A 72,089-nucleotide genomic window follows, 5' to 3' on the forward strand; every position below is an offset into this window, starting at 1 on the left:
CCCCCTGCATCTGGCACCAGGACCGGTAGAAGGCACCTCCTGTATATGGCACCAGGACCAGCAGAAGGCACCTCCTGCATCTGGCACCAGGACCAACAGAAGGCACCCCCTGCATCTGGCACCAGGACCAGCAGAAGGCACCCCCTGCATCTGGCACCAGGACCAGCAGAAGGCACCACCTTCATCTGTCGCCAGGACCAGCAGAAGGCACCGCTTGCATCTGGCACCATGACCAGCAGAAGGCACCTTCTATACCTGGCAACAGGACCAGCAGAAGGCACCTCCTGCATCTTGCACGAGGACCAGCAGAAGGCACCCCTGCATCTGGCACCAGTACCAGTAGAAGGCACCTCCTGTATCTGTCACCAGGACCAGCAGAAGGCAGCGCCTGCCTGCATATGATGCCAGGATCAGCAGAAGGCACCACCTGCATCTGGCTCCAGGACCAGCAGAAGGCACCTCCTGCATTTGACACCAGGACCAGCAGAAGGCCCCGCCTGCCTGCATCTGACACCAGGACCAGCAGAAGGCACCGCCTGCATCTGACACCAGAACCAGCAGAAGGCGCCTACTGCCTGCATGTGACGCCAGGACAAGCAGAAGGTACCACCTGTCTCTGGCACCAGGACCAGCAGAAGGCACCTCCTGCATCTGGCACCAAGAACAGCAGAAGGCACTGCCTGCATCTGTTACCAGGACCAACAGAAGGCACCCCCTGCATCTGCCACCAGGACCAGTAGAAGGCACCTCCTGTATCTGGCACCAGGACCAGCAGAAGGCACTGCCTGCATCTGGCAGCAGGACCAGCAGAAGGCACCTCCTATATCTGGCACCAGGATCAGCAGAAGGCACCTCCTGCATCTTGCACGAGGACCAGCAGAAGGCACCCCTGCATCTGGCACCAGTACCAGTAGAAGGCACCTCCTGTATCTGTCACCAGGGCCAGCAGAAGGCACCGCCTGCCTGAATATGATGCCAGGACCAGCAGAAGGCACCACCTGCATCTGGCACCAGGACCAGCAGAAGGCACCTCCTGCATTTGGCACCAGGACCAGCAGAAGGCCCCACCTGCCTGAATCTGACACCAGGACCAGCAGAAGGCACCGCCTGCATCTGACACCAGGACCAGCAGAAGGCACCTCCTGCCTGCATGTGACGCCAGGACCAGCAGAAGGCACCACGTGCATCTGGCACCTGGACCAACAGGAGGCACCTCCTGCATCTGGCACCAGGACCAGCAGACGGCACTGCCTGCATCTGTTACCAGGACCAGCAGAAGGCACGCCCTGCATCTGGCACCAGGACCAGCAGAAGGCACCTCCTGCATCTGGCAGAAGGCACCCCCTGCCTGCATCTGACACCAGGACCAGCAAATGGCACTCCCTGCATCTGGCACCAGTACCAGTAGAAGGCACCTCCTGTATCTGTCACCAGGGCCAGCAGAAGGCACTGCCTGCCTGCATATAATGCCAGGACCAGCAGAAGTCCCCACCTGCCTGCATCTGACACCAGGACCAGCAGAAGGCACCGCCTGCATCTGACACCAGGACCAGCAGAAGGCACCTCCTGCCTGCATGTGACACCAGGACCAGCTGAAGGCACCACGTGCATCTGGCACCAGGACCAGCAGAAGGCACCTCCTGCATCTGGCACCAGGACCAGCAGAAGGCACTGCCTGCATCTGTTACCAGGACCAGCAGAAGGCACCCCCTGCAACTGGCACCAGGACCAGCAGAAGGCACCTACTGCATCTGGCAGAAGTCACCCCCTGCCTGCATCTGACACCAGGACCAGCAAATGGCACTGCCTGCATTTGACGCCAGGGCCAGCAGAAGGCACCGCCTGCCCCATCTGATGCCAGGACCAGCAGAAGGCACCGCCTATATCTGGCATCACGACCAGCAGAAGGCACCGCCTGCATCTGGCACCAGGATCAGCAAAAGGCACCTCCTATATCTGGCACCAGGACCAGCAGAAGGCACCTCCTGCATCTTGCACGAGGACCAGCAGAAGGCATCCCTGCATCTGGCACCAGTACCAGTAGAAGGCACCTCCTGTATCTGTCACCAGGGCCAGCAGAAGGCACTGCCTGCCTGCATATGGTGCCAGGACCAGCAAAAGGCACCACCTGCATCTGGCACCAGGACCAGCAGAAGGCACCTCCTGCATTTGGCACCAGGACCAGCAGAAGGCCCCGCCTGCCTGCATCTGACACCAGGACCAGCAGAAGGCACCACCTGCATCTGACACCAGGACCAGCAGAAGGCACCACCTGCATCTGGCACCAGGACCAGCAGAAGGCACCTCCTGCATCTGGCACCAGGACCAGCAGAAGGCAATGCCTGCATCTGGTACCAGGACCAGCAGAAGGCACCCCCTGCATCTGGCACCAGGACCAGTAGAAGGCACCTCCTGAATCTGGCATCAGGACCAGCAGAAGGCACCTCCTGCAACTGGCACCAGGAACAGCAGAAGGCACCCCCTGCATCTGGCGCCAGGATCAGTAGAAGGTACCTCCTGTATCTGGAACCAGGACCAGCAGAAGGCACCTCCTGCATCTGGCACTAGGACCAGCAGAAGGCATCACCTGCATCTGTCGCCAGGAGCAGCAGAAGGCACCCCCTGCATCTGGCACCAGGACCGGTAGAAGGCACCTCCTGTATCTGGCACCAGGACCAGCAGAAGGCACCTCCTGCATCTGGCACCAGGACCAACAGAAGGCACCCCCTGCATCTGGCACCAGGACCAGCAGAAGGCACCCCCTGCATCTGGCACCAGGACCAGCAGAAGGCACCACCTTCATCTGTCGCCAGGACCAGCAGAAGGCACCGCCTGCATCTGGCACCAGGACCGGTAGAAGGCACCTCCTGTATCTGGCACCAGGACCAGCAGAAGGCACCCCCTTCATCTGGCACCAGGACCAGCAGAAGGCACCACCTTCATCTGTTGCCAGGACCAGCAGAAGGCACCGCCTGCATCTGGCACCAGGACCGGTAGAAGGCACCTCCTGTATCTGTCGCCAGGAGCAGCAGAAGGCACCCCCTGTATCTGGCACCAGGACAAGCAGAAGGCACCTCCTGCATCTGGCACCAGGACCAACAGAAGGCACCTCCTGTATCTGGCACCAGGACCAGTAGAAGGCACCCCTGCATCTGGCACCAGTACCAGTAGAAGGCACCTCCTGTATCTGTCACCAGGACCAGCAGAAGGCCCTGCCTGCCTGCATCTGACACCAGGACCAGCAGAAGGCACCGCCTGCATCTGACACCAGAACCAGCAGAAGGCGCCTCCTGCCTGCATGTGATGCCAGGACCGGCAGAAGGCACCACCTGCATCTGGCACCACGACCAGCAGAAGGCACCTCCTGCATCTGGCACCAGGACCAGCAGAAGGCACTGCCTGCATCTGTTACCAGGAACAGCAGAAGGCACCCCCTGCATCTGGCACCAGGACCAGTAGAAGGCACCTCCTGTATCTGGCACCAGGACCAGCAGAAGGCACCTCCTGCATCTGGCACTAGGACCAGCAGAAGGCATCACCTGCATCTGTCGCCAGGAGCAGCAGAAGGCACCCCCTGCATCTGGCACCAGGACCGGTAGAAGGCACCTCCTGTATCTGGCACCAGGACCAGCAGAAGGCACCTCCTGCATCTGATCCTGGTGCCAGATATAGGAGGTGCCTTCTGCTGGTCCTGCTGCCAGATGCAGGCAGTGCCTTCTGCTGGTCCTGGTGCCAGATACAGGAGGTGCCTTCTACTGGTCCTGGTGGCAGATGCAGGGGGTGCCTTCTGCTGGTCCTGGTAACAGATGCAGGCAGTGCCTTCTGCTGTTCTTGGTGCCAGATGCAGGAGGTGCCTTCTGCTGGTCCTGGTGCCAGAGACAGGTGGTACCTTCTGCTGGTCCTGGCGTCACATGCAGGCAGTAGGCGCCTTCTGCTGGTTCTGGTGTCAGATGCAGGCGGTGCCTTCTGCTGGTCCTGGTGTCAGATGCAGGCAGGCGGGGCCTTCTGCTGGTCCTGGTACCAAATGCAGGAGGTGCCTTCTGCTGGTCCTGGAGCTAGATGCAGGTGGTGCCTTCTGCTGATCCTGGCATCAAATGCAGGCAGGCGCTGCCTTCTGCTGGTCCTGGTGACAGATACAGGAGGTGCCTTCTACTGGTACTGGTGCCAGATGCAGGGGTGCCTTCTGCTGGTCCTCGTGCAAGATGCAGGAGGTGCCTTCTGCTGGTCCTGTTGCCAGGTATAGAAGGTGCCTTCTGCTGGTCATGGTGCCAGATGCAAGCGGTGCCTTCTGCTGGTCCTGGCGACAGATGAAGGTGGTGCCTTCTGCTGGTCCTGGTGCCAGATGCAGGGGGTGCCTTCTGCTGGTCCTGGTGCCAGATGCAGGGGGTGCCTTCTGTTGGTCGCCAGGACCAGCAGAAGGCACCGCCTGCATCTGGCACCAGGACCGGTAGAAGGCACCTCCTGTATCTGTCGCCAGGAGCAGCAGAAGGCACCCCCTGTATCTGGCACCGGGACAAGCAGAAGGCACCTCCTGCATCTGGCACCAGGACCAACAGAAGGCACCTCCTGTATCTGGCACCAGGACCAGTAGAAGGCACCCTTGCATCTGGCACCAGTACCAGTAGAAGGCACCTCCTGTATCTGTAACCAGGACCAGTAGAAGCCACCTCCTGTATCTGGCACCAGGACCAGCAGAAGGCACCTCCTGCATCTGGCACTAGGACCAGCAGAAGGCATCACCTGCATCTGTCGCCAGGAGCAGCAGAAGGCACCCCCTGCATCTGGCACCAGGACCGGTAGAAGGCACCTCCTGCATCTGGCACCAGGACCAACAGAAGGCACCCCCTGCATCTGGCGCCAGGACCAGCAGAAGGCACCCCCTGCATCTGGCACCAGGACCAGCAGAAGGCACCACCTTCATCTGTCGCCAGGACCAGCAGAAGGCACCGCCTGCATCTGGCACCAGGACCGGTAGAAGGCACCTCCTGTATCTGGCACCAGGACAAGCAGAAGGCACCTCCTGCATATGGCACCAGGACAAGCAGAAGGCACCTCCTGTATCTGGCACCAGGACCAGCAGAAGGCACCCCCTGCTTCTGGCACCAGGACTAGTAGAAGGCACCACCTTCATCTGTCGCCAGGACCAGCAGAAGGCACCGCCTGCATCTGGCGCTAGGACCAGCTTACCGTTTCTCCTCACACTTTCGTTCTTCTTGCCTACTACCTGTCAGCCCCACCCTCAACCCGAAAGATCACTGTCATGAATATCCATGCCCACTTCACCACTGTGCCCATAGAGCAGTGGTCTTCAAACCTTTTATGCTGAGCTGCCTGCACCTGTTACCAGGACCAGCAGAAGGAACCCCCTGCATCTGGCAGAAGGCACCCCCTGCCTGCATCTGACGCCAGGACCAGCAAAAGGCACTGCCTGCATTTGACGCCAGGACCAGCAGAAGGCACTGCCTACTTGAATCTGACGCCAGGACCAGCAGAAGACACCACCTACATCTGGCACCAGGACCAGCAGAAGGGACCGCCTGCATCTGGCACCAGCACCAGCAGAAGGCACCTCCTATATCTGGCACCAGGATCAGCAGAAGGCACCTCCTGCATCTTGCACGAGGACCAGCAGAAGGCACCCCTGCATCTGGCACCAGTACCAGTAGAAGGCACCTCCTGTATCTGTCACCAGGGCCAGCAGAAGGCACCGCCTGCTCAAAATGATGCCAGGACCAGCAGAAGGAACCACCTGCATCTGTCACCAGGACCAGCAGAAGGCACCTCCTGCATTTGGCACCAGGACCAGCAGAAGGCCCTGCCTGCCTGCATCTGACACCAGGACCAGCAGAAGTCACCACCTGCATCTGACACCAGGACCAGCAGAAGGCACCTCCTGCCTGCATGTGAAGCCAGGACTAGCAGAAGGCACCACCTGCATCAGGCACCAGGGCCAGCAGAAGGCACCTCCTGCATCTGGCACCAGGACCAGCAGAAGGCACTGCCTGCATCTGGTACCAGGAACAGCAGAAGGCACCGCCTGCATCTGGCACCAGGACCGGTAGAAGGCACCTCCTGTATCTGTCGCCAGGAGCAGCAGAAGGCACCCCCTGTATCTGGCACCAGGACAAGCAGAAGGCACCTCCTGCATCTGGCACCAGGACCAACAGAAGGCACCTCCTGTATCTGGCACCAGGACCAGTAGAAGGCACCCCTGCATCTGGCACCAGTACCAGTAGAAGGTACCTCCTGTATCTGTCACCAGGACCAGCAGAAGGCCCCGCCTGCCTGCATCTGACACCAGGACCAGCAGAAGGCACCGCCTGCATCTGACACCAGAACCAGAAGAAGGCGCCTCCTGCCTGCATGTGACGCCAGGACCGGCAGAAGGCACCACCTGCATCTGGCACCACGACCAGCAGAAGGCACCTCCTGCATCTGGCACCAGGACCAGCAGAAGGCAGTGCCTGCATCTGTTACCAGGAACAGCAGAAGGCACCCCCTGCATCTGACACCAGGACCAGTAGAAGGCACCTCCTGTATCTGGCACCAGGACCAGCAGAAGGCACCTCCTGCATCTGGCACTAGGACCAGCAGAAGGCATCACCTGCATCTGTCGCCAGGAGCAGCAGAAGGCACCCCCTGCATCTGGCACCAGGACCGGTAGAAGGCACCTCCTGTATCTGGCACCAGGACCAGCAGAAGGCACCTCCTGCATCTGATCCTGGTGCCAGATATAGGAGGTGCCTTCTGCTGGTCCTGCTGCCAGATGCAGGCAGTGCCTTCTGCTGGTCCTGGTGCCAGATACAGGAGGTGCCTTCTACTGGTCCTGTTGGCAGATGCAGGGGGTGCCTTCTGCTGGTCCTGGTAACAGATGCAGGCAGTGCCTTCTGCTGTTCTTGGTGCCAGATGCAGGAGGTGCCTTCTTCTGGTCCTGGTGCCAGAGACAGGTGGTACCTTCTGCTTGTCCTGGCGTCACATGCAGGCAGTAGGCGCCTTCTGCTGGTTCTGGTGTCAGATGCAGGCGGTGCCTTCTGCTGGTCCTCGTGCAAGATGCAGGAGGTGCCTTCTGCTGGTCCTGTTGCCAGGTATAGAAGGTGCCTTCTGCTGGTCATGGTGCCAGATGCAAGTGGTGCCTTCTGCTGGTCCTGGCGACAGATGACGGTGGTGCCTTCTGCTGGTCCTGGTGCCAGATGCAGGGGGTGCCTTCTGCTGGTCCTGGTGCCAGATGCAGGGGGTGCCTTCTGTTGGTCGCCAGGACCAGCAGAAGGCACCGCCTGCATCTGGCACCAGGGCCGGTAGAAGGCACCTCCTGTATCTGTCGCCAGGACAAGCAGAAGGCACCTCCTGCATCTGGCACCAGGACCAACAGAAGGCACCTCCTGTATCTGGCACCAGGACCAGTAGAAGGCACCTCTGCATCTGGCACCAGTACCAGTAGAAGGCACCTCCTGTATCTGTCACCAGGACCAGTAGAAGGCACCTCCTGTATCTGGCACCAGGACCAGCAGAAGGCACCTCCTGCATCTGGCACTAGGACCAGCAGAAGGCATCACCTGCATCTGTCGCCAGGAGCAGCAGAAGGCACCCCCTGCATCTGGCACCAGGACCGGTAGAAGGCACCTCCTGTATCTGGCACCAGGACCAGCAGAAGGCACCTCCTGCATCTGGCACCAGGACCAACAGAAGGCACCCCCTGCATCTGGCGCCAGGACCAGCAGAAGGCACCCCCTGCATCTGGCACCAGGACCAGCAGAAGGCACCACCTTCATCTGTCGCCAGGACCAGCAGAAGGCACCGCCTGCATCTGGCACCAGGACCGGTAGAAGGCACCTCCTGTATCTGGCACCAGGACAAGCAGAATGCACCTCCTGCATATGGCACCAGGACAAGCAGAAGGCACCTCCTGTATCTGGCACCAGGACCAGCAGAAGGCACCCCCTGCTTCTGGCACCAGGACTAGTAGAAGGCACCACCTTCATCTGTCGCCAGGACCAGCAGAAGGCACCGCCTGCATCTGGCGCTAGGACCAGCTTACCGTTTCTCCTCACACTTTCGTTCTTCTTGCCTACTACCTGTCAGCCCCACCCTCAACCCGAAAGATCACTGTCATGAATATCCATGCCCACTTCACCACTGTGCCCATAGAGCAGTGGTCTTCAAACCTTTTATGCTGAGCTGCCTGCACCTGTTACCAGGACCAGCAGAAGGCACCCCCTGCATCTGGCAGAAGGCACCCCCTGCCTGCATCTGACGCCAGGACCAGCAAAAGGCACTGCCTGCATTTGATGCCAGGACCAGCAGAAGGCACTGCCTACTTGCATCTGACGCCAGGACCAGCAGAAGACACCACCTACATCTGGCACCAGGACCAGCAGAAGGGACCGCCTGCATCTGGCACCAGCACCAGCAGAAGGCACCTCCTATATCTGGCACCAGGATCAGCAGAAGGCACCTCCTGCATCTTGCACGAGGACCAGCAGAAGGCACCCCTGCATCTGGCACCAGTACCAGTAGAAGGCACCTCCTGTATCTGTCACCAGGGCCAGCAGAAGGCACCGCCTGCTCAAAATGATGCCAGGACCAGCAGAAGGAACCACCTGCATCTGTCACCAGGACCAGCAGAAGACACCTCCTGCATTTGGCACCAGGACCAGCAGAAGGCCCTGCCTGCCTGCATCTGACACCAGGACCAGCAGAAGTCACCACCTGCATCTGACACCAGGACCAGCAGAAGGCACCTCCTGCCTGCATGTGAAGCCAGGACTAGCAGAAGGCACCACCTGCATCAGGCACCAGGGCCAGCAGAAGGCACCTCCTGCATCTGGCACCAGGACCAGCAGAAGGCACCTCCTGCAACTGGCACCAGGACCAGCAGAAGGCACCCCTGCATCTGATGCCAGGATCAGTAGAAGGTACCTCCTGTATCTGGAACCAGGACCAGCAGAAAGCACCTCCTGCATATGGCACTAGGACCAGCAGAAGGCACTGCCTGCATCTGGTAGCAGGACCAGCAGAAGGCACCGCCTGCATCTGGCACCAGGACCGGTAGAAGGCACCTCCTGTATCTGGCACCAGGACAAGCAGAAGGCACCTCCTGCATCTGGCACCAGGACAAGCAGAAGGCACCTCCTGTATCTGGCACCAGGACCAGCAGAAGGCACCCCCTGCTTCTGGCACCAGGACCAGCAGAAGGCACCACCTTCATCTGCCGCCAGGACCAGCAGAAGGCACCGCCTGCATCTGGCGCTAGGACCAGCTTACCGTTTCTCCTCACACTTTCGTTCTTCTTGCCTACTACCTGTCAGCCCCACCCTCAACCCGAAAGATCACTTTCATGAATATCCATGCCCACTTCACCACTGTGCCCATAGAGCAGTGGTCTTCAAACCTTTTATGCTGAGCTGCCTGCACCTGTTACCAGGACCAGCAGAAGGCACCCCCTGCATCTGGCAGAAGGCACCCCCTGCCTGCATCTGACGCCAGGACCAGCAGGAGGCACTGCCTGTCTGCATCTGACGCCAGGACCAGCAGAAGACACCACCTACATCTGGCACCGGGACCAGCATAAGGGACCGCCTGCATCTGGCACCAGCACCAGCAGAAGGCACCTCCTATATCTGGCACCAGGATCAGCAGAAGGCACCTCCTGCATCTTGCACGAGGACCAGCAGAAGGCACCCCTGCATCTGGCACCAGTACCAGTAGAAGGCACCTCCTGTATCTGTCACCAGGGCCAGCAGAAGGCACCACCTGCTGAAAATGATGCCAGGACCAGCAGAAGGCACCACCTGCATCTGTCACCAGGACCAACAGAAGGCACCTCCTGCATTTGGCACCAGGACCAGCAGAAGGCCCTGCCTGCCTGCATCTGACACCAGGACCAGCAGAAGTCACCACCTGCATCTGACACCAGGACCAGCAGAAGGCACCTCCTGCCTGCATGTGAAGCCAGGACTAGCAGAAGGCACCACCTGCATCAGGAACCAGGACCAGCAGAAGGCCCTGCCTGCCTGCATCTGACACCAGGACCAGCAGAAGTCACCACCTGCATCTGACACCAGGACCAGCAGAAGGCACCTCCTGCCTGCATGTGAAGCCAGGACTAGCAGAAGGCACCACCTGCATCAGGCACCAGGACCAGCAGAAGGCACCTCCTGCATCTGGCACCAGGACCAGCAGAAGGCACTGCCTGCATCTGGTACCAGGAACAGCAGAAGGCACCCCCTGCATCTGGCACCAGGACCAGTAGAAGGCACCTCCTGTATCTGGCACCAGGACCAGCAGAAGGCACCTCCTGCAACTGGCACCAGGACCAGCAGAAGGCACCCCTGCATCTGACGCCAGGATCAGTAGAAGGTACCTCCTGTATCTGGAACCAGGACCGGTAGAAGGCACCTCCTGTATCTGGCACCAGGACAAGCAGAAGGCACCTCCTGCATCTGGCACCAGGACAAGCAGAAGGCACCTCCTGTATCTGGCACCAGGACCAGCAGAAGGCACCCCCTGCTTCTGGCACCAGGACCAGCAGAAGGCACCACCTTCATCTGCCGCCAGGACCAGCAGAAGGCACCGCCTGCATATGACACCAGGACCAGCAGAAGGAACCTCCTGCCTGCATGTGACGCCAGGACCAGTAGAAGGCACCACCTGCATCTGGCACCAGGACCAGCAGAAGGCACCTCCTGCATCTGGCACCAGGACCAGCAGAAGGCACTGCCTGCATCTGGTACCAGGACCAGCAGAATCCACCCCCTGCATCTGGCACCAGGACCAGTAGAAGGCACCTCCTGTATCTGTCACCAGGACCAGCAGAAGGCACCTCCTGCAACTGGCACCAGCAGAAGGCACCCCCTGCATCTGGCGCCAGGATCAGTAGAAGGTACCTCCTGTATCTGGAACCAAGACCAGCAGAAGGCACCTCCTGCATCTGGCACTAGGACCAGCAGAAGGCATCACCTGCATCTGTCGCCAGGAGCAGCAGAAGGCACCCCCTGCATCTGGCACCAGGACCGGTAGAAGGCACCTCCTGTATCTGGCACAAGGACCAGCAGAAGGCACCTCCTGCATCTGCCACCAGGACCAACAGAAGGCACCCCCTGCATCTGGCGCCAGGACCAGCAGAAGGCACCCCCTGCATCTGGCACCAGGACCAGCAGAAGGCACCACCTTCATCTGTCGCCAGGACCAGCAGAAGGCACCGCCTGCATCTGGCACCAGGACCGGTAGAAGGCACCTCCTGTATCTGGCACCAGGACAAGCAGAAGGCACCTCCTGTATCTGGCACCAGGACCAGCAGAAGGCACCCCCTGCTTCTGGCACCAGGACCAGCAGAAGGCACCACCTTCATCTGTCGCCAGGACCAGCAGAAGGCACCGCCTGCATCTGGCGCTAGGACCAGCTTACCGTTTCTCCTCACACTTTCGTTCTTCTTGCCTACTACCTGTCAGCCCCACCCTCAACCCGAAAGATCACTGTCATGAATATCCATGCCCACTTCACCACTGTGCCCATAGAGCAGTGGTCTTCAAACCTTTTATGCTGAGCTGCCTGCACCTGTTACCAGGACCAGCAGAAGGCACCCCCTGCATCTGGCAGAAGGCACCCCCTGCCTGCATCTGACGCCAGGACCAGCAAAAGGCACTGCCTGCATTTGACGCCAGGACCAGCAGAGGGCACTGCCTACCTGCATCTGACGCCAAGACCAGCAGAAGACACCACCTACATCTGGCACCAGGACCAGCAGAAGGGACCGCCTGCATCTGGCACCAGCACCAGCAGAAGGCACCAGGATCAGCAGAAGGCACCTCCTGCATCTTGCACGAGGACCAGCAGAAGGCACCCCTGCATCTGGCAGCAGTACCAGTAGAAGGCACCTCCTGTATCTGTCATCAGGGCCAGCAGAAGGCACCACCTGCTGAAAATGATGCCAGGACCAGCAGAAGGAACCACCTGCATCTGTCACCAGGACCAGCAGAAGGCACCTCCTGCATTTGGCACCAGGACCAGCAGAAGGCCCTGCCTGCCTGCATCTGACACCAGGACCAGCAGAAGGCACCTCCTGCATCAGGCACCAGGACCAGCAGAAGGCACCTCCTGCATCTGGCACCAGGACCAGCAGAAGGCACTGCCTGCATCTGGTACCAGGAACAGCAGAAGGCACCCCCTGCATCTGGCACCAGGACCAGAAGAAGGCACCTCCTGTATCTGGCACCAGGACCAGCAGAAGGCACCTCCTGCAACTGGCACCAGGACCAGCAGAAGGCACCCCTGCATCTGACGCCAGGATCAGTAGAAGGTACCTCCTGTATCTGGAACCAGGACCAGCAGAAAGCACCTCCTGCATATGGCACTAGGACCAGCAGAAGGCACTGCCTGCATCTGGTAGCAGGACCAGCAGAAGGCACCGCCTGCATTTGGCACCAGGACCGGTAGAAGGCACCTCCTGTATCTGGCACCAGGACAAGCAGAAGGCACCTCCTGCATCTGGCACCAGGACAAGCAGAAGGCACCTCCTGTATCTGGCACCAGGACCAGCAGAAGGCACCCCCTGCTTCTGGCACCGGACCAGCAGAAGGCACCACCTTCATCTGCCGCCAGGACCAGCAGAAGGCACCGCCTGCATCTGGCGCTAGGACCAGCTTACCGTTTCTCCTCACACTTTCGTTCTTCTTGCCTACTACCTGTCAGCCCCACCCTCAACCCGAAAGATCACTTTCATGAATATCCATGCCCACTTCACCACTGTGCCCATAGAGCAGTGGTCTTCAAACCTTTTATGCTGAGCTGCCTGCACCTGTTACCAGGACCAGCAGAAGGCACCCCCGGCATCTGGCAGAAGGCACCCCCAGCCTGCATCTGACGCCAGGACCAGCAGAAGGCACTGCCTGCCTGCATCTGACGCCAGGACCAGCAGAAGACACCACCTACATCTGGCACCAGGACCAGCAGAAGGGACCGCCTGCATCTGGCACCAGCACCAGCAGAAGGCACCTCCTATATCTGGCACCAGGATCAGCAGAAGGCACCTCCTGCATCTTGCACGAGGACCAGCAGAAGGCACCCCTGCATCTGGCACCAGTACCAGTAGAAGGCACCTCCTGTATCTGTCACCAGGGCCAGCAGAAGGCACCACCTGCTGAAAATGATGCCAGGACCAGCAGAAGGCACCACCTGCATCTGTCACCAGGACCAACAGAAGGCACCTCCTGCATTTGGCACCAGGACCAGCAGAAGGCCCTGCCTGCCTGCATCTGACACCAGGACCAGCAGAAGTCACCACCTGCATCTGACACCAGGACCAGCAGAAGGCACCTCCTGCCTGCATGTGAAGCCAGGACTAGCAGAAGGCACCACCTGCATCAGGAACCAGGACCAGCAGAAGGCCCTGCCTGCCTGCATCTGACACCAGGACCAGCAGAAGGCACCTCCTGCCTGCATGTGAAGCCAGGACTAGCAGAAGGCACCACCTGCATCAGGCACCAGCACCAGCAGAAGGCACCTCCTGCATCTGGCACCAGGACCAGCAGAAGGCACTGCCTGCATCTGGTAGCAGGAACAGCAGAAGGCACCCCCTGCATCTGGCACCAGGACCAGTAGAAGGCACCTCCTGTATCTGGCACCAGGACCAGCAGAAGGCACCTCCTGCAACTGGCACCAGGACCAGCAGAAGGCACCCCTGCATCTGACGCCAGGATCAGTAGAAGGTAACTCCTGTATCTGGAACCAGGACCAGCAGAAAGCACCTCCTGCATATGGCACTAGGACCAGCAGAAGGCACTGCCTGCATCTGGTAGCAGGACCAGCAGAAGGCACCTCCTGTATCTGGCACCAGGACCAGCAGAAGGCACCCCCTGCTTCTGGCACCAGGACCAGCAGAAGGCACCACCTTCATTGGCCGCCAGGACCAGCAGAAGGCACCGCCTGCATCTGACGCTAGGACCAGCTTACCGTTTCTCCTCACACTTTCGTTCTTCTTGCCTACTACCTGTCAGCCCCACCCTCAACCCGAAAGATCACTTTCATGAATATCCATGCCCACTTCACCACTGTGCCCATAGAGCAGTGGTCTTCAAACCTTTTATGCTGAGCTGCCTGCACCTGTTACCAGGACCAGCAGAAGGCACCCCCTGCATCTGGCAGAAGGCACCCCCTGCCTGCATCTGACGCCAGGACCAGCAGAAGGCACTGCCTGCCTGCATCTGACGCCAGGACCAGCAGAAGACACCACCTACATCTGGCACCAGGACCAGCAGAAGGGACCGCCTGCATCTGGCACTAGCACCAGCAGAAGGCACCTCCTATATCTGGCACCAGGATCAGCAGAAGGCACCTCCTGCATCTTGCACGAGGACCAGCAGAAGGCACCCCTGCATCTGGCACCAGTACCAGTAGGAGGCACCTCCTGTATCTGTCACCAGGGCCAGCAGAAGGCACCTCCTGCATTTGGCACCAGGACCAGCAGAAGGCCCTGCCTGCCTGCATCTGACACCAGGAACAGCAGAAGTCACCACCTGCATCTGACACCAGGACCAGCAGAAGGCACCTCCTGCCTGCATGTGAAGCCAGGACTAGCAGAAGGCACCACCTGCATCAGCAACCAGGACCAGCAGAAGGCACCTCCTGCATCTGGCACCAGGACCAGCAGAAGGCACTGCCTGCATCTGGTACCAGGAACAGCAGAAGGCACCCCCTGCATCTGGCACCAGGACCAGTAGAAGGCACCTCCTGTATCTGGCACCAGGACCAGCAGAAGGAACCTCCTGCAACTGGCACCAGGACCAGCAGAAGGCACCCCTGCATCTGACGCCAGGATCAGTAGAAGGTACCTCCTGTATCTGGAACCAGGAACAGCAGAAAGCACCTCCTGCATCTGGCACTCGGACCAGCAGAAGGCATCACCTGCATCTGTCGCCAGGACCAGCAGAAGGCACCCCCTGCATCTGGCACCAGGACCAGCTGAAGCACCCCCTGCATCTGGTGCCAGGACCAGTAGAAGGCACCTCCTGTATCTGGCACCAGGACCAGCAGAAGGCACCCCCTGCATCTGGCACCAGGACCAGCAGAAGGCACCACCTTCATCTGTCGCCAGGACTAGCAGAAGGCACCGCCTGCATCTGGCGCTAGGACCAGCTTACTGTTTCTCCTGACACTTTCGTTCTTCTTGCCTACTACCTGTCAGCCCCACCCTCAACCCGAAAGATCACTTTCATGAATATCCATGCCCACTTCACCACTGTGCTCATAGAGCAGTGGTCTTCAAACCTTTTATGCTGAGCTGCCTGCACCTGTTACCAGGACCAGCAGAAGGCACCCCCTGCATCTGGCAGAAGGCACCCCCTGCCTGCATCTGACGCCATGACCAGCAAAAGGCACTGCTTGCATTTGACGCCAGGACCATCAGAAGGCACCGCCTGCCCGCATCTGACGCCAGGACCAGCAGAAGGCACCACCCACATCTGGCACCAGGACCAGCAGAAGGGACCGCCTGCATCTGGCACCATGACCAGCAGAAGGCACCTTCTATACCTGGCAACAGGACCAGCAGAAGGCACCTCCTGCATCTTGCACGAGGACCAGCAGAAGGCACCCCTGCATCTGGCACCAGTACCAGTAGAAGGCACCTCCTGTATCTGTCACCAGGACCAGCAGAAGGCAGCGCCTGCCTGCATATGATGCCAGGATCAGCAGAAGGCACCACCTGCATCTGGCTCCAGGACCAGCAGAAGGCACCTCCTGCATTTGGAACCAGGACCAGCAGAAGGCCCCGCCTGCCTGCATCTGACACCAGGACCAGCAGAAGGCACTGCCTGCATCTGACACCAGAACCAGCAGAAGGCGCCTACTGCCTGCATGTGACGCCAGGACAAGCAGAAGGTACCACCTGTCCCTGGTACCAGGACCAGCAGAAGGCACCTCCTGCATCTGGCACCAAGAACAGCAGAAGGCACTGCCTGCATCTGTTACCAGGACCAGCAGAAGGCACCCTCTGCATCTGCCACCAGGACCAGTAGAAGGCACCTCCTGTATCTGGCACCAGGACCAGCAGAAGGCACTGCCTGCATCTGGCAGCAGGACCAGCAGAAGGCACCTCCTATATCTGGCACCAGGATCAGCAGAAGGCACCTCCTGCATCTTGCACGAGGACCAGTTGAAGGCACCCCTGCATCTGGCACCAGTACCAGTAGAAGGCACCACGTGCATCTGGCACCAGGACCAACAGGAGGCACCTCCTGCATCTGGCACCAGGACCAGCAGAAGGCACCGCCTGCCTGAATATGATGCCAGGACCAGCAGAAGGCACCACCTGCATCTGGCACCAGGACCAGCAGAAGGCACCTCCTCTATTTGGCACCAGGACCAGCAGAAGGCCCCACCTGCCTGAATCTGACACCAGGACCAGCAGAAGGCACCGCCTGCATCTGACACCAGGACCAGCAGAAGGCACCTCCTGCCTGCATTTGACGCCAGGACCAGCAGAAGGCACCACGTGCATCTGGCACCAGGACCAACAGGAGGCACCTCCTGCATCTGGCACCAGGACCAGCAGAAGGGACCGCCTGCATCTGGCACCAGCACCAGCAGAAGGCACCTCCTATATCTGGCACCAGGATCAGCAGAAGGCACCTCCTGCATCTTGCACGAGGACCAGCAGAAGGCACCCCTGCATCTGGCACCAGTACCAGTAGAAGGCACCTCCTGTATCTGTCACCAGGGCCAGCAGAAGGCACCGCCTGCTCAAAATGATGCCAGGACCAGCAGAAGGAACCACCTGCATCTGTCACCAGGACCAGCAGAAGGCACCTCCTGCATTTGGCACCAGGACCAGCAGAAGGCCCTGCCTGCCTGCATCTGACACCAGGACCAGCAGAAGTCACCACCTGCATCTGACACCAGGACCAGCAGAAGGCACCTCCTGCCTGCATGTGAAGCCAGGACTAGCAGAAGGCACCACCTGCATCAGGCACCAGGGCCAGCAGAAGGCACCTCCTGCATCTGGCACCAGGACCAGCAGAAGGCACTGCCTGCATCTGGTACCAGGAACAGCAGAAGGCACCCCCTGCATCTGGCACCAGGACCAGAAGAAGGCACCTCCTGTATCTGGCACCAGGACCAGCAGAAGGCACCTCCTGCAACTGGCACCAGGACCAGCAGAAGGCACCCCTGCATCTGACGCCAGGATCAGTAGAAGGTACCTCCTGTATCTGGAACCAGGACCAGCAGAAAGCACCTCCTGCATATGGCACTAGGACCAGCAGAAGGCACTGCCTGCATCTGGTAGCAGGACCAGCAGAAGGCACCGCCTGCATCTGGCACCAGGACCGGTAGAAGGCACCTCCTGTATCTGGCACCAGGACAAGCAGAAGGCACCTCCTGCATCTGGCACCAGGACAAGCAGAAGGCACCTCCTGTATCTGGCACCAGGACCAGCAGAAGGCACCCCCTGCTTCTGGCACCAGGACCAGCAGAAGGCACCACCTTCATCTGCCGCCAGGACCAGCAGAAGGCACCGCCTGCATCTGGCGCTAGGACCAGCTTACCGTTTCTCCTCACACTTTCGTTCTTCTTGCCTACTACCTGTCAGCCCCACCCTCAACCCGAAAGATCACTTTCATGAATATCCATGCCCACTTCACCACTGTGCCCATAGAGCAGTGGTCTTCAAACCTTTTATGCTGAGCTGCCTGCACCTGTTACCAGGACCAGCAGAAGGCACCCCCTGCATCTGGCAGAAGGCACCCCCTGCCTGCATCTGACGCCAGGACCAGCAGAAGGCACTGCCTGTCTGCATCTGACGCCAGGACCAGCAGAAGGCACTGCCTGCATCTGGTACCAGGAACAGCAGAAGGCACCCCCTGCATCTGGCACCAGGACCAGAAGAAGGCACCTCCTGTATCTGGCACCAGGACCAGCAGAAGGCACCTCCTGCAACTGGCACCAGGACCAGCAGAAGGCACCCCTGCATCTGACGCCAGGATCAGTAGAAGGTACCTCCTGTATCTGGAACCAGGACCAGCAGAAAGCACCTCCTGCATATGGCACTAGGACCAGCAGAAGGCACTGCCTGCATCTGGTAGCAAGACCAGCAGAAGGCACCGCCTGCATCTGGCACCAGGACCGGTAGAAGGCACCTCCTGTATCTGGCACCAGGACAAGCAGAAGGCACCTCCTGCATCTGGCACCAGGACAAGCAGAAGGCACCTCCTGTATCTGGCACCAGGACCAGCAGAAGGTAGCCCCTGCTTCTGGCACCAGGACCAGCAGAAGGCACCACCTTCATCTGCCGCCAGGACCAGCAGAAGGCACCGCCTGTATCTGGCGCTAGGACCAGCTTACCGTTTCTCCTCACACTTTCGTTCTTCTTGCCTACTACCTGTCAGCCCCACCCTCAACCCGAAAGATCACTTTCATGAATATCCATGCCCACTTCACCACTGTGCCCATAGAGCAGTGGTCTTCAAACCTTTTATGCTGAGCTGCCTGCACCTGTTACCAGGACCAGCAGAAGGCACCCCCTGCATCTGGCAGAAGGCACCCCCTGCCTGCATCTGACGCCAGGACCAGCAGAAGGCACTGCCTGTCTGCATCTGACGCCAGGACCAGCAGAAGACACCACCTACATCTGGCACCAGGACCAGCAGAAGGGACCGCCTGCATCTGGCACCAGCACCAGCAGAAGGCACCTCCTATATCTGGCACCAGGATCAGCAGAAGGCACCTCCTGCATCTTGCACGAGGACCAGCAGAAGGCACCCCTGCATCTGGCACCAGTACCAGTAGAAGGCACCTCCTGTATCTGTCACCAGGGCCAGCAGAAGGCACCACCTGCTGAAAATGATGCCAGGACCAGCAGAAGGCACCACCTGCATCTGTCACCAGGACCAACAGAAGGCACCTCCTGCATTTGGCACCAGGACCAGCACAAGGCCCTGCCTGCCTGCATCTGACACCAGGACCAGCAGAAGTCACCACCTGCATCTGACACCAGGACCAGCAGAAGGCACCTCCTGCCTGCATGTGAAGCCAGGACTAGCAGAAGGCACCACCTGCATCAGGAACCAGGACCAGCAGAAGGCCCTGCCTGCCTGCATCTGACACCAGGACCAGCAGAAGTCACCACCTGCATCTGACACCAGGACCAGCAGAAGGCACCTCCTGCCTGCATGTGAAGCCAGGACTAGCAGAAGGCACCACCTGCATCAGGCACCAGGACCAGCAGAAGGCACCTCCTGCATCTGGCACCAGGACCAGCAGAAGGCACTGCCTGCATCTGGTACCAGGAACAGCAGCAGGCACCCCCTGCATCTGGCACCAGGACCAGTAGAAGGCACCTCCTGTATCTGGCACCAGGACCAGCAGAAGGCACCTCCTGCAACTGGCACCAGGACCAGCAGAAGGCACCCCTGCATCTGACGCCAGGATCAGTAGAAGGTACCTCCTGTATCTGGAACCAGGACCGGTAGAAGGCACCTCCTGTATCTGGCACCAGGACAAGCAGAAGGCACCTCCTGCATCTGGCACCAGGACAAGCAGAAGGCACCTCCTGTATCTGGCACCAGGACCAGCAGAAGGCACCCCCTGCTTCTGGCACCAGGACCAGCAGAAGGCACCACCTTCATCTGCTGCCAGGACCAGCAGAAGGCACCGCCTGCATATGACACCAGGACCAGCAGAAGGAACCTCCTGCCTGCATGTGACGCCAGGACCAGCAGAAGGCACCACCTGCATCTGGCACCAGGACCAGCAGAAGGCACCTCCTGCATCTGGCACCAGGACCAGCAGAAGGCACTGCCTGCATCTGGTATCAGGACCAGCAGAATCCACCCCCTGCATCTGGCACCAGGACCAGTAGAAGGCACCTCCTGTATCTGGCACCAGGACCAGCAGAAGGCACCTCCTGCAACTGGCACCAGCAGAAGGCACCCCCTGCATCTGGCGCCAGGATCAGTAGAAGGTACCTCCTGTATCTGGAACCAAGACCAGCAGAAGGCACCTCCTGCATCTGGCACTAGGACCAGCAGAAGGCATCACCTGCATCTGTCGCCAGGAGCAGCAGAAGGCACCCCCTGCATCTGGCACCAGGACCGGTAGAAGGCACCTCCTGTATCTGGCACCAGGACCAGCAGAAGGCACCTCCTGCATCTGCCACCAGGACCAACAGAAGGCACCCCCTGCATCTGGCGCCAGGACCAGCAGAAGGCACCCCCTGCATCTGGCACCAGGACCAGCAGAAGGCACCACCTTCATCTGTCGCCAGGACCAGCAGAAGGCACTGCCTGCATCTGGCACCAGGACCGGTAGAAGGCACCTCCTGTATCTGGCACCAGGACAAGCAGAAGGCACCTCCTGCATCTGGCACCAGGACAAGCAGAAGGCACTTCCTGTATCTGGCACCAGGACCAGCAGAAGGCACCCCCTGCTTCTGGCACCAGGACCAGCAGAAGGCACCACCTTCATCTGTCGCCAGGACCAGCAGAAGGCACCGCCTGCATCTGGCGCTAGGACCAGCTTACCGTTTCTCCTCACACTTTCGTTCTTCTTGCCTACTACCTGTCAGCCCCACCCTCAACCCGAAAGATCACTGTCATGAATATCCATGCCCACTTCACCACTGTGCCCATAGAGCAGTGGTCTTCAAACCTTTTATGCTGAGCTGCCTGCACCTGTTACCAGGACCAGCAGAAGGCACCCCCTGCATCTGGCAGAAGGCACCCCCTGCCTGCATCTGACGCCAGGACCAGCAAAAGGCACTGCCTGCATTTGACGCCAGGACCAGCAGAAGGCACTGCCTACCTGCATCTGACGCCAGGACCAGCAGAAGACACCACCTACATCTGGCACCAGGACCAGCAGAAGGGACCACCTGCATCTGGCACCAGCAGAAGGCACCTCCTATATCTGGCACCAGGATCAGCAGAAGGCACCTCCTGCATCTTGCACGAGGACCAGCAGAAGGCACCCCTGCATCTGGCACCAGTACCAGTAGAAGGCACCTCCTGTATCTGTCACCAGGGCCAGCAGAAGGCACCGCCTGCTCAAAATGATGCCAGGACCAGCAGAAGGAACCACCTGCATCTGTCACCAGGACCAGCAGAAGGCACCTCCTGCATTTGGCACCAGGACCAGCAGAAGGCCCTGCCTGCCTGCATCTGACACCAGGACCAGCAGAAGTCACCACCTGCATCTGACACCAGGACCAGCAGAAGGCACCTCCTGCCTGCATGTGAAGCCAGGACTAGCAGAAGGCACCACCTGCATCAGGCACCAGGACCAGCAGAAGGCACCTCCTGCATCTGGCACCAGGACCAGCAGAAGGCACTGCCTGCATCTGGTACCAGGAACAGCAGAAGGCACCCCCTGCATCTGGCACCAGGACCAGAAGAAGGCACCTCCTGTATCTGGCACCAGGACCAGCAGAAGGCACCTCCTGCAACTGGCACCAGGACCAGCAGAAGGCACCCCTGCATCTGACGCCAGGATCAGTAGAAGGTACCTCCTGTATCTGGAACCAGGACCAGCAGAAAGCACTTCCTGCATATGGCACTAGGACCAGCAGAAGGCATTGCCTGCATCTGGTAGCAGGACCAGCAGAAGGCACCGCCTGCATTTGGCACCAGGACCGGTAGAAGGCACCTCCTGTATCTGGCACCAGGACAAGCAGAAGGCACCTCCTGCATCTGGCACCAGGACAAGCAGAAGGCACCTCCTGTATCTGGCACCAGGACCAGCAGAAGGCACCCCCTGCTTCTGGCACCGGACCAGCAGAAGGCACCACCTTCATCTGCCGCCAGGACCAGCAGAAGGCACCGCCTGCATCTGGCGCTAGGACCAGCTTACCGTTTCTCCTCACACTTTCGTTCTTCTTGCCTACTACCTGTCAGCCCCACCCTCAACCCGAAAGATCACTTTCATGAATATCCATGCCCACTTCACCACTGTGCCCATAGAGCAGTGGTCTTCAAACCTTTTATGCTGAGCTGCCTGCACCTGTTACCAGGACCAGCAGAAGGCACCCCCTGCATCTGGCAGAAGGCACCCCCTGCCTGCATCTGACGCCAGGACCAGCAGAAGGCACTGCCTGCCTGCATCTGACGCCAGGACCAGCAGAAGACACCACCTACATCTGGCACCAGGACCAGCAGAAGGGACCGCCTGCATCTGGCACCAGCACCAGCAGAAGGCACCTCCTATATCTGGCACCAGGATCAGCAGAAGGCACCTCCTGCATCTTGCACGAGGACCAGCAGAAGGCACCCCTGCATCTGGCACCAGTACCAGTAGAAGGCACCTCCTGTATCTGTCACCAGGGCCAGCAGAAGGCACCACCTGCTGAAAATGATGCCAGGACCAGCAGAAGGCACCACCTGCATCTGTCACCAGGACCAACAGAAGGCACCTCCTGCATTTGGCACCAGGACCAGCAGAAGGCCCTGCCTGCCTGCATCTGACACCAGGACCAGCAGAAGTCACCACCTGCATCTGACACCAGGACCAGCAGAAGGCCCCTCCTGCCTGCATGTGAAGCCAGGACTAGCAGAAGGCACCACCTGCATCAGGAACCAGGACCAGCAGAAGGCCCTGCCTGCCTGCATTTGACACCAGGACCAGCAGAAGTCACCACCTGCATCTGACACCAGGACCAGCAGAAGGCACCTCCTGCCTGCATGTGAAGCCAGGACTAGCAGAAGGCACCACCTTCATCAGGCACCAGCACCAGCAGAAGGCACCTCCTGCATCTGGCACCAGGACCAGCAGAAGGCACTGCCTGCATCTGGTACCAGGAACAGCAGAAGGCACCCCCTGCATCTGGCACCAGGACCAGTAGAAGGCACCTCCTGTATCTGGCACCAGGACCAGCAGAAGGCACCTCCTGCAACTGGCACCAGGACCAGCAGAAGGCACCCCTGCATCTGACACCAGGATCAGTAGAAGGTAACTCCTGTATCTGGAACCAGGACCAGCAGAAAGCACCTCCTGCATATGGCACTAGGACCAGCAGAAGGCACTGCCTGCATCTGGTAGCAGGACCAGCAGAAGGCACCGCCTGCATCTGGCACCAGGACCGGTAGAAGGCACCTCCTGTATCTGACACCAGGACAAGCAGAAGGCACCTCCTGCATCTGGCACCAGGACAAGCAGAAGGCACCTCCTGTATCTGGCACCAGGACCAGCAGAAGGCACCCCCTGCTTCTGGCACCAGGACCAGCAGAAGGCACCACCTTCATCGGCCGCCAGGACCAGCAGAAGGCACCGCCTGCATCTGACGCTAGGACCAGCTTACCGTTTCTCCTCACACTTTAGTTCTTCTTGCCTACTACCTGTCAGCCCCACCCTCAACCCGAAAGATCACTTTCATGAATATCCATGCCCACTTCACCACTGTGCCCATAGAGCAGTGGTCTTCAAACCTTTTATGCTGAACTGCCTGCACCTGTTACCAGGACCAGCAGAAGGCACCCCCTGCATCTGGCAGAAGGCACCCCCTGCCTGCATCTGACGCCAGGACCAGCAGAAGGCACTGCCTGCCTGCATCTGACGCCAGGACCAGCAGAAGACACCACCTACATCTGGCACCAGGACCAGCAGAAGGGACCGCCTGCATCTGGCACTAGCACCAGCAGAAGGCACCTCCTATATCTGGCACCAGGATCAGCAGAAGGCACCTCCTGCATCTTGCACGAGGACCAGCAGAAGGCACCCCTGCATCTGGCACCAGTACCAGTAGGAGGCACCTCCTGTATCTGTCACCAGGGCCAGCAGAAGGCACCACCTGCTGAAAATGATGCCAGGACCAGCAGAAGGCACCACATGCATCTGTCACCAGGACCAACAGAAGGCACCTCCTGCATTTGGCACCAGGACCAGCAGAAGGCCCTGCCTGCCTGCATCTGACACCAGGACCAGCAGAAGTCACCACCTGCATCTGACACCAGGACCAGCAAAAGGCACCTCCTGCCTGCATGTGAAGCCAGGACTAGCAGAAGGCACCACCTGCATCAGGAACCAGGACCAGCAGAAGGCACCTCCTGCATCTGGCACCAGGACCAGCAGAAGGCACTGCCTGCATCTGGTACCAGGAACAGCAGAAGGCACCCCCTGCATCTGGCACCAGGACCAGTAGAAGGCACCTCCTGTATCTGGCACCAGGACCAGCAGAAGGCACCTCCTGCAACTGGCACCAGGACCAGCAGAAGGCACCCCTGCATCTGACGCCAGGATCAGTAGAAGGTACCTCCTGTATCTGGAACCAGGAACAGCAGAAAGCACCTCCTGCATCTGGCACTCGGACCAGCAGAAGGCATCACCTGCATCTGTCGCCAGGACCAGCAGAAGGCACCCCCTGCATCTGGCACCAGGACCAGCAGAAGGCACCCCCTGCATCTGGCGCCAGGACCAGTAGAAGGCACCTCCTGTATCTGGCACCAGGACCAGCAGAAGGCACCCCCTGCATCTGGCACCAGGACCAGCAGAAGGCACCACCTTCATCTGTCGCCAGGACTAGCAGAAGGCACCGCCTGCATCTGGCGCTAGGACCAGTTTACTGTTTCTCCTGACACTTTCGTTCTTCTTGCCTACTACCTGTCAGCCCCACCCTCAACCCGAAAGATCACTTTCATGAATATCCATGCCCACTTCACCACTGTGCTCATAGAGCAGTGGTCTTCAAACCTTTCATGCTGAGCTGCCTGCACCTGTTACCAGGACCAGCAGAAGGCACCCCCTGCATCTGGCAGAAGGCACCCCCTGCCTGCATCTGACGCCATGACCAGCAAAAGGCACTGCCTGCATTTGACGCCAGGACCAGCAGAAGGCACCGCCTGCCCGCATCTGACGCCAGGACCAGCAGAAGGCACCACCCACATCTGGCACCAGGACCAGCAGAAGGGACCGCCTGCATCTGGCACCATGACCAGCAGAAGGCACCTTCTATACCTGGCAACAGGACCAGCAGAAGGCACCTCCTGCATCTTGCACGAGGACCAGCAGAAGGCACCCCTGCATCTGGCACCAGTACCAGTAGAAGGCACCTCCTGTATCTGTCACCAGGACCAGCAGAAGGCAGCGCCTGCCTGCATATGATGCCAGGATCAGCAGAAGGCACCACCTGCATCTGGCTCCAGGACCAGCAGAAGGCACCTCCTGCATTTGGCACCAGGACCAGCAGAAGGCCCCGCCTGCCTGCATCTGACACCAGGACAAGCAGAAGGCACTGCCTGCATCTGACACCAGAACCAGCAGAAGGCGCCTACTGCCTGCATGTGACGCCAGGACAAGCAGAAGGTACCACCTGTCCCTGGCACCAGGACCAGCAGAAGGCACCTCCTGCATCTGGCACCAAGAACAGCAGAAGGCACTGCCTGCATCTGTTACCAGGACCAGCAGAAGGCACCCCCTGCATCTGCCACCAGGACCAGTAGAAGGCACCTCCTGTATCTGGCACCAGGACCAGCAGAAGGCACTGCCTGCATCTGGCAGCAGGACCAGCAGAAGGGACCTCCTATATCTGGCACCAGGATCAGCAGAAGGCACCTCCTGCATCTTGCACGAGGACCAGTTGAAGGCACCCCTGCATCTGGCACCAGTACCAGTAGAAGGCACCACGTGCATCTGGCACCAGGACCAACAGGAGGCACCTCCTGCATCTGGCACCAGGACCAGCAGAAGGCACCGCCTGCCTGAATATGATGCCAGGACCAGCAGAAGGCACCACCTGCATCTGGCACCAGGACCAGCAGAAGGCACCTCCTGCATTTGGCACCAGGACCAGCAGAAGGCCCCACCTGCCTGAATCTGACACCAGGACCAGCAGAAGGCACCGCCTGCATCTGACACCAGGACCAGCAGAAGGCACCTCTTGCCTGCATTTGACACCAGGACCAGCAGAAGGCACCACGTGCATCTGGCACCAGGACCAACAGGAGGCACCTCCTGCATCTGGCATCAGGACCAGCAGACGGCACTGCCTGCATCTGTTACCAGGACCAGCAGAAGGCACCCCCTGCATCTGGCACCAGGACCAGCAGAAGGCACCTCCTGCATCTGGCAGAAGGCACCCCCTGCCTGCATCTGACACCAGGACCAGCAAATGGCACTCCCTGCATCTGGCACCAGTACCAGTAGAAGGCACCTCCTGTATCTGTCACCAGGGCCAGCAGAAGGCACTGCCTGCCTGCATATAATGCCAGGACCAGCAGAAGGCCCCACCTGCCTGCATCTGACACCAGGACCAGCAGAAGGCACCGCCTGCATCTGACACCAGGACCAGCAGAAGGCACCTCCTGCCTGCATGTGACGCCAGGACCAGCAGAAGGCACCACGTGCATCTGGCACCAGGACCAGCAGAAGGCACTGCCTGCATCTGTTACCAGGACCAGCAGAAGGCACCCCCTGCATCTGGCACCAGGACCAGCAGAAGGCACCTCCTGCATCTGGCAGAAGGCACCCCCTGCCTGCATCTGACACCAGGACCAGCAAATGGCACTGCCTGCATTTGACGCCAGGGCCAGCAGAAGGCACCGCCTGCCCGCATCTGATGCCAGGACCAGCAGAAGGCACCGCCGATATCTGGCATCACGACCAGCAGAAGGCACCGCCTGCATCTGGCACCAGGATCAGCAAAAGGCACCTCCTATATCTGGCACCAGGACCAGCAGAAGCCACCTCCTGCATCTTGCACGAGGACCAGCAGAAGGCATCCCTGCATCTGGCACCAGTACCAGTAGAAGGCACCTCCTGTATCTGTCACCAGGGCCAGCAGAAGGCACTGCCTGCCTGCATATGGTGCCAGGACCAGCAGAAGGCACCACCTGCATCTGGCACCAGGACCAGCAGAAGGCACCTCCTGCATTTGGCACCAGGACCAGCAGAAGGCCCCGCCTGCCTGCATCTGACACCAGGACCAGCAGAAGGCACCACCTGCATCTGACACCAGGACCAGCAGAAGGCACCACCTGCATCTGGCACCAGGACCAGCAGAAGGCACCTCCTGCATCTGGCACCAGGACCAGCAGAAGGCAATGCCTGCATCTGGTACCAGGACCAGCAGAAGGCACCCCCTGCATCTGGCACCAGGACCAGTAGAAGGCACCTCCTGAATCTGGCACCAGGACCAGCAGAAGGCACCTCCTGCAACTGGCACCAGGAACAGCAGAAGGCACCCCCTGCATCTGGCACCAGGATCAGTAGAAGGTACCTCCTGTATCGGGAACCAGGACCAGCAGAAGGCACCTCCTGCATCTGGCACTAGGACCAGCAGAAGGCATCACCTGCATCTGTCGCCAGGAGCAGCAGAAGGCACCCCCTGCATCTGGCACCAGGACGGGTAGAAGGCACCTCCTGTATCTGGCACCAGGACCAGCAGAAGGCACCTCCTGCATCTGGCACCAGGACCAACAGAAGGCACCCCCTGCATCTGGCACCAGGACCAGCAGAAGTCACCCCCTGCATCTGGCACCAGGACCAGCAGAAGGCACCACCTTCATCTGTCTCCAGGACCAGCAGAAGGCACCGCCTGCATCTGGCACCATGACCAGCAGAAGGCACCTTCTATACCTGGCAACAAGACTAGCAGAAGGCACCTCCTGCATCTTGCACGAGGACCAGCAGAAGGCACCCCTGCATCTGGCACCAGTACCAGTAGAAGGCACCTCCTGTATCTGTCACCAGGACCAGCAGAAGGCAGCGCCTGCCTGCATATGATGCCAGGATCAGCAGAAGGCACCACCTGCATCTGGCTCCAGGACCAGCAGAAGGCACCTCCTGCATTTGGCACCAGGACAAGCAGAAGGCCCTGCCTGCCTGCATCTGACACCAGGACCAGCAGAAGGCACAGCCTGCATCTGACACCAGAACCAGCAGAAGGCGCCTACTGCCTGCATGTGACGCCAGGACAAGCAGAAGGTACCACCTGTCTCTGGCACCAGGACCAGCAGAAGGCACCTCCTGCATCTGGCACCAAGAACAGCAGAAGGCACTGCCTGCATCTGTTACCAGGACCAGCAGAAGGCACCCCCTGCATCTGCCACCAGGACCAGTAGAAGGCACCTCCTGTATCTGGCACCAGGACCAGCAGAAGGCACTGCCTGCATCTGGCAGCAGGACCAGCAGAAGGCACCTCCTATATCTGGCACCAGGATCAGCAGAAGGCACCTCCTGCATCTTGCACGAGGACCAGCAGAAGGCACCCCTGCATCTGGCACCAGTACCAGTAGAAGGCACCTCCTGTATCTGTCACCAGGGCCAGCAGAAGGCACCGCCTGCCTGAATATGATGCCAGGACCAGCAGAAGGCACCACCTGCATCTGGCACCAGGACCAGCAGAAGGCACCTCCTGCATTTGCCACCAGGACCAGCAGAAGGCCCCACCTGCCTGAATCTGACACCAGGACCAGCAGAAGGCACCGCCTGCATCTGACACCAGGACCAGCAGAAGGCACCTCCTGCCTGCATGTGACGCCAGGACCAGCAGAAGGCACCACGTGCATCTGGCACCAGGACCAACAGGAGGCACCTCCTGCATCTGGCACCAGGACCAGCAGACGGCACTGCCTGCATCTGTTACCAGGACCAGCAGAAGGCACCCCCTGCATCTGGCACCAGGACCAGCAGAAGGCACCTCCTGCATCTGGCAGAAGGCACCCCCTGCCTGCATCTGACACCAGGACCAGCAAATGGCACTCCCTGCATCTGGCACCAGTACCAGTAGAAGGCACCTCCTGTATCTGTCACCAGGGCCAGCAGAAGGCACTGCCTGCCTGCATATAATGCCAGGACCAGCAGAAGGCCCCACCTGCCTGCATCTGACACCAGGACCAGCAGAAGGCACCGCCTGCATCTGACACCAGGACCAGCAGAAGGCACCTCCTGCCTGCATGTGACGCCAGGACCAGCAGAAGGCACCACGTGCATCTGGCACCAGGACCAGCAGAAGGCACCTCCTGCATCTGGCACCAGGACCAGCAGAAGGCACTGCCTGCATCTGTTACCAGGACCAGCAGAAGGCACCCCCTGCATCTGGCACCAGGACCAGCAGAAGGCACCTCCTGCATCTGGCAGAAGGCACCCCCTGCCTGCATCTGACACCAGGACCAGCAAATGGCACTCCCTGCATTTGACGCCAGGGCCAGCAGAAGGCACCGCCTGCCCGCATCTGATGCCAGGACCAACAGAAGGCACCTCCTGTATCTGTCACCAGGGCCAGCAGAAGGCACTGCCTGCCTGCATATAATGCCAGGACCAGCAGAAGGCCCCACCTGCCTGCATCTGACACCAGGAACAGCAGAAGGCACCGCCTGCATCTGACACCAGGACCAGCAGAAGGCACCTCCTGCCTGCATGTGACGCCAGGACCAGCAGAAGGCACCACGTGCATCTGGCACCAGGACCAGCAGAAGGCACTGCCTGCATCTGTTACCAGGACCAGCAGAAGGCACCCCCTGCATCTGGCACCAGGACCAGCAGAAGGCACCTCCTGCATCTGGCAGAAGGCACTCCCTGCCTGCATCTGACACCAGGACCAGCAAATGGCACTGCCTGCATTTGACGCCAGGGCCAGCAGAAGGCACCGCCTGCCCGCATCTGATGCCAGGACCAGCAGAAGGCACCGCCTGCATCTGGCACCAGGATCAGCAAAAGGCACCTCCTATATCTGGCACCAGGACCAGCAGAAGGCACCTCCTGCATCTTGCACGAGGACCAGCAGAAGGCATCCCTGCATCTGGCACAAGTACCAGTAGAAGGCACCTCCTGTATCTGTCACCAGGGCCAGCAGAAGGCACTGCCTGCCTGCATATGGTGCCAGGACCAGCAGAAGGCACCACCTGCATCTGGCACCAGGACCAGCAGAAGGCACCTCCTGCATTTGGCACCAGGACCAGCAGAAGGCCCCGCCTGCCTGCATCTGACACCAGGACCAGCAGAAGGCACCACCTGCATCTGACACCAGGACCAGCAGAAGGCACCGCCTGCATCTGGCACCAGGACCAGCAGAAGGCACCTCCTGCATCTGGCACCAGGACCAGCAGAAGGCAATGCCTGCATCTGGTACCAGGACCAGCAGAAGGCCCCACCTGCCTGAATCTGACACCAGGACCAGCAGAAGGCACCGCCTGCATCTGACACCAGGACCAGCAGAAGGCACCTCCTGCCTGCATGTGACGCCAGGACCAGCAGAAGGCACCACGTGCATCTGGCACCAGGACCAACAGGAGGCACCTCCTGCATCTGGCACCAGGACCAGCAGACGGCACTGCCTGCATCTGTTACCAGGACCAGCAGAAGGCACCCCCTGCATCTGGCACCAGGACCAGCAGAAGGCACCTCCTGCATCTGGAAGAAGGCACCCCCTGCCTGCATCTGACACCAGGACCAGCAAATGGCACTCCCTGCATCTGGCACCAGTACCAGTAGAAGGCACCTCCTGTATCTGTCACCAGGGCCAGCAGAAGGCACTGCCTGCCTGCATATAATGCCAGGACCAGCAGAAGGCCCCACCTGCCTGCATCTGACACCAGGACCAGCAGAAGGCACCGCCTGCATCTGACACCAGGACCAGCAGAAGGCACCTCCTGCCTGCATGTGACGCCAGGACCAGCAGAAGGCACCACGTGCATCTGGCACCAGGACCAGCAGAAGGCACCTCCTGCATCTGGCACCAGGACCAGCAGAAGGCACCGCCTGCATCTGGCAGCCGGACCAGCAGAAGGCACCTCCTGTATCTGTCACCAGGGCCAGCAGAAGGCACTGCCTGCCTGAATATGATGCCAGGACCAGCAGAAGGCACCGCCTGCATCTGACACCAGGACCAGCAGAAGGCACCTCCTGCCTGCATGTGACGCCAGGACCAGCAGAAGGCACCACGTGCATCTGGAACCAGGACCAGCAGAAGGCACCCCCTGCATCTGGCACCAGGACCAGCAGAAGGCACCTCCTGCATCTGGTAGAAGGCACCCCCTGCCTGCATCTGACACCAGGACCAGCAAATGGCACTGCCTGCATTTGACACCAGGACCAGCAGAAGGCACCCCCTGCCTGCATCTGACACCAGGACCAGCAAATGGCACTGCCTGCATTTGACGCCAGGACCAGCAGAAGGCACCGCCTGCCCGCATCTGATGCCAGGACAAGCAGAAGGCACCTCCTGTATCTGTCACCAGGGCCAGCAGAAGGCACTGCCTGCCTGCATATGGTGCCAGGACCAGCAGAAAGCCCCACCTGCCTGCATCTGACACCAGGACCAGCAGAAGGCACCGCCTGCATCTGACACCAGGACCAGCAGAAGGCACCTCCTGCCTGCATGTGACGCCAAGACCAGCAGAAGGCACCACGTGCATCTGGCACCAGGACCAGCAGAAGGCACCTCCTGCATCTGGCACCAGGAACAGCAGAAGGCACTGCCTGCATCTGTTACCAGGACCAGCAGAAGGCACCCCCTGCATCTGGCACCAGGACCAGCAGAAGGCACCTCCTGCATCTGGCAGAAGGCACCCCCTGCCTGCATCTGACACCAGGACCAGCAAATGGCACTGCCCACATTTGACGCCAGGACCAGCAGAAGGCACCGCCTGCCCGCATCTGTTACCAGGACCAGCAGAAGGCACCCCCTGCATCTGGCACCAGGACCAGCAGAAGGCACCTCCTGCATCTGGCAGAAGGCACCCCCTGCCTGCATCTGACACCAGGACCAGCAAATGGCACCGCCTGCATCTGGCACCAGGATCAGCAGAAGGCACCTCCTATATCTGGCACCAGGACCAGCAGAAGGCACCTCCTGCATCTTGCACGAGGACCAGCAGAAGGCATCCCTGCATCTGGCACCAGTAGAAGGCACCTCCTGTATCTGTCACCAGGGCCAGCAGAAGGCACTGCCTGCCTGCATATGGTGCCAGGACCAGCAGAAGGCCCCACCTGCCTGCATCTGACACCAGGACCAGCAGAAGGCACCGCCTGCATCTGACACCAGGACCAGCAGAAGGCACCCAATGCATCTGGCACCAGGACCAGCAGAAGGCACCTCCTGCCTGCATGTGACGCCAGGACCATCAGAAGGCACCACGTGCATCTGGCACCAGGACCAGCAGAAGGCACCTCCTGCATCTGGCACCAGGACCAGCAGAAGGCACCTCCTGCATCTGGACAGAAGGCACCTCCTGCCTGCATCTGACACCAGGACCAGCAAATGGCACTGCCTGCATTTGACGCCAGGACCAGCAGAAGGCACCGCCTGCCCGCATCTGATGCCAGGACCAGCAGAAAGCACCACCTATATCTGGCACCACGACCAGCAGAAGGCACCGCCTGCATCTGGCACCAGGATCAGCAGAAGGCACCACCTATATCTGGCACCAGGACCAGCAGAAGGCACCTCCTGCATCTTGCACGAGGACCAGAAGAAGGCATCCCTGCATCTGGCACCAGTACCAGTAGAAGGCACCTCCTGTATCTGTCACCAGGGCCAGCAGAAGGCACTGCCTGCCTGCATATGGTGCCAGGACCAGCAGAAGGCACCACCTGCATCTGGCACCAGGACCAGCAGAAGGCACCTCCTGAATTTGGCACCAGGACCAGCAGAAGGCCCCGCCTGCCTGCATCTGACACCAGGACCAGCAGAAGGCACCACCTGCATCTGACACCAGGACCAGCAGAAGGAACCTCCTGCCTGCATGTGACGCCAGGACCAGCAGAAGGCACCACCTGCATCTGGCTCCAGGACCAGCAGAAGGCACCTCCTGCATCTGGCACCAGGACCAGCAGAAGGCACTGCCTGCATCTGGTACCAGGACCAGCAGAAGGAACCTCCTGCCTGCATGTGACGCCAGGACCAGCAGAAGGCACCACCTGCATCTGGCTCCAGGACCAGCAGAAGGCACCTCCTGCATCTGGCACCAGGACCAGTAGAAGGCACCTCCTGTATCTGGCACTCGAACCAGCAGAAGGCACCTCCTGCAACTGGCACCAGGTCCAGCAGAAGGCACCTCTTGCATCTGGCACCAGGACCAGTAGAAGGTACCTCCTGTATCTGGAACCAGGACCAGCAGAAGGCACCTCCTGCATCTGGCACTAGGACCAGCAGAAGGCATCACCTGCATCTGTCGCCAGGAGCAGCAGAAGGCACCCCCTGCATCTGGCACCGGGACCGGTAGAAGGCACCTCCTGTATCTGGCACCAGGACCAGCAGAAGGCACCTCCTGCATCTGGCACCAGGACCAACAGAAGGCACCCCCTGCATCTGGCGCCAGGACCAGCAGAAGGCACCCCCTGCATCTGGCCCCAGGACCAGCAGAAGGCACCACCTTCATCTGTCGCCAGGACCAGCAGAAGGCACCGCCTGCATCTGGCACCAGGACCGGTAGAAGGCACCTCCTGTATCTGGCACCAGGACAAGCAGAAGGCACCTCCTGCATCTGGCACCAGGACCAACAGAAGGCACCTCCTGTATCTGGCACCAGGACCAGCAGAAGGCACCCCCTGCTTCTGGCACCAGGACCAGCAGAAGGCCCCGCCTGCCTGCATCTGACACCAGGACCAGCAGAAGGCACCACCTGCATCTGACACCAGGACCAGCAGAAGGAACCTCCTGCCTGCATGTGACGCCAGGACCAGCAGAAGGCACCCCCTGCATCTGGTACCAGGAGCAGTAGAAGGCACCTCCTGTATCTGGCACCAGGACCAGCAGAAGGCACCTCCTGCATCTGGCACCAGGACCAGCAGAAGGCACTGCCTGCATCTGGTACCAGGACCAGCAGAAGGCACCCCCTGCATATGGCACCAGGAGCAGTAGAAGGCACCTCCTGTATCTGGCACCAGGACCAGCAGAAGGCACCTCCTGCAACTGGCACCAGGACCAGCAGAAGGCACCCCCTGCATCTGTCGCCAGGAGCAACAGAATGCACCCCCTGCATCTGGCATCAGGCCCGGTAGAAGGCACCTCCTGTATCTGGCACCAGGACCAGCAGAAGGCACCTCCTGCATCTGGCACCAGGACCAACATAAGGCACCCCCTGCATCTGGCACCAGGACCAGCAGAAGGCACCCCCTGCATCTGGCACCAGGACCAGCAGAAGGCACCACCTTCATCTGTCGCCAGGACCAGCAGAAGGCACCGCCTGCATCTGGCACCAGGACCGGTAGAAGACACCTCCTGTATCTGGCTCCAGGACAAGCAGAAGGCACCTCCTGCCTCTGGTACCAGGACCAACAGAAGGCACCTCCTGTGTCTGGCACCAGGACCAGCAGAAGGCACCCCCTGCATCTGGCACCAGGACCAGCAGAAGGCACCACCTTCATCTGTCGCCAGGACCAGCAGAAGGCACTGCCTGCATCTGGCACTAGGACCAGCTTACCGTTTCTCCTGACACTTTCGTTCTTCTTGCCTACTACCTGTCAGCCCCACCCTCAACCCGAAAGATCAATTCCATGAATATCCATGCCCACTTCACCACTGTGCCCATAGAGCAGTGGTCTTCAAACCTTTTATGTTGAGCTGCCTGCACCTGTTACCAGGACCAGCAGAAGGCACCCCCTGCATCTGACAGAAGGCACCCCCTGCCTGCATCTGACGCCAGGACCAGCAAAAGGCACTGCCTGCATTTGACGGAAGGACCAGCAGAAGGCACTGCCTGCCTGCATCTGACGCCAGGACCAGCAGAAGGCACCACCTACATCTGGCACCAGGACCAGCAGAAGGGACCGCCTGCATCTGGCACCAGCACCAGCAGAAGGCAACTCCTATATCTGGCACCAGGATCAGCAGAAGGCACCTCCTGCATCTTGCACGAGGACCAGCAGAAGGCACCCCTGCATCTGGCAACAGTACCAGTAGAAGGCACCTCCTGTATCTGTCACCAGGGCCAGCAGAAGGCACCGCCTGCCTGAAAATGATGCCAGGACCAGCAGAAGGCACCACCTGCATCTGTCACCAGGACCAGCAGAAGGCACCTCCTGCATTTGGCACCAGGACCAGCAGAAGGCCCTGCCTGCCTGCATCTGACACCAGGACCAGCAGAAGTCACCACCTGCATCTGACACCAGGACCAGCAGAAGGCACCTCCTGCCTGCATGTGACGCCAGGACCAGCAGAAGGCACCACCTGCATCAGGCACCAGGACCAGCAGAAGGCACCTCCTGCATCTGGCACCAGGACCAGCAGAGGGCACTGCCTACATCTGGTACCAGGACCAGCAGAAGGCACCCCCTGCATCTACCACCAGGACCAGTAGAAGGCACCTCCTGTATCTGGCACCAGGACCAGCAGAAGGCACCTCCTGCAACTGGCACCAGGACCAGCAGAAGGCACCCCTGCATCTGACGCCAGGATCAGTAGAAGGTACCTCCTGTATCTGGAACCAGGACCAGCAGAAAGCACCTCCTGCATCTGGCACTAGGACCAGCAGAAGGCATCACCTGCATCTGTCGCCAGGACCAGCAGAAGGCACCCCTCTGCATCTGGCACCAGGACCATCAGAAGGCACCCCCTGCATCTGGCGCCAGGACCAGTAGAAGGCACATCCTGCCTGCATGTGACGCCAGGACCAGCAGAAGGCACCACATGCATCTGGCATCAGGACCAGCAGAAGGCACCTCCTGCATCTGGCACCAGGACCAGCAGAAGGCACTGCCTGCATCTGTTACCAGGACCAGCAGAAGGCACCCCCTGCATCTGGCACCAGGACCAGCAGAAGGCACCTCCTGCATCTTGCACAAGGACCAGCAGAAGGCACCCCTGCATCTGGCACCAGTACCAGTAGAAGGCACCTCCTGTATCTGTCACCAGGGCCAGCAAAAGGCACCGCCTGCCTGAATATGATGCCAGGACCAGCAGAAGGCACCACCTGCATCTGGCACCAGGACCAGCAGAAGGCACCTCCTGCATTTGGCACCAGGACCAGCAGAAGGCACCGCCTGCATCTGACACCAGGACCAGCAGAAGGCACCTCCTGCCTGCATGTGACGCCAGGACCAGCAGAAGGCACCACGTGCATCTGGCACCAGGACCAGCAGAAGGCACCTCCTGCATCTGGCACCAGGACCAGCAGAAGGCACTGCCTGCATCTGTTACCAGGACCAGCAGAAGGCACCCCCTGCATCTGGCACCAGGACCAGCAGAAGGCACCTCCTGCATCTGGCAGAAGGCACCCCCTGCCTCATCTGACACCAGGAGCAGCAAATTGCACTGCCTGCATTTGACGCCAGGACCAGCAGAAGGCACCGCCTCCCCGCATCTGATGCCAGGACCAGCAGAAGTCACTGCCTATATCTGGCACCAGGACCAGCAGAACGCACCGCCTGCATCTGGCACCAGGATCAGCAGAAGGCACCTCCTATATCTGGCACCAGGACCAGCAGAAGGCACCTCCTGCATCTTGCATGAGGACCAGCAGAAGGCATCCCTGTATCTGGCACCAGTACCAGTAGAAGGCACCTCCTGTATCTGTCACCAGGGCCAGCAGAAGGCACTGCCTGCCTGCATATGGTGCCAGGACCAGCAGAAGGCCCCACCTGCCTGCATCTGACACCAGGACCAGCAGAAGGCACCGCCTGCATCTGACACCAGGACCAGCAGACGGCAGCTCCTGCCTGCATGTGACGCCAGGACCAGCAGAAGGCACCACGTGCATCTGGCACCAGGACCAGCAGAAGGCACCTCCTACATATGGCACCAGGACCAGCAGAAGGCAATGCCTGCATCTGCTACCAGGACCAGCAGAAGGCACCCCCTGCATCTGGCACCAGGACCAGCAGAAGGCACCTCCTGCATCTGGCAGAAGGCACCCCCTGCCTGCTTCTGACACCAGGACCAGCAAATGGCACTGCCTGCATTTGACGCCAGGACCAGCAGAAGGCACCGCCTGCCCACATCGGATGCCAGGACCAGCAGAAGGCACCGCCTATATCTGGCACCACGACCAGCAGAAGGCACCGCCTGCATCTGGCACCAGGATCAGCAGAAGGCACCTCCTGCATCTTGCACGGGGACCAGCAGAAGGCATCCCTGCATCTGGCACCAGTAGAAGGCACCTCCTGGATCTGTCACCATGGCCAGCAGAAGGCACTGCCTGCCTGCATATGGTGCCAGGACCAGCAGAAGGCACCACCTGCATCTGGCACCAGGACCAGCAGAAGGCACCTCCTGCATTTGGCACCAGGACCAGCAGAAGGCCCCGCCTGCCTGCATTTGACACCAGGACCAGCAGAAGGCACCACCTGCATCTGACACCAGGACCAGCAGAAGGAACCTCCTGCCTGCACGTGACACCAGGACCAGCAGAAGGCACCACCTGCATCTGGCACCAGGACCAGCAGAAGGCACCTCCTGCATCTGGCACCAGGACCAGCAGAAGGCACCCCCTGCATCTGGCGCCAGGACCAGTAGAAGGCACCTCCTGTATCTGGCACCAGGACCAGCAGAAGGCACCCCCTGCATCTGGCACCAGGACCAGCAGAAGGCACCACCTTCATCTGGCACCAGGACCAGCAGAAGGCACCGCCTGCATCTGGCAGCAGGACCAGCAGAAGGCACCTCCTATATCTGGCACCAGGATCAGCAGAAGGCACCTCCTGCATCTTGCACGAGGACCAGCAGAAGGCACCCCTGCATCTGGCACCAGTACCAGTAGAAGGCACCTCCTGTATCTGTCACCAGGGCCAGCAAAAGGCACCGTCTGCCTGAATATGATGCCAGGACCAGCAGAAGGCACCACCTGCATCTGGCACCAGGACCAGCAGAAGGCACCTCCTGCATTTGGCACCAGGACCAGCAGAAGGCACCGCCTGCATCTGACACCAGGACCAGCAGAAGGCACCTCCTGCCTGCATGTGACGCCAGGACCAGAAGAAGGCACCACGTGCATCTGGCACCAGGACCAGCAGAAGGCACCTCCTGCATCTGGCACCAGGACCAGCAGAAGGCACTGCCTGCATCTGTTACCAGGACCAGCAGAAGGCACCCACTGCATCTGGCACCAGGACCAGCAGAAGGCACCTCCTGCATCTGGCAGAAGGCAGCCCCTGCCTGCATCTGACACCAGGACCAGCAAATGGCACTGCCTGCATTTGACGCCAGGACCAGCAGAAGGCACCGCCTGCCCGCATCTGATGCCAGGACCAGCAGAAGTCACCACCTATATCTGGTACCAGGACCAGCAGAACGCACCACCTGCATCTGGCACCAGGATCAGCAGAAGGCACCTCCTATATCTGGCACCAGGACCAGCAGAAGGCACCTCCTGCATCTTGCATTAGGACCAGCAGAAGGCATCCCTGCATCTGGCACCAGTACCAGTAGAAGGCACCTCCTGTATCTGTCACCAGGGCCAGCAGAAGGCACTGCCTGCCTGCATATGGTGCCAGGACCAGCAGAAGGCCCCACCTGCCTGCATCTGACACCAGGACCAGCAGAAGGCACCGCCTGCATCTGACACCAGGACCAGCAGAAGGCACCTCCTGCCTGCATGTGACGCCAGGACCAGCAGAAGGCACCTCCTCCATTTGGCACCAGGACCAGCAGAAGGCCCCGCCTGCCTGCATCTGTCGCCAGGAGCAGCAGAAGGCACCCCCTGCATCTGGCACCAGGATCGGTAGAAGGCACCTCCTGTATCTGGCACCAGGACCAGCAGAAGGCACCTCCTGCATCTGGCACCAGGACCAACAGAAGGCACCCCCTGCATCTGGCGCCAGGACCAGCTGAAGGCACTCCCTGCATCTGGCACCAGGACCAGCAGAAGGGACCACCTTCATCTGTCGCCAGGACCAGCAGAAGGCACCGCCTGCATCTGGCACCAGGACCGGTAGAAGGCACCTCCTGGATCTGGCACCAGGACAAGCAGAAGGCACCTCCTGCATCTGGCACCAGGACAAACAGAAGGCACCTCCTGTATCTGTCGCCAGGAGCAGCAGAAGGCACCCCCTGCATCTGGCACCAGGACCGGTAGAAGGCACCTCCTGGATCTGGCACCAGGACAAGCAGAAGGCACCTCCTGCATCTGGCACCAGGACAAACAGAAGGCACCTCCTGTATCTGGCACCAGGACCAGCAGAAGGCACCCCCTGCTTCTGGCACCAGGACCAGCAGAAGGCACCACCTTCATCTGTCGCCAGGACCAGCTGAAGGCACCGCCTGCATCTGGCGCTAGGACCAGTTTACCGTTTCTCCTGACACTTTCGTTCTTCTTGCCTACTACCTGTCAGCCCCACCCTCAACCCGAAAGATCACTTTCATGAATATCCATGCCCACTTCACCACTGTGCCCATAGAGCAGTGGTCTTCAAACCTTTTATGCTGAGCTGCCTGCACCTGTTACCAGGACCAGCAGAAGGCACCGTCTGCCTGAAAATGATGCCAGGACCAGCAGAAGGCACCACCTGCATCTGTCACCAGGACCAGCAGAAGGCACCTCCTGCATTTGGCACCAGGACCAGCAGAAGGCCCTGCCTGCCTGCATCTGACACCAGGATCAGCAGAAGTCACCACCTGCATCTGACACCAGGACCAGCAGAAGGCACCTCCTGCCTGCATGTGACGCCAGGACCAGCAGAAGGCACCATCTGCATCAGGCACCAGGACCAGCAGAAGGCACCTCCTGCATCTGGCACCAGGACCAGCAGAAGGCACTGCCTGCATCTGGTACCAGGACCAGCAAAAGGCACTGCCTGCATTTGACGCCAGGACCAGCAGAAGGCACTGCCTGCCTGCATCTGACGCCAGGACCAGCAGAAGGCACCACCTACATCTGGCACCAGGACCAGCAGAAGGGACTGCCTGCATCTGGCACCAGCAGAAGGCACCTCCTATATCTGGCACCAGGATCAGCAGAAGGCACCTACTGCATCTTGCACAAGGACCAGCAGAAGGCATCCCTGCATCTGGCACCAGTACCAGTAGAAGGCACCCCCTGTATCTGTCACCAGGGCCAGCAGAAGGCACCGTCTGCCTGAAAATGATGCCAGGACCAGCAGAAGGCACCACCTGCATCTGTCACCAGGACCAGCAGAAGGAACCTCCTGCATTTGGCACCAGGACCAGCAGAAGGCCCTGCCTGCCTGCATCTGACACCAGGACCAGCAGAAGTCACCACCTGCATCTGACACCAGGACCAGCAGAAGGCACCTCCTGCCTGCATGTGACGCCAGGACCAGCAGAAGGCACCATCTGCATCAGGCACCAGGACCAGCAGAAGGCACCTCCTGCATCTGGCACCAGGACCAGCAGAAGGCACTACCTGCATCTGGTACCAGGACCAGCAGAAGGCACCCCATGCATCTGGCACCAGGACCAGTAGAAGGCACCTCCTGTATCTGGCACCAGGACCAGCAGAAGGCACCTCCTGCAACTGGCACCAGGACCAGCAGAAGGCACCCCTGCATCTGACGCCAGGATCAGTAGAAGGTACCTCCTGTGTCTGGAACCAGGACCAGCAGAAAGCACCTCCTGCATCTGGCACTAGGACCAGCAGAAGGCATCACCTGCATCTGTCGCCAGGACCAGCAGAAGGCACCCCCTGCATCTGGCACCAGGACCAGCAGAAGGCACCCCCTGCATCTGGCGCCAGGACCAGTAGAAGGCACCTCCTGTATCTGGCACCAGGACCAGCAGAAGGCACCCCCTGCATCTGGCACCAGGACCAGCAGAAGGCACCACCTTCATCTGGCACCAGGACCAGCATAAGGCACCGCCTGCATCTGGCAGCAGGACCAGCAGAAGGCACCTCCTATATCTGGCACCAGGATCAGCAGAAGGCACCTCCTGCATCTTGCACGAGGACCAGCAGAAGGCACCCCTGCATCTGGCACCAGTACCAGTAGAAGGCACCTCCTGTATCTGTCACCAGGGCCAGCAAAAGGCACCGTCTGCCTGAATATGATGCCAGGACCAGCAGAAGGCACCACCTGCATCTGGCACCAGGACCAGCAGAAGGCACCTCCTGCATTTGGCACCAGGACCAGCAGAAGGCACCGCCTGCATCTGACACCAGGACCAGCAGAAGGCACCTCCTGCCTGCATGTGACGCCAGGACCAGAAGAAGGCACCACGTGCATCTGGCACCAGGACCAGCAGAAGGCACCTCCTGCATCTGGCACCAGGACCAGCAGAAGGCACTGCCTGCATCTGTTACCAGGACCAGCAGAAGGCACCCACTGCATCTGGCACCAGGACCAGCAGAAGGCACCTCCTGCATCTGGCAGAAGGCACTGCCTGCCTGCATATGGTGCCAGGACAAGCAAAAGGCCCCACCTGCCTGCATCTGACACCAGGACCAGCAGAAGGCACCGCCTGCATCTGACACCAGGACCAGCAGAAGGCACCTACTGCCTGCATGTGACGCCAGGACCAGCAGAAGGCACCACGTGCATCTGGCACCAGGACCAGCAGAAGGCACCTCCTTCATCTGGCACCAGGACCAGCAGAAGGCACTGCCTGCATCTGCTACCAGGACCAGCAGAAGGCACCCCCTGCATCTGGCACCAGGACCAGCAGAAGGCACCTCCTGCATCTGGCAGAAGGCACCCCCTGCCTGCATCTGACACCAGGACCAGCAAATGGCACTGCCTGCATTTGACGCCAGGACCAGCAGAAGGCACCGCATGCCCGCATCAGATGCCAGGACCAGCAGAAGGCGCCGCCTATATCTGGCACCACGACCAGCAGAAGGTACCGCCTGCATCTGGCACCAGGATCAGCAGAAGGCACCTCCTATATCTGGGACCAGGACCAGCAGAAGGCACCTCTTTCATCTTGCAGGGGGGCCAGCAGAAGGCATCCCTGCATCTGGCACCAGTAGAAGGCACCTCCTGTATCTGTCACCAGGGCCAGCAGAAGGCACTGCCTGCCTGCATATGGTGCCAGGACCAGCAGAAGGCACCACCTGCATCTGGCACCAGGACCAGCAGAAGGCACCCCCTGCATTTGGCACCAGGACCAGCAGAAGGCCCCGCCTGCCTGCATCTGACACCAGGACCAGCAGAAGGCACCACCTGCATCTGACACCAGGACCAGCAGAAGGAACCTCCTGCCTGACCAGCAGAAGGCACCCCCTGCATCTGGCACCAGGACCAGTAGAAGGTACCTCCTGTATCTGGCACCAGGACCAGCAGAAGGCAGCTCCTGCAGCTGGCACCAGGACCAGCAGAAGGCACCCCCTGAATCTGGCGCCAGGATCAGTAGAAGGTACCTCCTGTATCTGGAATCATGACCAGCAGAAGGCACCTCCTGCATCTGGCACTAGGACCAGCAGAAGGCATCACCTGCATCTGTCGCCAGGAGCAGCAGAAGGCACCCCCTGCATCTGGCACCAGGATCAGTAGAAGGCACCTCCTGTATCTGGCACCAGGACCAGCAGAAGGCACCTCCTGCATCTGGCACCAGACCATCAGAAGGCACCCCCTGCATCTGGCGCCAGGACCAGCAGAAGGCACCCCCTGCATCTGGCACCAGGACCAGCAGAAGGCACCTCTTGCATCTGGCACCAGGACCAGCAGAAGGCACCTCCTATATCTCGCACCAGGACCAGCAGAAGGCACCTCCTGCATCTTGCACGAGGACCAGCAGAAGGCACCCCTGCATCTGGCACCAGTACCAGTAGAAGGCACCTCCTGTATCTGTCACCAGGACCAGCAGAAGGCACTGCCTGCCTGAATATGATGCCAGGACCTGCAGAAGGCACCACCTGCATCTGGCACCAGGACCAGCAGACGGCACCTCCTGCAGCTGACACCAGGACCACCAGAAGGCACCTCCTGCCTGCATGTGACACCATGACCAGCTGAAGCCACCTCCTGGCTCTGGCAGAAGGCACCCCCTGCCTGAATCTGACACCAGGACCAGCCAAAGGCACTGCCTGCATTTGACGCCAGGACCAGCAGAAGGCACCGCCTGCCTGAATCTGAGGCCAGGACCAGCAGAAGGCACCGCCTACATCTGGCACCAGGACTAGCAGAAGGGACCGCCTGCAGCAGGACCAGCAGAAGGCACCTCCTATATATGGCACCAGGACCAGCAGAAGACACCTCCTGCATCTTGCACGAGGACCAGCAGAAGGCACCCCTGCATCTGGCACCAGTACCAGTAGAAGGCACCTCCTGTATCGGTCACCAGGACCAGCAGAAGGCATCGCCTGCCTGAATATGATGCCAGGACCTGCAGAAGGCACCACCTGCATCTGGCACCAGGACCAGCAGAAGGCACCTCCTGCATTTGGCACCAGGACCAGCAGAAGGCCCCGCCTGCCTGAATCTGACACCAGGACCAGCAGAAGGCACCGCCTGCATCTGACACCAGGACCAGCAGAAGGAACCCCCTGCCTGCATGTGACGCCAGGACCAGCAGAAGGCACCACCTGTATCTGGCACCAGGACCAGCAGAAGGCACCTCCTGCATCTGGCACCAGGACCAGCAGAAGGCACTGCCTTCATCTGTTACCAGGACCAGCAGAAGGCACCCCCTGCATCTGGCACCAGGACCAGCAGAAGGTACCTCCTGCATCTGGCAGAAGGCACCCCCTGCCTGCATCTGACGCCAGGACCAGCAAAAGGCACTGCCTGCATTTGACGCCAGGACCAGCAGAAGGCACCGCCTGCCTGCATCAGACGCCAGGACCAGCAGAAGGCACCGCCTGCCTGCATATGATGCCAGGACCAGCAGAAGGCACCACCTGCATCTGTCACCAGGACCAGCAGAAGGCACCTCCTGCATTTGGCACCAGGACCAGCAGAAGACCCTGCCTGCCTGCATCTGACACCAGGACCAGCAGAAGTCACCACCTGCTTCTGACACCAGGACCAGCAGAAGGAACCTCCTGCATCTGGCACCAGGACCAGCAGAAGACACTGCCTGCATCTGGTACCAGAACCAGCAGAAGGCACCCCTGCATCTGGCACCAGGACCAGCAGAAGGCACCGCCTGCATCTGACACCAGGACCAGCAGAAGGAACCCCCTGCCTGCATGTGACGCCAGGACCAGCAGAAGGCACCACCTGTATCTGGCACCAGGACCAGCAGAAGGCACCTCCTGCATCTGGCACCAGGACCAGCAGAAGGCACTGCCTTCATCTGTTACCAGGACCAGCAGAAGGCACCCCCTGCATCTGGCACCAGGACCAGCAGAAGGTACCTCCTGCATCTGGCAGAAGGCACCCCCTGCCTGCATCTGACGCCAGGACCAGCAAAAGGCACTGCCTGCATTTGACGCCAGGACCAGCAGAAGGCACCGCCTGCCTGCATCAGACGCCAGGACCAGCAGAAGGCACTGCCTATATCTGGCACCAGGACCAGCAGAAGGCAAAGCCTGCATCTGGCACCAGGACCAGCAAAAGGCACCTCCTATATCTGGCACCAGGACCACCAGAAGGCACCTCATGCATCTTGCACGAGGACCAGCAGAAGGCACCCCTGCATCTGGCACCAGTACCAGTAGAAGGCTCCTCCTGTATCTGTCACCAGGACCAGCAGAAGGCACCGCCTGCCTGCATATGATGCCAGGACCAGCAGAAGGCACCACCTGCATCTGTCACCAGGACCAGCAGAAGGCACCTCCTGCATTTGGCACCAGGACCAGCAGAAGATCCTGCCTGCCTGCATCTGACACCAGGACCAGCAGAAGTCACCACCTGCATCTGACACCAGGACCAGCAGAAGGAACCTCCTGCATCTGGCACCAGGACCAGCAGAAGACACTGCCTGCATCTGGTACCAGAACCAGCAGAAGGCACCCCCTGCATCTGGCACCACGACCAGTAGAAGGCACCTCCTGTATCTGGCACCAGGACCAGCAGAAGGAACCTCCTGCATCTGTCACCAGGACCAGCAGAAGGCACCTCCTGCATTTGGCACCAGGACCAGCAGAAGACCCTGCCTGCCTGCATCTGACACCAGGACCAGCAGAAGTCACCACCTGCATCTGACACCAGGAACAGCAGAAGGAACCTCCTGCATCTGACACCAGGACCAGCAGAAGGAACCTCCTGCATCTGGCACCAGGACCAGCAGAAGACACTGCCTGCATCTGGTACCAGAACCAGCAGAAGGCACCCCCTGCATCTGGCACCACGACCAGTAGAAGGCACCTCCTGTATCTGGCACCAGGACCAGCAGAAGGAACCTCCTGCATCTGTCACCAGGACCAGCAGAAGGCACCTCCTGCATTTGGCACCAGGACCAGCAGAAGACCCTGCCTGCCTGCATCTGACACCAGGACCAGCAGAAGTCACCACCTGCATCTGACACCAGGACCAGCAGAAGGAACCTCCTGCATCTGGCACCAGGACCAGCAGAAGACACTGCGTGCATCTGGTACCAGGACCAGCAGAAGGCACCCCCTGCATCTGGCACCACGACCAGTAGAAGGCACCTCCTGTATCTGGCACCAGGACCAGCAGAAGGCACCTCCTGCAACTGGCACCAGGACCAGCAGAAGGCACCCCTGCATCTGGCGCCAGGATCAGTAGAAGGTACCTCCTGCATCTGTCACCAGGACCAGCAGAAGGCACCTCCTGCATTTGGCACCAGGACCAGCAGAAGACCCTGCCTGCCTGCATCTGACACCAGGACCAGCAGAAGTCACCACCTGCATCTGACACCAGGACCAGCAGAAGGAACCTCCTGCATCTGGCACCAGGACCAGCAGAAGACACTGCCTGCATCTGGTACCAGGACCAGCAGAAGGCACCCCCTGCATCTGGCACCACGACCAGTAGAAGGCACCTCCTGTATCTGGCACCAGGACCAGCAGAAGGCACCTCCTGCAACTGGCACCAGGACCAGCAGAAGGCACCCCTGCATCTGGCGCCAGGATCAGTAGAAGGTACCTCCTGTATCTGGAACCAGGACCAGCAGAAGGCACCTCCTGCATCTGGCACTAGGACCAGCAGAAGGCATCACCTGCATCTGTCACCAGGACCAGCAGAAGGCACCCCCTGCATCTGGCACCAGGACCAGCAGAAGGCCCCGCCTGCCTGCATCTGGCACCAGGACCAGCAGAAGGCACCTCCTGCAACTGGCACCAGGACCAGCAGAAGGCACTGCCTGCATCTGTTACCAGGACCAGCAGAAGGCACCCCTGCATCTGGCACCAGGACCAGTAGAAGGCACCTCCTGTATCTGGCACCAGGACCAGCAGAAGGCACCGCATGCATCTGGCAGCAGGACCAGCAGAAGGAACCTCCTGCATCTGGCACCAGGACCAGCAGAAGACACTGCCTGCATCTGGTACCAGGACCAGCAGAAGGCACCCCCTGCATCTGGCACCACGACCAGTAGAAGGCACCTCCTGTATCTGGCACCAGGACCAGCAGAAGGCACCTCCTGCAACTGGCACCAGGACCAGCAGAAGGCACCCCTGCATCTGGCGCCAGGATCAGTAGAAGGTACCTCCTGTATCTGGAACCAGGACCAGCAGAAGGCACCTCCTGCATCTGGCACTAGGACCAGCAGAAGGCATCACCTGCATCTGTCACCAGGACCAGCAGAAGGCACCCCCTGCTTCTGGCACCAGGACCAGCAGAAGGCCCCGCCTGCCTGCATCTGGCACCAGGACCAGCAGAAGGCACCTCCTGCAACTGGCACCAGGACCAGCAGAAGGCACTGCCTGCATCTGTTACCAGGACCAGCAGAAGGCACCCCTGCATCTGGCACCAGGACCAATAGAAGGCACCTCCTGTATCTGGCACCAGGACCAGCAGAAGGCACCGCATGCATCTGGCAGCAGGACCAGCAGAAGGCACCTCCTATATCTGGCACCAGGATCAGCAGAAGGCACCTCCTGCATCTTGCGCGAGGACCAGCAGAAGGCACCCCTGCATCTGGCACCAGTACCAGTAGAAGGCACCTCCTGTATCTGTCACCAGGGCCAGCAGAAGGCACCGCCTGCCTGAATATGATGCCAGGACCAGCAGAAGGCAACAGCTGCATCTGGCACCAGGACCAGCAGAAGGCACCCCTGCATCTGGCGCCAGGATTAGTAGAAGGTACCTCCTGTATCTGGAACCAGGACCAGCAGAAGGCACCTCCTGCATCTGGCACCAGGACCAGTAGAAGGCACCTCCTGTATCTGGCACCAGGACCAGCAGAAGGCACCGCATGCATCTGGCAGCAGGACCAGCAGAAGGAACCTCCTGCATCTGGCACCAGGACCAGCAGAAGGAACCTCCTGCATCTGGCACCAGGACCAGCAGAAGACACTGCCTGCATCTGGTACCAGGACCAGCAGAAGGCACCCCCTGCATCTGGCACCACGACCAGTAGAAGGCACCTCCTGTATCTGGCACCAGGTCCAGCAGAAGGCACCTCCTGCAACTGGCACCAGGACCAGCAGAAGGCACCCCTGCATCTGGCGCCAGGATCAGTAGAAGGTACCTCCTGTATCTGGAACCAGGACCAGCAGAAGGCACCTCCTGCATCTGGCACTAGGACCAGCAGAAGGCATCACCTGCATCTGTCACCAGGACCAGCAGAAGGCACCCCCTGCATCTGGCACCAGAACCAGCAGAAGGCCCCGCCTGCCTGCATCTGGCACCAGGACCAGCAAAAGGCACCTCCTGCAACTGGCACCAGGACCAGCAGAAGGCACTGCCTGCATCTGTTACCAGGACCAGCAGAAGGCACCCCTGCATCTGGCACCAGGACCAGTAGAAGGCACCTCCTGTATCTGGCACCAGGACCAGCAGAAGGCACTGCATGCATCTGGCAGCAGGACCAGCAGAAGGAACCTCCTGCATCTGGCACCAGGACCAGCAGAAGACACTGCCTGCATCTGGTACCAGGACCAGCAGAAGGCACCCCCTGCATCTGGCACCACGACCAGTAGAAGGCACCTCCTGTATCTGGCACCAGGACCAGCAGAAGGCACCTCCTGCAACTGGCACCAGGACCAGCAGAAGGCACCCCTGCATATGGCGCCAGGATCAGTAGAAGGTACCTCCTGTATCTGGAACCAGGACCAGCAGAAGGCACCTCCTGCATCTGGCACTAGGACCAGCAGAAGGCATCACCTGCATCTGTCACCAGGACCAGCAGAAGGCACCCCCTGCATCTGGCACCAGGACCAGCAGAAGGCCCCGCCTGCCTGCATCTGGCACCAGGACAAGCAGAAGGCACCTCCTGCAACTGGCACCAGGACCAGCAGAAGGCATTGCCTGCATCTGTTACCAGGACCAGCAGAAGGCACCCCTGCATCTGGCACCAGGACCAGTAGAAGGCACCTCCTGTATCTGGCACCAGGACCAGCAGAAGGCACCGCATGCATCTGGCAGCAGGACCAGCAGAAGGCACCTCCTATATCTGGCACCAGGATCAGCAGAAGGCACCTCCTGCATCTTGCGCGAGGACCAGCAGAAGGCACCCCTGCATCTGGCACCAGTACCAGTAGAAGGCACCTCCTGTTTCTGTCACCAGGGCCAGCAGAAGGCACCGCCTGCCTGAATATGATGCCAGGACCAGCAGAAGGCAACAGCTGCATCTGGCACCAGGACCAGCAGAAGGCACCCCTGCATCTGGCGCCAGGATCAGTAGAAGGTACCTCCTGTATCTGGAACCAGGACCAGCAGAAGGCACCTCCTGCATCTGGCACTAGGACCAGCAGAAGGCATCACCTGCATCTGTCACCAGGACCAGCAGAAGGCACCCCCTGCATCTGGCACCAGGACCAGCAGAAGGCCCTGCCCGCCTGCATCTGGCACCAGGACCAGCAGAAGGCACCTCCTGCAACTGGCACCAGGACCAGCAGAAGGCACTGCCTGCATCTGTTACCAGGACCAGCAGAAGGCACCCCTGCATCTGGCACCAGGACCAGTAGAAGGCACCTCCTGTATCTGGCACCAGGACCAGCAGAATGCACCGCATGCATCTGGCAGCAGGACCAGCAGAAGGAACCTCCTGCATTTGGCACCAGGACCAGCAGAAGACACTGCCTGCATCTGGTACCAGGACCAGCAGAAGGCACCCCCTGCATCTGGCACCAAGACCAGTAGAAGACACCTCCTGTATCTGGCACCAGGACCAGCAGAAGGCACCTCCTGCAACTGGCACCAGGACCAGCAGAAGGCACCCCTGCATCTGGCGCCAGGATCAGTAGAAGGTACCTCCTGTATCTGGAACCAGGACCAGCAGAAGGCACCTCCTGCATCTGGCACTAGGACCAGCAGAAGGCATCACCTGCATCTGTCACCAGGACCAGCAGAAGGCACCCCCTGCATCTGGCACCAGGACCAGCAGAAGGCCCCGCCTGCCTGCATCTGGCACCAGCACCAGCAGAAGGCACCTCCTGCAACTGGCACCAGGACCAGCAGAAGGCACTGCCTGCATCTGTTACCAGGACCAGCAGAAGGCACCCCTGCATCTGGCACCAGGACCAGTAGAAGGCACCTCCTGTATCTGGCACCAGGACCAGCAGAAGGCACCGCATGCATCTGGCAGCAGGACCAGCAGAAGGCACCTCCTATATCTGGCACCAGGATCAGCAGAAGGCACCTCCTGCATCTTGTGCGAGGACCAGCAGAAGGCACCCCTGCATCTGGCACCAGTACCAGTAGAAGGCACCTCCTGTATCTGTCACCAGGGCCAGCAGAAGGCACCGCCTGCCTGAATATGATGCCAGGACCAGCAGAAGGCAACAGCTGCATCTGGCACCAGGACCAGCAGAAGGCACCTCCTGCATTTGGCACCAGGACCAGCAGAAGGCCCCACCTGCCTGCATCTGACACCAGGACCAGCAGAAGGCCCCACCTGCATCTGACACCAGGACCAGCAGAAGGCACCTCCTGGCTGCATGTGACGCAAGGAGCAGCAGAAGGCATCTCCTGCATCTGGCACCAGGACCAGCAGAAGGCACTGCCTGCATCTGTTAGCAGGACCAGCAGAAGGCACCCCCTGCATCTGGCATCAGGACCAGCAGAAGGCACCTCCTGCATCTGGCAGAAGGCACCCCCTGCCTGCATCTGATATCAGGACCAGCAAATGGCACTGCCTGCATTTGACTCCAGGACCAGCAGAAGGCACCACCTGCATCTAGCACCAGGACCAGCAGAAGGCACTGCCTGCATCTGTTACCAGGACCAGCAGAAGGCACCCCTGCATCTGGCACCAGGACCAGTAGAAGGCACCTCCTGTATCTGGCACCAGGACCAGCAGAAGGCACCGCCTGCATCTGGCAGCAGGACCAGCAAAAGGCACCTCCTATATCTGGCACCAGGATCAGCAGAAGGCACCTCCTGCATCTTGCGCGAGGACCAGCAGAAGGCACCCCTGCATCTGGCCCCAGTACCAGTAGAAGGCACCAGCTGCATCTGGCACCAGGACCAGCAGAAGGCACCTCCTGCATTTGGCACCAGGACCAGCCGAAGGCCCCACCTGCCTGCATCTGACACCAGGACCAGCAGAAGGCACCAAATGCATCTGACACCAGGACCAGCAGAAGCCACCTCCTGCCTGCATGTGACGCCAGGACCAGCAGAAGGCACCACGTGCATCTGGCACCAGGACCAGCAGAAGGCATCTCCTGCATCTGGCACCAGGACCAGCAGAAGGCACTGCCTACATCTGTTACCAGGACCAGCAGAAGGCACCCCCTGCATCTGGCATCAGGACCAGCAGAAGGCACCTCCTGCATCTGGCATAAGGCACCCCCTGCCTGCATCTGACACCAGGACCAGCAAATGGCACTGCCTGCATTTGACGCCACTACCAGCAGAAGGCACCACCTGCATCTGGCACCAGGACCAGCAGAAGGCACTGCCTGCATCTGTTACCAGGACCAGCAGAAGGCACCCCTGTATCTGGCACTAGGACCAGTAGAAGGCACCTCCTGTATCTGGCACCAGGACCAGCAGAAGGCACCGCCTGCATCTTGCAGGAGGACCAGCAGAAGGCACCCCTGCATCTGGCACCAGTACCAGTAGAAGGCACCTCCTGTATCTGTCACCAGGGCCATCAGAAGGCACCTCCTGCATCTTGCAGGAGGACCAGCAGAAGGCACCCCTGCATCTGGCACCAGTACCAGTAGAAGGCACCTCCTGTATCTGTCACCAGGGCCAGCAGAAGGCACCGCCTGCCTGAATATGATGCCAGGACCAGCAGAAGGCACAAGCTGCATCTGGCACCAGGACCAGCAGAAGGCACCTCCTGCATTTGGCACCAGGACCAGCAGAAGGCCCCACCTGCCTGCATCTGACACCAGGACCAGCAGAAGGCACCGCCTGCATCTGACACCAGGACCAGCAGAAGGCAGCTCCTGCCTGCATGTGACGCCAGGACCAGCAGAAGGCACCCCTGCATCTGGCACCAGGACCAGTAGAAGGCACCTCCTGTATCTGGCACCAGGACCAGCAGAAGGCACCGCCTGCATCTGGCAGCAGGACCAGCAAAAGGCACCTCCTATATCTGGCACCAGGATCAGCAGAAGGCACCTCCTGCATCTTGCGCGAGGACCAGCAGAAGGCACCCCTGCATCTGGCCCCAGTACCAGTAGAAGGCACCAGCTGCATCTGGCACCAGGACCAGCAGAAGGCACCTCCTGCATTTGGCACCAGGACCAGCCGAAGGCCCCACCTGCCTGCATCTGACACCAGGACCAGCAGAAGGCACCAAATGCATCTGACACCAGGACCAGCAGAAGCCACCTCCTGCCTGCATGTGACGCCAGGACCAGCAGAAGGCACCACGTGCATCTGGCACCAGGACCAGCAGAAGGCATCTCCTGCATCTGGCACCAGGACCAGCAGAAGGCACTGCCTACATCTGTTACCAGGACCAGCAGAAGGCACCCCCTGCATCTGGCATCAGGACCAGCAGAAGGCACCTCCTGCATCTGGCATAAGGCACCCCCTGCCTGCATCTGACACCAGGACCAGCAAATGGCACTGCCTGCATTTGACGCCAGGACCAGCAGAAGGCACCACCTGCATCTGGCACCAGGACCAGCAGAAGGCACTGCCTGCATCTGTTACCAGGACCAGCAGAAGGCACCCCTGTATCTGGCACTAGGACCAGTAGAAGGCACCTCCTGTATCTGGCACCAGGACCAGCAGAAGGCACCGCCTGCATCTTGCAGGAGGACCAGCAGAAGGCACCCCTGCATCTGGCACCAGTACCAGTAGAAGGCACCTCCTGTATCTGTCACCAGGGCCATCAGAAGGCACCTCCTGCATCTTGCAGGAGGACCAGCAGAAGGCACCCCTGCATCTGGCACCAGTACCAGTAGAAGGCACCTCCTGTATCTGTCACCAGGGCCAGCAGAAGGCACCGCCTGCCTGAATATGATGCCAGGACCAGCAGAAGGCACCAGCTGCATCTGGCACCAGGACCAGCAGAAGGCACCTCCTGCATTTGGCACCAGGACCAGCAGAAGGCCCCACCTGCCTGCATCTGACACCAGGACCAGCAGAAGGCACCGCCTGCATCTGACACCAGGACCAGCAGAAGGCAGCTCCTGCCTGCATGTGACGCCAGGACCAGCAGAAGGCACCACGTGCATCTGGCACCAGGACCAGCAGAAGGCATCTCCTGCATCTGGCACCAGGACCAGCAGAAGGCACTGCCTGCATCTGTTACCAGGACCAGCAGAAGGCACCCCCTGCATCCGGCATCAGGACCAGCAGAAGGCACCTCCTGCATCTGGCAGAAGGCACCCCCTGCCTGCATCTGACACCAGGACCAGCAAATGGCACTCCCTGCATTTGACGCCAGGACCAGCAGAAGGCACCGCCTATATCTGGCACCACGACCAGCAGAAGGCACCGCCTGCATCTGGCACCAGGTCCAGCAGAAGACACCTCCTATATCTGGCACAAGGACCAGCAGAAGGCACCGCCTACATCTTGCACGAGGACCAGCAGAAGGCATCCCTGCATCTGGCACCAGGACCAGCAGAAGGCACCACCTGTATCTGTCACCAAGGCCAGCAGAAGGCACTGCCTGCCTGCATATGGTGCCAGGACCAGCAGAAGGCCCCACCTGCCTGCATCTGACACCAGGACCAGCAGAAGGCACCGCCTGCATCTGACACCAGGACCAGCAGAAGGCACCTCCTGCCTGCCTGTGACGCCAGGACCAGCAGAAGGCACCACGTGCATCTGGCACCAGGACCAGCAGAAGGAACCTCCTGCATCTGGCACCTTGACCAGCAGAAGGCACTGTCTGCATCTGTTACCAGGACCAGCAGAAGGCACCCCCTGCATCTGGCACCAGGACCAGCAGAAGGCACCTCCTGCATCTGGCAGAAGGCACCCCCTGCCTGCATCTGACACCAGGACCAGCAAATGGCACTGCCTGCATTTGATGCCAGGACCAGCAGAAGGCACGGCCTGCCCGCATCTGATGCCAGGACCAGCAGAAGGCACCGCCTACATATGGCACCACGACCAGCAGAAGGCACCGCCTGCATCTGACACCAGGATCAGCAGAAGGCACCTCCTATATCTGGCAACAGGACCAGCAGAAGGCACCTCCTGCATCTTGCACGAGGACCAGCAGAAGGCATCCCCACATCTGGCACCAGTACCAGTAGAAGGCACCTCCTGTATCTATCACCAGGGCCAGCAGAAGGCACTGCCTGCCTGAATATGGTGCCAGGACCAGCAGAAGGCACCACCTGCATCTGGCACCAGGACCAGCAGAAGGCTACTCCTGCATTTGGCACCAGGACCAGCAGAAGGCACCCCCTGCCTGCATCTGACACCAGGACCAGCAAATGGCACTGCCTGCATTTGACGCCAGGACCAGCAGAAGGCACCGCCTGCCCGCATCTGATGCCAGGACCAGCAGAAGGCATCGCCTATATCTGGCACCACGACCAGCAGAAGGCACCATCTGCATCTGGCACCAGGACCAACAGATGGCACCTCCTGCATTTGGCACCAGGACCAGCAGAAGGCCCCGCCTGCCTGCATCTGACACCAGGACCAGCAGAAGGCACCACCTGCATCTGACACCAGGACCAGCAGAAGGAACCTCCTGCTTGACCAGCAGATAGCAGCCCCTGCATCTGGCACCAGGACCAGTAGAAGGCACCTCCTGTATCTGGCACCAGCAGAAGGCAGCTCCTGCAGCTGGCACCAGGACCAGCAGAAGGCCCCGCCTGCCTGCATCTGGCACCAGGACCAGTAGAAGGCACCTCCTGTATCTGGCACCAGGACCAGCAGAAGGCATCACCTGCATCTGTCGCCAGGAGCAGCAGAAGGCACCCCCTGCATCTGGCACCAGGACCGGTAGAAGGCACCTCCTTTATCTGGCACCAGGACCAGCAGAAGGCACCTCCTGCATCTGACACCAGGACCATCAGAAGGCACCCCCTGCATCTGGCGCCAGGACCAGCAGAAGGCACCCCCTGCATCTGGCACCAGGACCAGCAGAAGGCACCTCCTGCATCTGGCACCAGGACCAGCAGAAGGCACCTCCTATATCTGGCACCAGGACCAGCAGAAGGACCAGCATCTTGCACGAGGACCAGCAGAAGGCACCCCTGCATCTGGCACCTGTACCAGTAGAAGGCACCTCCTGTATCTGTCACCAGGACCAGCAGAAGGCACTGCCTGCCTGAATATGATGCCAGGACCTGCAGAAGGCACCACCTGCATCTGGCACCAGGACCAGCAGACGGCACCTCCTGCATTTGGCACCAGGACCAGCAGAAGGCCCCGCCTGCCTGCAGCTGACACCAGGACCAGCAGAAGGCACCTCCTGCCTGCATGTGACGCCATGACCAGCTGAAGGCACGTCCTGGCTCTGGCAGAAGGCACCCCCTGCCTGAATCTGACACCAGGACCAGCCAAAGGCACTGCCTGCATTTGACGCCAGGACCAGCAGAAGGCACCGCCTGCCTGAATCTGAGGCCAGGACCAGCAGAAGGCAGCCCCTACATCTGGCACCAGGACTAGCAGAAGGGACCGCCTGCATCTGGCACCAGGACCAGCAGAAGGCACCCCTGCATCTGGCACCAGTACCAGTAGAAGGCTCCTCCTGTATCTGTCACCAGGACCAGCAGAAGGCACCGCCTGCCTGCATATGATGCCAGGACCAGCAGAAGGCACCACCTGCATCTGTCACCAGGACCAGCAGAAGGCACCTCCTGCATTTGGCACCAGGACCAGCAGAAGATCCTGCCTGCCTGCATCTGACACCAGGACCAGCAGAAGTCACCACCTGCATCTGACACCAGGACCAGCAGAAGGAACCTCCTGCATCTGGCACCAGGACCAGCAGAAGACACTGCCTGCATCTGGTACCAGAACCAGCAGAAGGCACCCCCTGCATCTGGCACCACGACCAGTAGAAGGCACCTCCTGTATCTGGCACCAGGACCAGCAGAAGGAACCTCCTGCATCTGTCACCAGGACCAGCAGAAGGCACCTCCTGCATTTGGCACCAGGACCAGCAGAAGACCCTGCCTGCCTGCATCTGACACCAGGACCAGCAGAAGTCACCACCTGCATCTGACACCAGGAACAGCAGAAGGAACCTCCTGCATCTGACACCAGGACCAGCAGAAGGAACCTCCTGCATCTGGCACCAGGACCAGCAGAAGACACTGCCTGCATCTGGTACCAGAACCAGCAGAAGGCACCCCCTGCATCTGGCACCACGACCAGTAGAAGGCACCTCCTGTATCTGGCACCAGGACCAGCAGAAGGAACCTCCTGCATCTGTCACCAGGACCAGCAGAAGGCACCTCCTGCATTTGGCACCAGGACCAGCAGAAGACCCTGCCTGCCTGCATCTGACACCAGGACCAGCAGAAGTCACCACCTGCATCTGACACCAGGACCAGCAGAAGGAACCTCCTGCATCTGGCACCAGGACCAGCAGAAGACACTGCGTGCATCTGGTACCAGGACCAGCAGAAGGCACCCCCTGCATCTGGCACCACGACCAGTAGAAGGCACCTCCTGTATCTGGCACCAGGACCAGCAGAAGGCACCTCCTGCAACTGGCACCAGGACCAGCAGAAGGCACCCCTGCATCTGGCGCCAGGATCAGTAGAAGGTACCTCCTGCATCTGTCACCAGGACCAGCAGAAGGCACCTCCTGCATTTGGCACCAGGACCAGCAGAAGACCCTGCCTGCCTGCATCTGACACCAGGACCAGCAGAAGTCACCACCTGCATCTGACACCAGGACCAGCAGAAGGAACCTCCTGCATCTGGCACCAGGACCAGCAGAAGACACTGCCTGCATCTGGTACCAGGACCAGCAGAAGGCACCCCCTGCATCTGGCACCACGACCAGTAGAAGGCACCTCCTGTATCTGGCACCAGGACCAGCAGAAGGCACCTCCTGCAACTGGCACCAGGACCAGCAGAAGGCACCCCTGCATCTGGCGCCAGGATCAGTAGAAGGTACCTCCTGTATCTGGAACCAGGACCAGCAGAAGGCACCTCCTGCATCTGGCACTAGGACCAGCAGAAGGCATCACCTGCATCTGTCACCAGGACCAGCAGAAGGCACCCCCTGCATCTGGCACCAGGACCAGCAGAAGGCCCCGCCTGCCTGCATCTGGCACCAGGACCAGCAGAAGGCACCTCCTGCAACTGGCACCAGGACCAGCAGAAGGCACTGCCTGCATCTGTTACCAGGACCAGCAGAAGGCACCCCTGCATCTGGCACCAGGACCAGTAGAAGGCACCTCCTGTATCTGGCACCAGGACCAGCAGAAGGCACCGCATGCATCTGGCAGCAGGACCAGCAGAAGGAACCTCCTGCATCTGGCACCAGGACCAGCAGAAGACACTGCCTGCATCTGGTACCAGGACCAGCAGAAGGCACCCCCTGCATCTGGCACCACGACCAGTAGAAGGCACCTCCTGTATCTGGCACCAGGACCAGCAGAAGGCACCTCCTGCAACTGGCACCAGGACCAGCAGAAGGCACCCCTGCATCTGGCGCCAGGATCAGTAGAAGGTACCTCCTGTATCTGGAACCAGGACCAGCAGAAGGCACCTCCTGCATCTGGCACTAGGACCAGCAGAAGGCATCACCTGCATCTGTCACCAGGACCAGCAGAAGGCACCCCCTGCTTCTGGCACCAGGACCAGCAGAAGGCCCCGCCTGCCTGCATCTGGCACCAGGACCAGCAGAAGGCACCTCCTGCAACTGGCACCAGGACCAGCAGAAGGCACTGCCTGCATCTGTTACCAGGACCAGCAGAAGGCACCCCTGCATCTGGCACCAGGACCAATAGAAGGCACCTCCTGTATCTGGCACCAGGACCAGCAGAAGGCACCGCATGCATCTGGCAGCAGGACCAGCAGAAGGCACCTCCTATATCTGGCACCAGGATCAGCAGAAGGCACCTCCTGCATCTTGCGCGAGGACCAGCAGAAGGCACCCCTGCATCTGGCACCAGTACCAGTAGAAGGCACCTCCTGTATCTGTCACCAGGGCCAGCAGAAGGCACCGCCTGCCTGAATATGATGCCAGGACCAGCAGAAGGCAACAGCTGCATCTGGCACCAGGACCAGCAGAAGGCACCCCTGCATCTGGCGCCAGGATTAGTAGAAGGTACCTCCTGTATCTGGAACCAGGACCAGCAGAAGGCACCTCCTGCATCTGGCACCAGGACCAGTAGAAGGCACCTCCTGTATCTGGCACCAGGACCAGCAGAAGGCACCGCATGCATCTGGCAGCAGGACCAGCAGAAGGAACCTCCTGCATCTGGCACCAGGACCAGCAGAAGGAACCTCCTGCATCTGGCACCAGGACCAGCAGAAGACACTGCCTGCATCTGGTACCAGGACCAGCAGAAGGCACCCCCTGCATCTGGCACCACGACCAGTAGAAGGCACCTCCTGTATCTGGCACCAGGTCCAGCAGAAGGCACCTCCTGCAACTGGCACCAGGACCAGCAGAAGGCACCCCTGCATCTGGCGCCAGGATCAGTAGAAGGTACCTCCTGTATCTGGAACCAGGACCAGCAGAAGGCACCTCCTGCATCTGGCACTAGGACCAGCAGAAGGCATCACCTGCATCTGTCACCAGGACCAGCAGAAGGCACCCCCTGCATCTGGCACCAGAACCAGCAGAAGGCCCCGCCTGCCTGCATCTGGCACCAGGACCAGCAGAAGGCACCTCCTGCAACTGGCACCAGGACCAGCAGAAGGCACTGCCTGCATCTGTTACCAGGACCAGCAGAAGGCACCCCTGCATCTGGCACCAGGACCAGTAGAAGGCACCTCCTGTATCTGGCACCAGGACCAGCAGAAGGCACTGCATGCATCTGGCAGCAGGACCAGCAGAAGGAACCTCCTGCATCTGGCACCAGGACCAGCAGAAGACACTGCCTGCATCTGGTACCAGGACCAGCAGAAGGCACCCCCTGCATCTGGCACCACGACCAGTAGAAGGCACCTCCTGTATCTGGCACCAGGACCAGCAGAAGGCACCTCCTGCAACTGGCACCAGGACCAGCAGAAGGCACCCCTGCATATGGCGCCAGGATCAGTAGAAGGTACCTCCTGTATCTGGAACCAGGACCAGCAGAAGGCACCTCCTGCATCTGGCACTAGGACCAGCAGAAGGCATCACCTGCATCTGTCACCAGGACCAGCAGAAGGCACCCCCTGCATCTGGCACCAGGACCAGCAGAAGGCCCCGCCTGCCTGCATCTGGCACCAGGACAAGCAGAAGGCACCTCCTGCAACTGGCACCAGGACCAGCAGAAGGCATTGCCTGCATCTGTTACCAGGACCAGCAGAAGGCACCCCTGCATCTGGCACCAGGACCAGTAGAAGGCACCTCCTGTATCTGGCACCAGGACCAGCAGAAGGCACCGCATGCATCTGGCAGCAGGACCAGCAGAAGGCACCTCCTATATCTGGCACCAGGATCAGCAGAAGGCACCTCCTGCATCTTGCGCGAGGACCAGCAGAAGGCACCCCTGCATCTGGCACCAGTACCAGTAGAAGGCACCTCCTGTTTCTGTCACCAGGGCGAGCAGAAGGCACCGCCTGCCTGAATATGATGCCAGGACCAGCAGAAGGCAACAGCTGCATCTGGCACCAGGACCAGCAGAAGGCACCCCTGCATCTGGCGCCAGGATCAGTAGAAGGTACCTCCTGTATCTGGAACCAGGACCAGCAGAAGGCACCTCCTGCATCTGGCACTAGGACCAGCAGAAGGCATCACCTGCATCTGTCACCAGGACCAGCAGAAGGCACCCCCTGCATCTGGCACCAGGACCAGCAGAAGGCCCTGCCCGCCTGCATCTGGCACCAGGACCAGCAGAAGGCACCTCCTGCAACTGGCACCAGGACCAGCAGAAGGCACTGCCTGCATCTGTTACCAGGACCAGCAGAAGGCACCCCTGCATCTGGCACCAGGACCAGTAGAAGGCACCTCCTGTATCTGGCACCAGGACCAGCAGAATGCACCGCATGCATCTGGCAGCAGGACCAGCAGAAGGAACCTCCTGCATTTGGCACCAGGACCAGCAGAAGACACTGCCTGCATCTGGTACCAGGACCAGCAGAAGGCACCCCCTGCATCTGGCACCAAGACCAGTAGAAGACACCTCCTGTATCTGGCACCAGGACCAGCAGAAGGCACCTCCTGCAACTGGCACCAGGACCAGCAGAAGGCACCCCTGCATCTGGCGCCAGGATCAGTAGAAGGTACCTCCTGTATCTGGAACCAGGACCAGCAGAAGGCACCTCCTGCATCTGGCACTAGGACCAGCAGAAGGCATCACCTGCATCTGTCACCAGGACCAGCAGAAGGCACCCCCTGCATCTGGCACCAGGACCAGCAGAAGGCCCCGCCTGCCTGCATCTGGCACCAGGACCAGCAGAAGGCACCTCCTGCAACTGGCACCAGGACCAGCAGAAGGCACTGCCTGCATCTGTTACCAGGACCAGCAGAAGGCACCCCTGCATCTGGCACCAGGACCAGTAGAAGGCACCTCCTGTATCTGGCACCAGGACCAGCAGAAGGCACCGCATGCATCTGGCAGCAGGACCAGCAGAAGGCACCTCCTATATCTGGCACCAGGATCAGCAGAAGGCACCTCCTGCATCTTGTGCGAGGACCAGCAGAAGGCACCCCTGCATCTGGCACCAGTACCAGTAGAAGGCACCTCCTGTATCTGTCACCAGGGCCAGCAGAAGGCACCGCCTGCCTGAATATGATGCCAGGACCAGCAGAAGGCAACAGCTGCATCTGGCACCAGGACCAGCAGAAGGCACCTCCTGCATTTGGCACCAGGACCAGCAGAAGGCCCCACCTGCCTGCATCTGACACCAGGACCAGCAGAAGGCCCCACCTGCATCTGACACCAGGACCAGCAGAAGGCACCTCCTGGCTGCATGTGACGCAAGGAGCAGCAGAAGGCATCTCCTGCATCTGGCACCAGGACCAGCAGAAGGCACTGCCTGCATCTGTTAGCAGGACCAGCAGAAGGCACCCCCTGCATCTGGCATCAGGACCAGCAGAAGGCACCTCCTGCATCTGGCAGAAGGCACCCCCTGCCTGCATCTGATATCAGGACCAGCAAATGGCACTGCCTGCATTTGACTCCAGGACCAGCAGAAGGCACCACCTGCATCTAGCACCAGGACCAGCAGAAGGCACTGCCTGCATCTGTTACCAGGACCAGCAGAAGGCACCCCTGCATCTGGCACCAGGACCAGTAGAAGGCACCTCCTGTATCTGGCACCAGGACCAGCAGAAGGCACCGCCTGCATCTGGCAGCAGGACCAGCAAAAGGCACCTCCTATATCTGGCACCAGGATCAGCAGAAGGCACCTCCTGCATCTTGCGCGAGGACCAGCAGAAGGCACCCCTGCATCTGGCCCCAGTACCAGTAGAAGGCACCAGCTGCATCTGGCACCAGGACCAGCAGAAGGCACCTCCTGCATTTGGCACCAGGACCAGCCGAAGGCCCCACCTGCCTGCATCTGACACCAGGACCAGCAGAAGGCACCAAATGCATCTGACACCAGGACCAGCAGAAGCCACCTCCTGCCTGCATGTGACGCCAGGACCAGCAGAAGGCACCACGTGCATCTGGCACCAGGACCAGCAGAAGGCATCTCCTGCATCTGGCACCAGGACCAGCAGAAGGCACTGCCTACATCTGTTACCAGGACCAGCAGAAGGCACCCCCTGCATCTGGCATCAGGACCAGCAGAAGGCACCTCCTGCATCTGGCATAAGGCACCCCCTGCCTGCATCTGACACCAGGACCAGCAAATGGCACTGCCTGCATTTGACGCCACTACCAGCAGAAGGCACCACCTGCATCTGGCACCAGGACCAGCAGAAGGCACTGCCTGCATCTGTTACCAGGACCAGCAGAAGGCACCCCTGTATCTGGCACTAGGACCAGTAGAAGGCACCTCCTGTATCTGGCACCAGGACCAGCAGAAGGCACCGCCTGCATCTTGCAGGAGGACCAGCAGAAGGCACCCCTGCATCTGGCACCAGTACCAGTAGAAGGCACCTCCTGTATCTGTCACCAGGGCCATCAGAAGGCACCTCCTGCATCTTGCAGGAGGACCAGCAGAAGGCACCCCTGCATCTGGCACCAGTACCAGTAGAAGGCACCTCCTGTATCTGTCACCAGGGCCAGCAGAAGGCACCGCCTGCCTGAATATGATGCCAGGACCAGCAGAAGGCACAAGCTGCATCTGGCACCAGGACCAGCAGAAGGCACCTCCTGCATTTGGCACCAGGACCAGCAGAAGGCCCCACCTGCCTGCATCTGACACCAGGACCAGCAGAAGGCACCGCCTGCATCTGACACCAGGACCAGCAGAAGGCAGCTCCTGCCTGCATGTGACGCCAGGACCAGCAGAAGGCACCCCTGCATCTGGCACCAGGACCAGTAGAAGGCACCTCCTGTATCTGGCACCAGGACCAGCAGAAGGCACCGCCTGCATCTGGCAGCAGGACCAGCAAAAGGCACCTCCTATATCTGGCACCAGGATCAGCAGAAGGCACCTCCTGCATCTTGCGCGAGGACCAGCAGAAGGCACCCCTGCATCTGGCCCCAGTACCAGTAGAAGGCACCAGCTGCATCTGGCACCAGGACCAGCAGAAGGCACCTCCTGCATTTGGCACCAGGACCAGCCGAAGGCCCCACCTGCCTGCATCTGACACCAGGACCAGCAGAAGGCACCAAATGCATCTGACACCAGGACCAGCAGAAGCCACCTCCTGCCTGCATGTGACGCCAGGACCAGCAGAAGGCACCACGTGCATCTGGCACCAGGACCAGCAGAAGGCATCTCCTGCATCTGGCACCAGGACCAGCAGAAGGCACTGCCTACATCTGTTACCAGGACCAGCAGAAGGCACCCCCTGCATCTGGCATCAGGACCAGCAGAAGGCACCTCCTGCATCTGGCATAAGGCACCCCCTGCCTGCATCTGACACCAGGACCAGCAAATGGCACTGCCTGCATTTGACGCCAGGACCAGCAGAAGGCACCACCTGCATCTGGCACCAGGACCAGCAGAAGGCACTGCCTGCATCTGTTACCAGGACCAGCAGAAGGCACCCCTGTATCTGGCACTAGGACCAGTAGAAGGCACCTCCTGTATCTGGCACCAGGACCAGCAGAAGGCACCGCCTGCATCTTGCAGGAGGACCAGCAGAAGGCACCCCTGCATCTGGCACCAGTACCAGTAGAAGGCACCTCCTGTATCTGTCACCAGGGCCATCAGAAGGCACCTCCTGCATCTTGCAGGAGGACCAGCAGAAGGCACCCCTGCATCTGGCACCAGTACCAGTAGAAGGCACCTCCTGTATCTGTCACCAGGGCCAGCAGAAGGCACCGCCTGCCTGAATATGATGCCAGGACCAGCAGAAGGCACCAGCTGCATCTGGCACCAGGACCAGCAGAAGGCACCTCCTGCATTTGGCACCAGGACCAGCAGAAGGCCCCACCTGCCTGCATCTGACACCAGGACCAGCAGAAGGCACCGCCTGCATCTGACACCAGGACCAGCAGAAGGCAGCTCCTGCCTGCATGTGACGCCAGGACCAGCAGAAGGCACCACGTGCATCTGGCACCAGGACCAGCAGAAGGCATCTCCTGCATCTGGCACCAGGACCAGCAGAAGGCACTGCCTGCATCTGTTACCAGGACCAGCAGAAGGCACCCCCTGCATCCGGCATCAGGACCAGCAGAAGGCACCTCCTGCATCTGGCAGAAGGCACCCCCTGCCTGCATCTGACACCAGGACCAGCAAATGGCACTGCCTGCATTTGACGCCAGGACCAGCAGAAGGCACCGCCTATATCTGGCACCACGACCAGCAGAAGGCACCGCCTGCATCTGGCACCAGGTCCAGCAGAAGACACCTCCTATATCTGGCACAAGGACCAGCAGAAGGCACCGCCTACATCTTGCACGAGGACCAGCAGAAGGCATCCCTGCATCTGGCACCAGGACCAGCAGAAGGCACCACCTGTATCTGTCACCAAGGCCAGCAGAAGGCACTGCCTGCCTGCATATGGTGCCAGGACCAGCAGAAGGCCCCACCTGCCTGCATCTGACACCAGGACCAGCAGAAGGCACCGCCTGCATCTGACACCAGGACCAGCAGAAGGCACCTCCTGCCTGCCTGTGACGCCAGGACCAGCAGAAGGCACCACGTGCATCTGGCACCAGGACCAGCAGAAGGAACCTCCTGCATCTGGCACCTTGACCAGCAGAAGGCACTGTCTGCATCTGTTACCAGGACCAGCAGAAGGCACCTCCTGCATCTGGCAGAAGGCACCCCCTGCCTGCATCTGACACCAGGACCAGCAAATGGCACTGCCTGCATTTGATGCCAGGACCAGCAGAAGGCACGGCCTGCCCGCATCTGATGCCAGGACCAGCAGAAGGCACCGCCTACATATGGCACCACGACCAGCAGAAGGCACCGCCTGCATCTGACACCAGGATCAGCAGAAGGCACCTCCTATATCTGGCAACAGGACCAGCAGAAGGCACCTCCTGCATCTTGCACGAGGACCAGCAGAAGGCATCCCCACATCTGGCACCAGTACCAGTAGAAGGCACCTTCTGTATCTATCTCCAGGGCCAGCAGAAGGCACTGCCTGCCTGAATATGGTGCCAGGACCAGCAGAAGGCACCACCTGCATCTGGCACCAGGACCAGCAGAAGGCTACTCCTGCATTTGGCACCAGGACCAGCAGAAGGCACCCCCTGCCTGCATCTGACACCAGGACCAGCAAATGGCACTGCCTGCATTTGACGCCAGGACCAGCAGAAGGCACCGCCTGCCCGCATCTGATGCCAGGACCAGCAGAAGGCATCGCCTATATCTGGCACCACGACCAGCAGAAGGCACCATCTGCATCTGGCACCAGGACCAACAGATGGCACCTCCTGCATTTGGCACCAGGACCAGCAGAAGGCCCCGCCTGCCTGCATCTGACACCAGGACCAGCAGAAGGCACCACCTGCATCTGACACCAGGACCAGCAGAAGGAACCTCCTGCTTGACCAGCAGATAGCAGCCCCTGCATCTGGCACCAGGACCAGTAGAAGGCACCTCCTGTATCTGGCACCAGCAGAAGGCAGCTCCTGCAGCTGGCACCAGGACCAGCAGAAGGCCCCGCCTGCCTGCATCTGGCACCAGGACCAGTAGAAGGCACCTCCTGTATCTGGCACCAGGACCAGCAGAAGGCATCACCTGCATCTGTCGCCAGGAGCAGCAGAAGGCACCCCCTGCATCTGGCACCAGGACCGGTAGAAGGCACCTCCTTTATCTGGCACCAGGACCAGCAGAAGGCACCTCCTGCATCTGACACCAGGACCATCAGAAGGCACCCCCTGCATCTGGCGCCAGGACCAGCAGAAGGCACCCCCTGCATCTGGCACCAGGACCAGCAGAAGGCACCTCCTGCATCTGGCACCAGGACCAGCAGAAGGCACCTCCTATATCTGGCACCAGGACCAGCAGAAGGACCAGCATCTTGCACGAGGACCAGCAGAAGGCACCCCTGCATCTGGCACCTGTACCAGTAGAAGGCACCTCCTGTATCTGTCACCAGGACCAGCAGAAGGCACTGCCTGCCTGAATATGATGCCAGGACCTGCAGAAGGCACCACCTGCATCTGGCACCAGGACCAGCAGACGGCACCTCCTGCATTTGGCACCAGGACCAGCAGAAGGCCCCGCCTGCCTGCAGCTGACACCAGGACCAGCAGAAGGCACCTCCTGCCTGCATGTGACGCCATGACCAGCTGAAGGCACGTCCTGGCTCTGGCAGAAGGCACCCCCTGCCTGAATCTGACACCAGGACCAGCCAAAGGCACTGCCTACATTTGACGCCAGGACCAGCAGAAGGCACCGCCTGCCTGAATCTGAGGCCAGGACCAGCAGAAGGCAGCCCCTACATCTGGCACCAGGACTAGCAGAAGGGACCGCCTGCATCTGGCACCAGGACCAGCAGAAGGCAGCTCCTATATCTGGCACCAGGACCAGCAGAAGGCACGTCCTGCATCTTGCACAAGGACCAGCAGAAGGCACCCCTGCATCTGGCACCATTACCAGTAGAAGGCACATCCTGTATCTGTCACCAGGACCAGCAGAAGGCACCGCCTGCCTGCATATAATGCCAGGACCAGCAGAAGACACCACCTGCATCTGGCACCAGGACCAGCAGAAGGCACTCCCTGCATTTGGCACCAGGACCAGCAGAAGCCCCGCCTGCCTGCATCTGACACCAGGACCAGCAGAAGGCACCGCCTGCATCTGACACCAGAACCAGCAGAAGGCGCCTCCTGCCTGCATGTGATGCCAGGACCAGCAGAAGGCACACCCTGCATCTGGCACCAGGACCAGGAGAAGGCACCTCCTGCATCTGCCAACAGCAGAAGGCACTGCCTGCATCTGGTACCAGGACCAGCAGAAGGCACCCCCTGCATCTGGCACCAGGACCAGTAGAAGGCACCTCCTGTATCTGGCAACAGGAACAGCAGAAGGCACCACCTGTATCTGGCAGCAGGACCAGCAGAAGGCACCTCCTATATCTGGCACCAGGACCAGCAGAAGACACCTCCTGCATCTTGCACGAGGACCAGCAGAAGGCACCCCTGCATCTGGCACCAGTACCAGTAGAAGGCACCTCCTGTATCTGTCACCAGGACCAGCAGAAGGCATCGCCTGCCTGAATATGATGCCAGGACCTGCAGAAGGCACCACCTGCATCTGGCACCAGGACCAGCAGAAGGCACCTCCTGCATTTGGCACCAGGACCAGCAGAAGGCCCCCCCTGCCTGAATCTGACACCAGGACCAGCAGAAGGCACCGCCACCATCTGACACCAGGACCAGCAGAAGGCACCCCCTGCCTGCATGTGACGCCAGGACAAGCAGAAGGCACCACCTGTATCTGGCACCAGGACCAGCAGAAGGCACCTCCTGCATCTGGCACCAGGACCAGCAGAAGGCACTGCCTTCATCTGTTACCAGGACCAGCAGAAGGCACCCCCTGCATCTGGCACCAGGACCAGCAGAAGGTACCCCCTGCATCTGGCAGAAGGCACTCCCTGCCTACATCTGACGCCAGGACCAGCAAAAGGCACTGCCTGCATTTGACGCCAGGACCAGCAGAAGGCACCGCCTGCCTGCATCTGACGCCAGGACCAGCAGAAGGCACTGCCTATATCTGGCACCAGGACCAGCAGAAGGCACCGCCTGCATCTGGCACTAGGACCAGCAGAAGGCACCTCCTATATCTGGCACCAGGACCAGCAGAAGGCACCTCCTGCATCTTGCATGAGGACCAGCAGAAGGCACCCCTGCATCTGGCACCAGTACCAGTAGAAGGCTCCTCCTGTATCTGTCAACAGGACCAGCAGAAGGCACCGCCTGTCTGCATATGATGCCAGGACCAGCAGAAGGCACCACCTGCATCTGTCACCAGGACCAGCAGAAGGCACCTCCTGGATTTGGCACCAGGACCAGCAGAAGACCCTGCCTGCCTGGCTCTGACACCAGGACCAGCAGAAGTCACCACCTGCTTCTGACACCAGGACCAGCAGAAGGCACCTCCTGCCTGCATGTGACGCCAGGACCAGCAGAAGGCACCACCTGCATCTGGCACCAGGACCAGCAGAAGGCACCTCCTGCATCTGGCACCAGGACCAGGAGAAGGCACTGCCTGCATCTGGTACCAGGACCAGCAGAAGGCACCCCCTGCATCTGGCACCACGACCAGTAGAAGGCACCTCCTGTATCTGGCACCAGGACCAGCAGAAGGCACCTCCTGCAACTGGCACCAGGACCAGCAGAAGGCACCCCTGCATCTGGCGCCCGGATCAGTAGAAGGTACCTCCTGTATCTGGAACCAGGACCAGCAGAAGGCACCTCCTGCATCTGGCACTAGGGCCAGCAGAAGGCATCACCTGCATCTGTCACCAGGACCAGCAGAAGGCACCCCCTGCATCTGGCACCAGGGCCAGCAGAAGGCACCCCCTGCATCTGGCGCCAGGACCAGTAGAAGGCACCTCCTGTATCTGGCACCAGGACCAGCAGAAGGCACCCCCTGCATCTGGCACCAGGACCAGCAGAAGGCAACACCTTCATCTGTCGCCAGGACCAGCAGAAGGCACCACCTGCATCTGGCGCTAGGACCAGCTTACCGTTTCTCCTGACACTTTCGTTCTTCTTGCCTACTACCTGTCAGCCCCACCCTCAACCCGAAAGATCACTTTCATGAATATCCATGCCCACTTCACCACTGTGCCCATAGAGCAGTGGTCTTCAAACCTTTTATGCTGAGCTGCCTGCACCTGTTACCAGGACCAGCAGAAGGCACCCCCTGCATCTGGCAGAAGCTACCCCCTGCCTGCATCTGACGCCAGGACCAGCAAAAGGCACTGCCTGCATTTGACACCAGGACCAGCAGAAGGCACTGCCTGCCTGCATCTGACGCCAGGACCAGCAGAAGGCACCACCTACATCTGGCACCAGGACCAGCAGAAGGGACCGCCTGCATCTGGCACCAGGACCAGCAGAAGGCACCTCCTATATCTGGCACCAGGACCAGCAGAAGGCACCTCCTGCATCTGGCACGAGGACCAGCAGAAGGCACCCCTGCATCTGGCACCAGTACCAGTAGAAGGCACCTCCTGTATCTGTCACCAGGACCAGCAGAAGGCAGCGCCTGCCTGCATATGATGCCAGGACCAGCAGAAGGCACCACCTGCATATGGCTCCAGGACCAGCAGAAGGCACCTCCTGCATTTGGCACCAGGACCAGCAGAAGGCCCCGCCTACCTGCATCTGACACCAGGACCAGAAGAAGGCACCGCCTGCATCTGACACCAGAACCAGCAGAAGGCGCCTCCTGCCTGCATGTGACGCCAGGACCAGCAGAAGGCACCACCTGCATCTGGCACCAGGACCAGCAGAAGGCATCACCTGCATCTGGCACCAGGACCAGTAGAAGGCACCCCTGTATATGGCACCAGGACCAGTAGAAGGCACCTCCTATATCTGGCACCAGGACCAGCAGAAGGCACCGCCTGCATCTGTTAGCAGGACCAGCAGAAGGCACCTCCTATATCTGGCACCAGGATCAGCAGAAGGCACCTCCTGCATCTTGCGCGAGGACCAGCAGAAGGCACCCCTGCATCTGGCACCAGTACCAGTAGAAGGCACCTCCTGTATCTGTCACAAGGGCCAGCAGAAGGCACCGCCTGCCTGAATATGATGCCAGGACCAGCAGAAGGCGCCAGCTGCATCTGGCACCAGGACCAGCAGAAGGCACCTCCTGCATTTGGCACCAGGATCAGCAGAAGGCCCCACCTGCCTGCATCTGACACCAGGACCAGCAGAAGGCACTGCCTGCATCTGACACCAGGACCAGCAGAAGGCACCTCCTGGCTGCATGTGATGCCAGGATCAGCAGAAGGCACCACGTGCATCTGGCTCAAGGACCAGCAGAAGGCATCTCCTGCATCTGGCACCAGGACCAGCAGAAGGCACTGCCTGCATCTGTTACCAGGACCAGCAGAAGGCACCCCCTGCATCTGGCATCAGGACCAGCAGAAGGCACCTCCTGCATCTGGCAAAAGGCACCCCCTGCCTGCATCTGACACCAGGACGAGCAGAAGGCACCACCTGCAGCTGGCACCAGGACAAGCAGAAGGCACTGCCTGCATCTGTTACCAGGACCAGCAGAAGGCACCCCTGCATCTGGCACCAGGACCAGTAGAAGGCACCTCCTGTATCTGGCACAAGGACCAGCAGAAGGCACCGCCTGCATCTGGCAGCAGGACCAGCAGAAGGCACCTCCTATATCTGGCACCAGGATCAGCAGAAGGCACCTCCTGCATCTTGCAGGAGGACCAGCAGAAGGCACCTCTGCATCTGGCACCAGTACCAGTAGAAGGCACCTCCTGTATCTGTCACCAGGGCCAGCAGAAGGCACCGGCTGCCTGAATATGATGCCAGGACCAGCAGAAGGCACCAGCTGCATCTGGCACCAGGACCAGCAGAAGGCACCTCCTGCATTTGGCACCAGGACCAGCAGAAGGCACCTCCTGCATCTGGCAGAAGGCACCCCCTGCCTGCATCTGACACCAGGTCCAGCAAATGGCACTGCCTGCATTTGACGCCAGGAACAGCAGAAGGCATCGCCTGCCCGCCTCTGATGCCAGGACCAGCAGAAGTCAGTACCTATATCTGGCACCAGGACCAGCAGAAGGCACCGCCTGCATCTGGCACCAGGTCCAGCAGAAGGCACCTCCTATATCTGGCACCAGGACCAGCAGAAGGCACCTCCTGCATCTTGCACAAGGACCAGCAGAAGGCATCCCTGCATCTGGCACCAGTACCAGTAGAAGGCACCTCCTGTATCTGTCACCAGGGCCAGCAGAAGGCACTGCCTGTCTGCATATGGTGCCAGGACCAGCAGAAGGCCCCACCTGCCTGCATCTGACACCAGGACCAGCAGAAGGCACCGTCTGCATCTGACACCAGGACCAGCAGAAGTCACCTCCTGCCTGCATGTGACGCCAGGACCAGCAGAAGGCACCACGTGCATCTGGCACCAGGACTAGCAGAAGGAACCTCCTGCATCTGGCACCAGGACCAGCAGAAGGCACTGCCTGCATCTGTTACCAGGACCAGCAGAAGGCACCCCCTGCATCTGGCACCAGGACCAGCAGAAGGCACCTCCTGTATCTGGCAGAAGGCACCCCCTGCCTGCATCTGACACCAGGACCAGCAAATGGCACCGCCTGCATCTGGCACCAGGATCAGCAGAAGGCACCTCCTATATCTGGCACCAGGACCAGCAGAAGGCACCTCCTGCATCTTGCACGAGGACCAGCAGAAGGCATCCCTGCATCTGGCACCAGTAGAAGGCACCTCCTGTATCTGTCACCAGGGCCAGCAGAAGGCACTGCCTGCCTGCATATGGTGCCAGGACCAGCAGAAGGCCCCACCTGCCTGCATCTGACACCAGGACCAGCAGAAGGCACCGCCTGCATCTGACACCAGGACCAGCAGAAGGCACCCAATGCATCTGGCACCAGGACCAGCAGAAGGCACCTCCTGCCTGCATGTGACGCCAGGACCATCAGAAGACACCACGTGCATCTGGCACCAGGACCAGCAGAAGGCACCTCCTGCATCTGGCACCAGGACCAGCAGAAGGCACCTCCTGCATCTGGACAGAAGGCACCTCCTGCCTGCATCTGACACCAGGACCAGCAAATGGCACTGCCTGCATTTGACGCCAGGACCAGCAGAAGGCACCGCCTGCCCGCATCTGATGCCAGGACCAGCAGAAAGCACCACCTATATCTGGCACCACGACCAGCAGAAGGCACCGCCTGCATCTGGCACCAGGATCAGCAGAAGGCACCACCTATATCTGGCACCAGGACCAGCAGAAGGCACCTCCTGCATCTTGCACGAGGACCAGAAGAAGGCATCCCTGCATCTGGCACCAGTACCAGTAGAAGGCACCTCCTGTATCTGTCACCAGGGCCAGCAGAAGGCACTGCCTGCCTGCATATGGTGCCAGGACCAGCAGAAGGCACCACCTGCATCTGGCACCAGGACCAGCAGAAGGCACCTCCTGAATTTGGCACCAGGACCAGCAGAAGGCCCCGCCTGCCTGCATCTGACACCAGGACCAGCAGAAGGCACCACCTGCATCTGACACCAGGACCAGCAGAAGGAACCTCCTGCCTGCATGTGACGCCAGGACCAGCAGAAGGCACCACCTGCATCTGGCTCCAGGACCAGCAGAAGGCACCTCCTGCATCTGGCACCAGGACCAGCAGAAGGCACTGCCTGCATCTGGTACCAGGACCAGCAGAAGGAACCTCCTGCCTGCATGTGACGCCAGGACCAGCAGAAGGCACCACCTGCATCTGGCTCCAGGACCAGCAGAAGGCACCTCCTGCATCTGGCACCAGGACCAGTAGAAGGCACCTCCTGTATCTGGCACTCGAACCAGCAGAAGGCACCTCCTGCAACTGGCACCAGGTCCAGCAGAAGGCACCTCTTGCATCTGGCACCAGGACCAGTAGAAGGTACCTCCTGTATCTGGAACCAGGACCAGCAGAAGGCACCTCCTGCATCTGGCACTAGGACCAGCAGAAGGCATCACCTGCATCTGTCGCCAGGAGCAGCAGAAGGCACCCCCTGCATCTGGCACCGGGACCGGTAGAAGGCACCTCCTGTATCTGGCACCAGGACCAGCAGAAGGCACCTCCTGCATCTGGCACCAGGACCAACAGAAGGCACCCCCTGCATCTGGCGCCAGGACCAGCAGAAGGCACCCCCTGCATCTGGCCCCAGGACCAGCAGAAGGCACCACCTTCATCTGTCGCCAGGACCAGCAGAAGGCACCGCCTGCATCTGGCACCAGGACCGGTAGAAGGCACCTCCTGTATCTGGCACCAGGACAAGCAGAAGGCACCTCCTGCATCTGGCACCAGGACCAACAGAAGGCACCTCCTGTATCTGGCACCAGGACCAGCAGAAGGCACCCCCTGCTTCTGGCACCAGGACCAGCAGAAGGCCCCGCCTGCCTGCATCTGACACCAGGACCAGCAGAAGGCACCACCTGCATCTGACACCAGGACCAGCAGAAGGAACCTCCTGCCTGCATGTGACGCCAGGACCAGCAGAAGGCACCCC

This window comes from Ambystoma mexicanum, chromosome 6p (assembly GCF_040938575.1).
Source record: "Ambystoma mexicanum isolate Mex_15411 chromosome 6p, UKY_AmexF1_1, whole genome shotgun sequence".
Classification (NCBI taxonomy): domain Eukaryota; kingdom Metazoa; phylum Chordata; class Amphibia; order Caudata; family Ambystomatidae; genus Ambystoma; species Ambystoma mexicanum.